At 46.3% G+C, this 72,089-nt stretch overlaps 2 protein-coding genes and 1 long non-coding RNA gene across 3 annotated transcripts; all 3 read left to right on the top strand.

Moving 5' to 3' along the window:
* The first annotated feature begins 5,959 nt into the window (after positions 1-5,959).
* LOC125757716 (uncharacterized) lies at positions 5,960-13,297 on the top strand. The gene is made up of 3 exons (XR_007415460.1): positions 5,960-6,173; positions 7,948-8,048; positions 13,214-13,297. It is a non-coding gene; the product is annotated as an uncharacterized LOC125757716 (long non-coding RNA).
* A 3,414-nt stretch (positions 13,298-16,711) lies between these two features.
* Positions 16,712-20,083, top strand: LOC125757897 (endochitinase-like). Its single transcript, XM_049414236.1, has 3 exons — positions 16,712-16,906; positions 17,795-17,920; positions 19,904-20,083. The coding sequence occupies exons 1-3, from the start codon at positions 16,712-16,714 to the stop codon at positions 20,081-20,083; spliced, it is 501 nt and encodes a 166-aa protein (XP_049270193.1).
* Positions 20,084-22,623: 2,540 nt separating this feature from the next.
* LOC119385191 (probable chitinase 10) lies at positions 22,624-34,922 on the top strand. The gene is made up of 8 exons (XM_037652705.2): positions 22,624-22,822; positions 26,546-26,805; positions 27,611-27,711; positions 29,133-29,250; positions 29,673-29,867; positions 31,943-32,065; positions 34,554-34,718; positions 34,833-34,922. Exons 1-8 carry the CDS (start codon positions 22,666-22,668, stop codon positions 34,869-34,871), a joined length of 1,158 nt encoding a protein of 385 aa, XP_037508633.2. The 5' UTR covers positions 22,624-22,665; the 3' UTR covers positions 34,872-34,922.
* Positions 34,923-72,089: the final 37,167 nt, after the last annotated feature.

A 72,089-nucleotide genomic window follows, 5' to 3' on the forward strand; every position in this document is an offset into this window, starting at 1 on the left:
GTTCAATTAGGCGACAAAGTTGGGCGATAAAATTGAATGACACGTCTATTTTGGCTACTTTTCAAATTCACCTAACGGCAACCCTGGCCCGGAAGAGTCTCTCTCTCTGGACAGCGTATACGGTAAGCACGCGTTTTCTTTCCCTTCCGTCGTCTTCCTTGTCTTGGGGTTCGCTCAGTATTAGTTCGCCAACGGTGCCTAGCGCCAGCGGCGAGCGCTTACCTTACGTTGTCCCTTCCGAACGTTGCATTGTATTCGCGTGTATTCGCAGAGCGTATTCGCAGAGCGTTGCAGTGAATTCGCGTGTAGTCCTACTACGCCGAGCCGCACTTATCGAAGGCCAACGCGAGCGGAGATCTCCCTCCCTCAAGCGATCGGGGCCATTGGTCATACGCAGCGTGGCCGCGAGGGACCTTTTCCATTAGCGGCGTGTCGCTGTGAGCCATTGTCCACGGAGACATGCTAGCGGCGCCCTTTGTTGTGTATTTCCGCCCGTAGCGTGATTAAGCCCTTTGATTCTCCCGTCGCCTTTGGGAGCGGGCGGGGTACTACTAAGTTTTTGTGGTGTTGCCGCAGGCAGTAAAGTGTTGCGGATTTTCTTAGAGAAGTAGTGTGTACTTGCCGCGCTGCGCTCGGTGCCTTTGTTTCCCGAACTCACGTGTGCAGCGGCACGCTAGCTCACGCGAGGCGACGGCAAACGCGGCCCTGTGGTGCGCAAAGTCTGAACCTACTCTAGTGGCCGTACTCTCTGGCGAGATACGTGCACAATACGAGGTTCGATCCCCACTGGCGGAAAGTTGTCTTTTCGTCCACTTTACTATCTTCGCATCTGTATCACAATGACTACAATATATTTGAAACAGTACAATTAACGTCTCCTATACCTTCCTTGGATTCATTATCTGCTGGTTTTCATTAAGGACGCAAGCTGGTTGTGCTTTAGTCTATGGGTTCGTGCGTCCATCGCTATGCAATGGAGCTAATTGACGCAACTATTTTACATTTGCATCAGTTTCTAACCGAGGTAATTTATTCAGGGAAGTCCCACGTATTCACGTACTGCAGTGTTCCCACACTAATTTCTCTACTTGCAGGTGACATGGGATCGCTGGCGCTGATATGCTCGGCGCTAGTGGCAACAGCAGCATTTGCTGTTCTCAACGAGGGAACATATGCGGAGGCTGCGGGTGTGATCTTGGAAGGTACGCTCTTATTTGATCAGTACGTTGTCTGAAGGGCGGCACTGACGCGTGAAGACAAAAGCTATGGTGAGGAAGAAAGCAAAACTCATTATTGGAATTCCTGCAGCAACGCTCACAAAAAATTTTGATCCGAACATTTTTGTAACTGGCTCTTTTGTAGTACTATGTTTGCGATCGCGAATGGCTGGAGCTTGTTCTTATAAACTGACCTCATGTCCTAGTGACGCTTTAAAAACGGAAGCTTCGAATTCTTCACATATTTCAACACGTGTTTTCTTCTTAGTTGACGGGGGATTAAAAGCGATATGTGCGAGATTTTGTACTACTATCTTCCATTAAGGTGCAATGAAGCGACTCACTTCTGAGCGAAGCTTTCTGTGTGAAGGAGAACTATAAGACTTCTGTGTTTTCTTACATGTTAGCACATTTACTTTTCCGTATCCATGATGCAATGTTTACGTGACATATTGTTACGGGGAGACACAAGGTAAAAGAAAGAAAACACGCACGACAGCGCTGATTCGCTATTTACCTTATTCTGAAAGCACACACATATTTAACACACCACCTCATGTTCATACGCGGATGATATCCTTTTCAGGGCATTTACAAACAGGAGAGACGTTTGGTCAGCTTTGTTGTTGCTTGCACATCCATTTAAAATTATACATTATGTGTGTGAAACCACGTGGATGTGATAATATCTTAAGTACGCGAGTGTTTTCTGAATGATTAGTTGCGAATCAGCGCTGTCCTGTGTTGCTTTTTTGCCTACTTTGTGTTTTTCTCGTTTGCGCTGCCCTATCCTGACTGTTCAAGCAGTTCCACGTTTACATCCTACATCGCGCCTCAAACTAAATCGGCTAAATGTCGATTCTCCTGTCTTACGCTCAAGATGCACCTTGGGAATTGCCAGCTCTTTTAAACACCAAAGTTTTCTTATGCCAAGTTCAACCAAGATTTTACTGACGTCACTTCCGTGACGGCAATGACGTCAGCAAAAGTGTGTGCGAAGAGTTCCCAAAGGAAAATTGAAATCAGTTTACGAGCAATTTATACTCTGATACAACTTTAGAAGTCTAAAGAATTTCCCCCTCAAAGGTGGATGCACACAAACCTGCACCAATGGGCGCACACTCCAGACTGACGTCACGAGCCGGTCGGCCGGTGACCCCACCTTAGGAGTACATTGCCTAGTGCATGAGCGAGACTGTTTCTTTAGTCGCGGAGGAGATCGGCTGCCGCGCTTCGGCTGTCTGGGCGGGGCCTCTCCGGACTTCATATGTTGTATCCTAATACACAAGCAATTACTTCTGCGATGACGCTTTTCACTTTCGCGTTATGTCGATTCCTATGAATGACTGACCAACCTTAACTTCTTTTCCTCGTCACCTGCAGGTGTAGGTGCTCGTTTCCATGGAACTGAAGAAGAAAGAAATGAACATAACCTCGACTATCACGATAAACATAAACGCGAAATGCGGTCCAAGCAACGAGCGCCTCTGGTGTGCTTCGTGCGGTACGACGGCTTCGGAAGATTAGGAGCGATGCGCTTCAGCGTGGACGGCATTCCCATCAAGAAGTGCACACACGTCGTATTCTCTTACCTGGAGACGAACAACCATACCGGAGATTTTCTGTACCGCAAGACGGGCCCACTCTCCCTGAAAGGTGCGCACCTTGATGGTGGTGATATCGCAGCAGGCGCGTTTAGCCAGGCATGCATAACCGACACAGGCATGCGCACATGGAGGAAAGGGGGGGGGGTGCAAGTGGCCACACCTAATCATCGAAAGAGGGCGCAAGTCTGCCCCATACCTCTATAGTCAGTCATCCCTGTACCGTCATTATTTAAAGTGCACAGTAATGGCCACGTATGTTTTTGACGCTAAAGGCGGCCGAGGATCCCCGGTGTTGCATTTCAAGAACTGTGTACTTCCTACCTTTACCCTCCGAAAGCAGGGTCCAAAGGCAGGCCGTTGTGAGAAGCACGTAATTGCTTCATTTTCATTTTTGCGCTCATTGCGAAGCATGTGTTCTACCTGAGCCTATGTACGTTGATGGCAGGGGTGTGCTACTTGTTGCTTGTTCGTGATGTAGAAGTATAAGCAGGGACACGTTTAGAATAACAGAGAGCTGAGTATTCATTCTAAAAAGACAAGGCGTGCAAACACGGACACAAGAAAGAAGTCAAGACACCGGTGTTTGTAGTATCGTGACTTCTTTCTTGTGTCCGTGTTTGCACGCCCTGTCTTTTTCAGACAGGGATACGTTGCCGCACACAGTGGCCGGCGTTTCTTTATCTGGACTCGTCTTTGTCAACGATCACCCATCTATAAGTCCATCTACCGAAACGCTGGCCAGCTGTCTGCGGTTGCTTATCCCTTTTTATATAGCCTCTATCGCGCATTTGCTTTCCACCAGTTGGCACCCATCTTCTTTACATTGATCTTGATAAATGTGACGGCTGAAGTGGTTAGGAACGCAGATGTGTAAACCTTAACCTCGCTATTTTTTTTTCTTGTTAAGCAAAGGCGTTACATTACAGATACTCTTAGTGACTTAATTTCTTACGCCTGCACACTCAGGAAAGATTAAAAATAATAACGAGTTAAAAAGCGCGTGTGGCCTTACTTCTTGGGCACAGAGCGCCGAATCATGCGAATCGTGCAGATTTACGTAATAGATCGTATAAATACACATTAATTGACTCAGTCGCGAACTAAGCATACGAAATATCGCGAATAACACATTAGGAATCCATCCAGTCTTCTTGATTACATTTGAGATTCGGCGAACACGTTTCTTTACGTTGGTATGCAATAGTGAATAGAACATGAATGCATTTCACTGCTGATAAAAGATTGTAAATTTAAGAGAAATGCAACCTACAAAGTCATATAGTAAGTGTGATCGAGAAAATTAGCGAAAACGATCACGAATTTATATACTGGCGGGTCGATGAGATAATTCAATGCGTTGCGACTGAGCAATGATACAGGTTTGTAAAGAATAATCGATGGCACGCGACAGTAGACAAATAATTTTAGGCAGACAAAACTTCCTGAAGTATGCCGACAACACTATATTGAAATATGCGTTATTAAATAACGGAGCTGGTTACGAATCACTGTTTACTGTTATCATTCACTGATGGATTCTTGTAATCAGCCGTATCACTTATATGGCTAGGATGTGGGAAAATGTGGTGGTCCGTGAACCCTTAAGGGCGCAGAAACTATAATCAAGGAGAAATGCTAGCATACGCAACCTCAAACGGTTTCCCCGCTTGCAGTAGCTTCCCTTCAGGTTTTGTCAGCATATATAGCTAGGTACGGTACCCGCCGCAGCATGAATCGCTAACCATAAAATTTCCTTCAAGCTCACGTCTCCAAGCGCAAAATTTGTAGTGCGCATCTCTCAAATGTGCTGATAGAGAAATCAAAAGCTACAACAGAAGACACTTTCATAGATCGCAGCTGGTAATAAACACCGGAGATGCACACTTGTGCTTCGTTGGCTAACCATCTGTAGGGAGTGCTTGGGCGGTGGTTCTTTTTAAAACGATGCTCACATTTGGCCATTGCTACATATGCGTAGCTTGCGCCATTGCGATGTCGACGGTAAAAGCCCCGTAGACATCCTTTGTGCATGCCTGAACGGTTTTACTTCGAAGACTAGGTGTGTAGCACGTCTACAAGAGTAGCTTAAAACGCTGGTGTTGCAAGCTTTCAGAAATGATTGAAGCTAGTATAAATACGTAGACTCAGCATCAACCTTTGTGTTCGGCAAGTTACTGAAGAGAGGTTAAGTGGCGTTTTAACGATGATATTGTGCATTAAAAAAAAAGAAAAAAAAACTTGGAGGAAGCCTGAGCGTCGCCCTCAAGAGTAACACGCGATAGGGTAATCTGGCCCCGTTTACATCGCCTTCTCAATCGCTAGCCTGGCATCGCTTCTCGGTGCACACCTCTACCGTGCCGCAAGGAAAGGAAGATCTGTGCGCGTAAAATTGGCCATTTCAAACTATCCTAGATTGCATACTGCAAGTACAGTTGCGAAGTGCCCACTACGCCATAAATCTTCCTGTTGCGAATTGGCGAAGTACCCACCACGCATCCGTAAGGCAACTCACGCACCCGCGCAGCTGCACACTTTGTTGATGCTGTCGCTGATAATGATGATTAAGTATGTCTGAGCGCTTCGTAATTGGCGGCCCTTTAAACCAACCACTCGTTGCGCACTTCACGTGCTTTGACGTCTGCTGCGATTCTACCATTCTGCCACGTGATATTACATGCGTCAAGGACACTCCTCTCACTGCATGACATTCATATAGGGTTTTTCTCCGAAATAGTTTCAAACGCGGGCTTGGCTCTGTGGTAGCACACCCGCTTGCCACGCAGAAATCCTGGGTTTCCAAGCATGTATAGCTCGAAATGATTCTCATAAAAATGACGGCCACTGCTAGATAACGCTCACTAGACGACGACCGTTACATTGGCTATAGCATTGGCTTGTACTGGCTAATGTCAGCTATCGGAGTTATAACAGCAACACTGTGCTCATTCAATCTCAATCCAGCAATGGAGGTTTCAACCACTTTTATCTATTCATTATTATTATTATTATTATTATTATTATTATTATTATTATTATTATTATTATTATTATTATTATTATTATTATTATTATTATTATTTTCTTGGTGTTCGCAGAAATGGAGAAGGACGTGGCCTCGCTGAGGGAACGTAACAGGAACATTAGGGTTCTCTTCAGTTACGGTGGTGGGGCTCACATTAACAGCTTGCTCAAACGGCTGCGCAACAAAAAGGATCAAGAAAAGATGATAAATACCATCGACTCTCTAGTAAAGCCCAAGAAATTCGACGGCGTCAATTTGCACTTGGAAGGACCGGGACCGTCGATATGCAACAGAGAGCACTTCGACAGAATTCTCACGTTTATTAAGGTGACCAGCATGTTTTCTTTTCTTTCTTTTTCTTTCACACTCGCGTAACTCTAGGAGGTAAAATGTTCGCGAACGTTGGTGCTGCCTGTTGCGATGCAAGCAGTGACAACGTCCAGCGATGAATACTTGAGGCATAAGTATTAATCACACGGCATAATTACGGCATGAACACTAGGGCAATAAACACTCGTTTTGCATAGGTGACAATTTTGCAGAGGTGACAATTTTTTCAGAAGACGTCTAAAATACAAGATTGAGTGGCTTGAGATTGTAGCGATGTTAAAGAGATCCCGAATCCCATTAATCTGATGGCTGCCTTTAAAAATGTGCTTATTTGTTAATTATAGTTGCCAGAGTTTTGCGTGCTGTGCCAAAACCACGATGTGATTATGAGAGACGCCGTTGTGGAAGGTTCGGGAAATTTCGACCACCTAGGGTTCATTAACGGGCGCCCATATCTAAGCAAACGGGCATCTAGCATTTTGCCTCCATCGAAATGCGGCCGCCGCGGACGGGATTCAATCCCGCCACCGTCGGGTCAGCAGTCAAGCACCATAACCACTAGACCATCGTGACGAATGTGCAAATTTTTTATATTCTGGATAACAGCTTGAATATTAGGGAGGCAAATATAGATGAAATGAAACTTTTTTACTGTCTCACGAAACTCTATGCCAACCAAATTCACCATGCTTGTGAGGTCACCGCGAGATGGAGCTGGAGGTTGGAAGCGGTATTTCGCGGTCAGTCTTTTGCTTTTGCGTTTCTTCTGGGATAGCTTTTTCTCACCGTACGGGTGACCTTTTGGAGGTATTGTGATGAGGTAATTCAGTAAGTGTTCTAGAAAAATATGTGGCCTTGTTGCCCACTTACTGACATGGTAGTGCACCAGTGCACAATAAAGCTTTTACAGTGACAAATTGTGCTTGTAAACCCGTTTATGGAGAATGCCGGGTACTGTTAAAAGGGCACTGCAACACTTTTTCAGCATGGTCAGAAAACGTTGCCGATCGGCTGTCGAGGCTTCTGAGAACACTCGAGCCAAACATTATAGCGCAACACGCGTCCTGGAATTTACAATCAATTCTCAGTCAGCTAGAAATCGCTCCCTCTTCTCTCGACAAGTGATGCCATAAACCCAAGGTACACGGCCATTGGTTGACTTGAGCATCGCGAGTTCCGTAGTTAATGCGGCCGCCACGGGATGCCGCCACGTCCGCGCGCGCTCGCGACCACACTGATAGTAGGCCGCACGTTCGAAGAAAAAGAAAAGAAAAGAAAGTGCTCCAGGTCATAACGCGCGCTGACGAACGGAGGCATATTCTTTCCCCCTTGTCATTTTCCTCTTGCGTAACTTTTTTCAGCGCGCTCGCCAGCACGAAAGGAGAGAGAAAGCGCTTAAAGCGTGCGATAAATTCCTGTAACTCCCCTAGTACAAGAAGAATTCAAATTTGTTTTTGCGGCAGTCGATTCGTGAGGCAATAAACTCTATTAATGAAGCCATTCGATGATTACTTGGAAAACTGTTGCAGGGCCCCATCAAACATGAAGCTCTGGACAACGAGGCAACAGCCGGCTGCACCTGACATCTAGCTTTATTTGGCGTTTTGAAAGGTGTGGAGATCAATAGCCCGTGTTGCAGTGAACACCCTAATTCCTTAAGGCAGCTTTGTTAATGATATACATATTCTGCTGTCCCTAAAGCTTTCGCTATTCTATGCCTTGAAAGGCGCAGTGTTCTCACGGAGCGCGACATATTTGTTTTTCTGAACAGAAATTCCGGTTCAAGATTATGCACGTCGATGACCTCCTAACAATTCAACTCCCGACCTGCCGCCCCAAATGTGATGCTGTATTGAAAAGTGACCTTGCAAGGTAAGCTGTCATTAGCGCACGAGTCTTTTTTTTCCCTTTTAGAAACGTGCGAAAGCGGATTAATAATATGCCATGGTATATTTAAGTCCATCGGAACGAACGTAGAACAGTGAACCCGAGGTAAGGTGTAAACGTTCGTGCCGTACTACAAAACCGACGAGCGGCACGTTTCTCTTTTTCCTTTTAAATGCGAAGCATTTCTTAGCGAACTTCTGCGACTTTGAGCGTATCTATCTATCTATCTATCTATCTATCTATCTATCTATCTATCTATCTATCTATCTATCTATCTATCTATCTATCTATCTATCTATCTATCTATCTATCTAGCCGCCTACGACTTTGTGCTCTCCTGGTCGCTTGGTTCATCTAATGTGCACCAAAATTGGCATGGCGTAACATGACTGTATGACGAACATAAATGACAAGTCATAACATGAAAATCATGACACGCATGTCATGTACAGCATGATTTACATGCTACGCTCATGGTGCGCTGGCGGCCGTTTCGCTAGTTTGATATACACCAAAATTGGTATCTTGCGACGTGACTGTGTGACGAACATAAATAACACGAGTTAACATGAAAATCATGACACGCATGTCATGCACAGCATGACTTACGTGCCACGCCCATGGTGCGCTGGCAGCCGTTTCGCTAGCTTTATATACACCAAAATTGATATCTTGCGACGTGACCGTGTAACGAACATAAATAACACGAGATAACATGAAAATGATGACACGCATGTCATGTACAGCATGACTTACGTGGCACGCTCATGGGGCGCTGGCGGCAGTTTCACTAGCTTGATCTACCCCGAAATTGGTATTGCGCGACGTGACTGTATGACGAGCATAAAAACTTGAGTTAACATGAAAATCATGACACGCATGTCATGTACAGCATGACTTACGTGCCACGCTCATGGAGCGCTGGCGGCAGTTTCGCTAGCTTGATATACACCAAAATTAGTATCTTGTGACGTGACTGTGTAATGAACATAAATAACACGAGTTAACATGAAAATCATGACACGCATGTCATGTACAGCATGACTTACGTGCCACGCTCATGGAGCGCTGGCGGCAGTTTCGCTAGCTTGATCTACCCCGAAATTGGTATTGCGCGACGTGACTGTGTGACGAACATAAAAACTCGAGTTAACATGAAAATCATGACACGCATGTCATGTACAGCATGACTTCCGTGCCACGCTCATGGAGCGCTGGCGGCCGTTCGCTAGTTTGATCTACCACGAAATTGGTATTGCGCAACGTGACTGTGTGACGAACATAAAAACACGAGTTAACATGACAATCATGACACGCATGTCATGTACAGCATGACTTACGTGCCACGCTCATGGGGCGCTGGCGGCGGCTTCGCTAGATTTATATACACCAAAATTGGTATCTTGTGACGTGACTGTGTAACGAACATAAATAACACGAGTTAACATGAAAATCATGACACGCATGTCATGTACAGCATGACTTACGTGCCACGCTCATGGGGCGCTGGCGGCGGTTTCGCTAGCTTGACCTACCCCGAAATTGGTATTGCGTGACGTGACTGTGTAACGAACACAAATAACACGAGTTAACATGAAAATCATGACACGCATGTCATGTACAGCATAACTTACGTGCCACGCTCATGGGGCGCTGGCGGCGGCTTCGCTAGATTTATATACACCAAAATTGGTATCTTGTGACGTGACTGTGTAACGAACATAAATAACACGAGTTAACATGAAAATCATGACACGCATGTCATGTACAGCATGACTTACGTGCCACGCTCATGGGGCGCTGGCGGCGGTTTCGCTAGCTTGACCTACCCCGAAATTGGTATTGCGTGACGTGACTGTGTAACGAACACAAATAACACGAGTTAACATGAAAATCATGACACGCATGTCATGTACAGCATAACTTACGTGCCACGCTCATGGGGCGCTGGCGGCGGTTTCGCTAGATTTATATACACCAAAATTGGTATCTTGTGACGTGACTGTGTGACGAACATAAAAACACGAGTTAACATGAGAATCATGACTCGCATGTCATGCACAGCATGACTTACGTGCCACGCTCATGGGGCGCTGGCGGCGGCTTCGCTCGCTTGATCTACCCCGAAATTGGTATTGCGCGACGTGACTGTGTAACGAACATAAATAACACGAGTTAACATGAAAATCATGACACGCATGTCATGTACAGCATGACTTACGTGCCACGCTCATGGAGCGCTGGCGGCAATTTCGCTAGCTTGCTCTACCCCGAAATTGGTATTGCGCGACGTGACTGTGTGGCGAACATAAAAACACGAGTTAACATGAAAATCATGACACGCATGTCACGTACAGCATGACTTACGTGCCACGCTCATGGGGCGCTGGCGGCCGTTTCGCTAGCTTGATCTACCCCGAAATTGGTATTGCGCGACGTGACTATGTGACGAACATAATAACACGAGTTAACATGAAAATAATGACACGCATGTCATGTACAGCATGACTTACGTGCCACGATCATGGCGCGCTGGCGGCCGTTTCGCTAGCTTGATCTGCCCGGGAATTGGTTTTGCGCGACGTGACTGTGTGACGAACATAAAAACACGAGTTAACATGAAAATCATGACACGCATGTCATGTACAGCATGACTTACGTGCCACGTTCATGGGGTGCTGGCGGCCGTTTCGCTAGCTTCATATACACCAAAATTGGTGTCTTGCGACGTGACCGTGTGAGGAACATAAATAACACGAGTTAACATGAAAGTCATGACACGTATGTCATGTACAGCATGACTTGCGTGCCACGCTCATGGGGCGCTGGCGGCCGTTTCTCTAGCTTGATCGACCCCGAAGTTGGTATTGCGTGACGTTACTGTGTGACGAACATAAATAATAGGAGTTAACATGAAAACCATGACACGCATTTTCCTCAATGACATACAAGACGATGTATGCAGCTCTTTGCTGGCTGCTTCGCATTACATCGATTCCCACAATGCGTGGGATCTGCCGGCTTTTTTTTTTGTAGAGTGAAGCGAACATCGAACAAATTGGGGCAAATAGGAGCTAGTGGTGCGAAGACTGAGGAAACAGAAGAGCTGGTGGCCTCCCCTCCTCCTCACAATCACTTCCCTTTCCCACCACTTACTGTTCTATACTATACAAGATTATGATATACTTTACCCTCTCACCTCCTCCTTTCCCTTCTCCTCGCCATCACTTCCCCTCCCCCCTTGCTGTAATATACTATACAACACTATGCTATACTTCACCGTCTATACACATCATTTCCCTCCTCCTCGCCCTCACTTCCCTTTCCCAGCTCCTTGTAATACTATGGAAGGCTATGCTATGGTTCACCCTGTCTTCTGGAATGTCGTCCTGAGAGGTCATCGCGGGTGAAGGCGACGAAGGCAGTGCTCAACTTCTTGAAGACATCAGACTTGCACCGGCGGTTATAGATCAACGGCGTTATCATGACAGTGAAGTGTGCGACCTTGTGCGTGCGTGCTATCCCTCTCTCTCTCCCTATCATTAAAACTCCCCCATCCATTCCCCCAGTGTAGAGTAGCATACTGGTCCTTCTAAATTGGTTAACATCCCTGCGTTTCCTTTTCCTCGTGTTCCTTCCCCTCCTCCTTTCCTCCCTCGTCACCCTCACTTCCCTTTCTTACCCCTTGCTATACAATGATATGCATGGCCATGCTATGCTTCACCCTCTTCCCTCCTCCTTTCTCTCCTCCTGACCATCACATCACTTCTCTTCGACCCTCACTTCCGCTTCCCACTCTCGCCCCAGATAGGTGCAGCTAGGGCGAGGTTGTGCGAGGTTCGCCAAGCTTAAACAGCTGCGCTGTTTAAAATATACTACCCTGTTTTGTATTATCTACTATCCCAGTATGAACGAGAGAAGGGGAAATTAAGGGCTCGTTTTTCTCTGTTAGACAGAACCTTAATGTTCTGTCGGTTTTCATTTATACTACCCTAGTTTGTAACAGAATCCACAAAATTGGCGTGTCCGCCTGCGTGCTTGCCTGCCTGTTGATCTTTGTTTTATCCATATGAAGCCAAGGAAAGTATAGGGACGTTATTTGTATTTATTACGGCAGAACTATTAGGATCGACGTTTGCCGCGTGCCCGTAGATAGAAAATTATCATCATCATGACCCGGAACGCGATCAATCACCGCCCAAGCATTCTGTACAGATGGTTAACAAGAAAAGCTGAAACGTAGTGGGAGTTGCCCAATTTCTGTGGCACATAAGTGCTAGAGGAATTTTGCAGCAGATCTGTTGCGTAACAGTGCGCAACTCACCACAAAACAGCGGCGTCTTGTAAGAAGCAAAAAAAAATGCGATAGTTACACTAATGTCTAAACCGATGTAGCAAGCATGCTCTACAAAGGAAAGGAGAAACTAATCAAATCTGATGTGGTGCTATCGAATGTAATGCATTCGGTGTACTATAAAGCCGAGCACGCTAAAGCCGAGGGCTAAAGGCGCACGCTCGCGCCTTTAGCCCTCAACCCGTCGGTTTTCTGTAAGAAAACTATCAAATGTGTGAATGAAAAAAAAAAAAAAGCAAATACCACTGCATAGGATAGAAGAATGGCACTTTTTGGGCCACAGATTTGTGAACAAATTGGGAGCTTATCCACAGAAAAAGAGTCTCACACTTTAGCGATCATGGCTGAGCAACTCAGTGAGAAGAGGAGGATGACAAGAAAAGACCAAGGTGAAAATCGAAGGCTGCAAAGACTGAGTACATTAGGATAGCGTGGGAAAGACTTATATAGTGTGTTGTAGCCTAATAGTTGCCGCAGTTGGCACAAACAGCCAGATGTGCAGGTAACACCTTACCTTGCAAGACCGTATGGGCTCCTTCTTATCAAAGCCGCTTAGATGTAGTAGTGCTTTGGTTTTACCGGTGATGGCATCAGGGAGCTACCGTAAAACACAGCGTGAGACTGGGGGAAAATAGAAATGTGCCCAGAGAAATGTAAAAAGCAGCAAAAAGTATGATAGGAATACGGGGCTCAGTAGTATCGCATGATGCTGTTCAGCCTTCCTAAAAAAAAAACATTTTTTTAATGGAATAGTGTTGCATATCGTATACCTGAAAAAATTTGTTTCGCGATGCAGGTACGTCGACTACATCTTTCTCATGACGTTCGATTACAAACTGGACGATACTAAGAAGACGAAGCTTACGAGTGGACTCAATCTGTGCGAAGGGGGGACAGTACAGCGACGTTGGAACCGTAAGAACATTGAGCTTCGAAGTATGGCTTAACATTCTAACAACAAGAAAAAAATATGTGCGAATGAAGCGCAGAGAAGCGCTGTTATTATTACCACAAATACTAAGATACAGCAAGGACAAAAATTGAAGTGCTCTAGAAGAGAGGTGTTCAGGAAAAAAAGAGGGCAGAAAACAAAAACAAAAACAAATGTTCGTGTTTGTACAGACGGAAAACCACATCCTTTTCTTGTAGGATAGAAGTAAGAAGCAAGAATGGGGGGTATGAATGTGGTTGTGTACTCGTATATACACAGGTTCCTTTTTTTTTAATTTCTAAAGCCTGCCCTTAGACATAGCAATTCGTGGTATCAAAAATACACATGCAAATTTGCTTCGTGTATAAAGTCTAACAGTGAACGGTGGTAACGTGCATGGATCCAGCGGTCGAGGTCGGGTGGTCGGCCAGGCCTGAGGCGTTTCAAGAAATGTGTCCGAAAATACTAAAAAAAAAATAAGGAAAATGAAATATTTCCTCGCTGCCTTTTTCATTATTTTTCTGTGGTGGCAGGCATCTTAACATGAGTATAGACATCGATTACGGCAGTAATTAAATGAATTAAGTCATACTCTTAATTAGAGGAAACAGGCGGTCGGTTAAAATGGGAGAATTGGAACCCTTCCTGCGAAGAGTCCATTGCCGCTTAGTCATTTCAAGAACGCGGACGCTGGCAATTTTATCAGAGTGCTCTAATCCGACCTATTTCGCCGGCGAATACGAAACAGAAATGTAGAAGAGCGCAACTGCGATATTCTTTCGTAACGTCCAGAATGAGCGAGCGTAGTTAGATGTATAAGCCATCGATCGACATCGCTTTGTGGCTGTGTGGGCTGTGCTTGCGATTACACGACGCACGGCGCACATACATTAACAAATGCAGAAGAACTAACACCACTGCAATCATTGTCGTGAACAGTGAAGTCATTCTGGTCGCCTGATAGTGTCGCCCATCTGCGCTTTGTTTCAAGATTATTTCAAGAATTTTCTGAATATTCGGGAAACCGGAAGCAATCGCTCGACCGAAAATGCTTGGAAGAGAAACGGGAGCGTCACTGATTGCTCGCGCCACCAATAACTTCATAACACGCACGCCTTTGGTTGGCCCACGTTTTCAGTACACAAACTGTTAAATACCGAAAGTGACGTGCTTCAGCACGTGTTCCACCGACAATAAGTTAGAGATATTGGGACACATTTTCCCGAACACGAACGATAGAGACGTGGAAACATATATGCACTCGTGATAAAGAGTAGTTACTCATCTTAACAAGCTGTAAGATAAAGCTGCATAGTTCACTATGAACGCAAACAGCGAAACTCCAAACAGCATTTGAATTTTTTTTTATGAATCCAAGCTAAGCTAGGGAGGAACGTTAGATAGGGTATATATAAAGTACCAGGTTCGAGCCTGGAACCACGTGGATCGGTGATAACTGGTGCAGATTTGGTAACGCTGGAACTTTCCAGCGGCTGTTGTGCTGACTGCCGCGTTCTGTCTGACGAAGCCTAAATCGCGGCACGCCATCCGGGGAGCTACGCTGAGGCAACCACGTTGCCAGAAAAGCTCGGCGAAATAATTAAAGCTAGCGTCAGATTGCAAATCAGTTCTCCGGAAACCCGCAGGGTGGCGGTAGGGTTAATATTTGCAATAGCGTGTGTCTATTTGCTTCGAGTTGTTGATGAATTTCGCCCTCATGCTGCCAATCGCTCGCTTCCTGGGTAACTCAATTGGCAAAGCGACCGCCCAGGAAAGGCGTTAGTCCCGGGTTAGATCCCCGAACAAGGACTACTTTTAAATGCGAATGCATTTCTTAGTCGGGGGTTGTCGTGCGTCCCTGGTCGGCGTGCGCACAGATCTCTCCACGCGTGCTCCTCCTCGCCCCTAGCTACAGCTGCGCCGCGCCTAGCAACCGGAGCAAGTGGTGAGCGGCGGAGGGTAAGGGAGAGGAGGAGTGTACCCGGTGAGGGCGCTCGCATCGCGGAGCTCGCTCCCGTTCGAGACGCGTCTCCGTACAAGGACTTGTACACCCTTGCCTACACCGGAGACGCAGTCTTTGTGGTGACCGTGTACCTCGCGCCCAACCTCGCTCGGGACGCCGTTGCCGTGAAGCTGGACGCGGCTATGGAAAGTGTGCGTGTGCGCTCCCTCTGATCCCATTGTCTTGGTCGGCGACTTCAACGTTGACGTGCGCAAGAAGAGTGGCGAGTGGCTGGTGGAGTACATGCAGACCAAGCACTCTATGCATTGTCTCTCTGCCGCCTCCGACAACACGTGCCCCACTACCATTCACGGGAGTTGCATTGATCTGGTCTTTACGCGAAACTGTGCCGCGCGTATGCTTCTCAAAGACCCTTTGACCGTGCACTTCAGCGACCACAAGGCGGTGATTGTGGCCGTCAGGTACCACGATAACACGAACAGGTGCTGACGTAGGAATAAATAATGCTTACGTGCACACTCTCGTCTCTCTTCATTAATTAATCGCACACTCATCGGGTGCACCCAAATGCATTCGCATTTCCTCACGATCCCCTTCGGGGAGGTGCGGCTTTTAAATGCGAATGCAGTTCTTATCCGGGGGTTCGTACTACAAACGGGTGGTTGTCAATTTCCCTTTCCTACTGTCATGTTATTCCGGGAGAAAGGGAGGTGGCCGGTTGTGGAAGGCGATAGTCAGATTTTAGGACATTTTTCACAAACGACACTTACAGTTACTGCTTTGACGAAGACAAGTCCACTTGTCCAAACGCTCGCTCCAGCGACCTTCGCTGATCAAGGATTTTTTGTCATCACTTGCAAGTGATGTAACTCGCTAACAAACCGTAATATTGTACAGGTATCGTACCAACAACCGGACAAGCTTATTCTTCCCTCCGCTTTCTATTCGGCACGCTGTGTTCACTTATTCTGTTCTAATCTTTCATTTTTGGCAAGTCTGGTAAAACAGTAGCAGTAGTAAGTGGTTGTTTATTTGACCGAGTATGTGCAAAAAGAGGGAAGGGGAAGGAATTTTGTTCTGAGGGCCTCACTGTAACTGTCTGGCTCGGGCAGCTGACAACAGAACGGGATCTCTCGCTCAATGAGACGGGGGCAAAGGAAAGAGCAAGAGAGGGAGAGAGGGAGGGAGCGAGGGAGGGAGGCAGAGGATAGAGGGAAATATTTACATATGCACACAAAATAGTTCGCTTGTGCAGTGACCTCCTCGAAAGAGTTTGTCTCCCAGCGCCGCACACCGGCACTGTCACGTCTAATAACGTGAGAGAAGTGGCAGTGAACTGTTACATATTGTGCATGCGCGAACGTGGCTGTGCGCTTACGAGGCGCACTTCGTGCTCGCAGATGCCTTGCCTGAAACACTGGGTCGACGCTGGGGTTCCCAGATACAAGCTGGTGCCGGGTATAGCCACGTACAGCCGTACGTTCACACTCGACGATCCGAGCAACAACAACGTCGGCGCCGGCCTCCAGCCTGATCAACCACTCGGCGATCCTGGTAACTTCACTAAAACGATTGGTTACATGAATTACGTGGAGGTGGGTGTTCTATTTCATTTATCCTCGCTAATATCTATTGTTTCGACATTTGTGGCAAGCTTTTACTAGCCGTCTGATTAAGAATCAAGGATATTTTTGTAATATAGCAGGATTAATAAATTACTAAAGTTATATCTCGAGGTTTTCTAAGGAGGGGGGGGGGCATTGTGGGCATGGGAAGGGGATGAATAAGGATTTTATGAAGATGACTTTGAACACTCGCGCAGATATATGGCGCACGGTATGATTAGTCAATACAACCTTTTCTAAGGTCACACCAGTGTCAGGTGATTCGAGAAAAGAAAATTACTGCAGTTATGAAGCGGTGCTGGCTTGTCAGCGGATCGTGGTGTTCTGATGGAATGCACGATCAACACAATCTGTGAGATGAGCAAACTGGCTGACACAAAATACGGAAGGAAGAACAAAAACAAAAACAAAAGAAAACAATCTGACGGAGATTGAGGAAAGGAATTAAGGGCGACGTTCGAGGCGCAGATCACGCTTTCCACGTGCCAAAATTATGGTGCGACTATACATTGTGGCTACGCCACGGGGCATGTCACATTGGATTAGCTAGGGACTTCTGTCAGGATAGATATACAACGCGAAGTCTGTTATTACAGTTGAACATTTGTACTGCGCAGTTCCGCAGGAGACTAACGTAGCGCTAGAGAGCTTTAACTAACTAAAACATAACAGTTCGCTCACGGAGTAACATGCGAATTGTCCTTGACGGCCTTTAGTGTTTAGCTAGCGGTCATAGGTACTCGAGGTTGGTTATGTTTCTTGCTCAAGCTAATCTAAACCTTCGCTTCGAAACACCACACAATAACCACTGTCTACAAACTGTAAATCTGTAGCATATTTGCTCTTTGTTCCGTTCAGGCCTGTCGAAGATTGAAATACACCAACGAGTGGACTCGGAGATGGGTGCACTCGGCAGGTATGGCCTACCTGTACAAAGGAGATCAGTGGATCAGCTATGAAGACGAAAAGAGCGCCGACGCAAAAGTATGCAGAATTACTCACCTTCGATTCAAAGGGCCCCTAAACAACCTATGTAAATACAAAGAACGAGCGGGTTATTCTCTCCTGGCGTTTCCCGTCTTGTCCGCACAATTCGTGTCGGCAGCAATCTGTTCACGTAAAGTCACGAGGAAATAAGCTCTCAATCGCTCCATATGCGAGGGATATCAGTTGATGTGATTTGTCTCCTGCCCCGCTTCGCCATGCAGCCGCACGAACGTTCCGCCTTGGCATGACTGTCGTGCGCGGTCAACTGATTTCACTTCGTTTTGTGCGTTTTCGACCGCGCAAACGGAGATAACATCATGCGGTCGAAAAGCGCGAAATCTGGCGAGGCTCAACGCTTAGGGCTGATATTGTCCGCGTGTTTTAGAAATAAGTGGCGAAGAGGAGTTAGCGCCAGCAGGAAGGGTACTGAGGGCGAGAAAGAAACTAATCTGTCGTCTTTGAACTCGGAGTGGTTTAGGGGCCCTTTAAAATTTTTTTCTGATGTCAATCCACGTTAGTGGAGACGTTAACCAAAGTTAATCTTTTACTGTATATGCCACCAAAGCGTGTAATGGAATTTAGTGGCAGCCATCGGACCCCAAGGGAACTTTGGATGTGAGTGCCCGCTCTTAAAAATCTGTGCGCGGGATAAACAGCGTTTGATAAAGCCACCAGGCTTCGTGCGATGCTCGTTATGGAAGTCACTGGGAATATAACGTTAGCAAAGCCGTCGCCTGACGCCATTGCCACGTGGCACGGGTTGTCGAACTCGCACTAATGGGTCGACCTATCCAGACTCACTGAGATTCACACAATTCGTACCCGAATCCAATCGTAAGTATGAGTCTGTTTGAGCTTAATTGAGCTCTATATAACGAAAGCGTTAATTATGGCGAAGTCACTGAGCGTCGAATTTCTAAATAGAAGGGTTGTTGGCTACGGGACTGCAGAGGAACATGCAACACGGCCGCTGTGGAACGGGGGGATGCGAAAGGGCCCAACGAGGCATAAATGTAATGCACAACACCAAAAAGAAAAGAGATTCCTTTGACTTTTTTTTGCGATTCCTGACATACCATGTATATGGCTCTATTTAAAGGTGCACGTGAACCCTCTATGGATGTCGTTATGTTCTCGTCAAAAAGTCATGTGACACGAAAGAGTGTTAACGTTTCTCTTTAAAGAGAGTCATATACGTGGCAAGTCAGCACTCACAAAAAGAGTTAGAAGACTCTTTACTTTTTTGTTTCTCTTAGAGTGAAGAGTGCGAAGGGGGGTTAGTTGGATGCGAGTGCCCGTTACGCCTTCCGTCCATTGGTCGTGCTGGTAGCACGGCTCCATAAAATTTTCTTACCGCACGGTGTACGACATACGGAGTCTAAACGCTGAAAACAACCTTTTTCATAAGTAATGTTAACCTAAATGCCATAAATGCATAGTTAATATTAATATCTCTCATCTGTAGCAACTAGGAGTGAGGCCTCGCACTGTTTACTTATTTTGTTTTCTTTTTGTTCATTTATCATTAGAGTATGCCATAAAATGCTCATAGAGGAGTGGGCATACAAAGAGTACTGGCATAGCGTCTTATATTGTCAATAAACTCCTGAGAGTAAGCCAAACGGAGCAGTATCATGTTCAGTAGACACGCTATGTGAGAAAAAAAATGCAAGGAAACAAAAACAAGGTTTACAACGGGTGCATTTTGAAAAGTACGAGAACTACGTGATATAATAAGAAAGACAGATAAACGACACGATGGATATGCCGCGCAATATGCGAACAGTACCGAAGACAATCAACCACATGTGCATGCTATTGAACATATAATAATAATAATAATAATAATAATAATAATAATAATAATAATAATAATAATAATAATAATAATAATAATAATAATAATAATAATAATAATCTGTACAGATTCTTCGCCAAAAAACGTGACGTCAGTGTCTGCTACTCTCGATGCAACCACAGGCCAGGTGGTTCCGGTCCCAAGGAATGGGCGGCGTATTCGTGTGGTCGCTGGACACGGACGACTACTCCGGCGACTGTATGGGCGAACTCTTCCCCCTGGTGACAAGTGTGTACCACGCACTCGAGGGATACCGCCCCGTCATGGACAACCTGCACGTGCGTGCCGAGTGCGAGATCTGAAATGCAGCTTTGGAGTAGAAGGCTCGAAGGTGTCAACCAACAAAACAAAACAATAGAAAATCGACATCGCGGCAGTGGTGCAATAAAGCTGTCTTAAAAGACAAAGAGGGCTAAACTACTAAGATTAGTGAAGCAGTGAGCTAGTATAAAATTGGTATTAGTCCAGGCTTTTAAGAAATATTTTGTCAATGTTGTACTGTGACTGTCCGATTCTTGTAGTTTGAACATTTCGTTTTGATTTTAGAGCGCTTACCTTAACACTGAGATTAAAGGCAAATATTTCTTTGAAAAAATTCTAGGCAATTACACTCATTGAAGAAACTCCACGTCTGCGGCATTTATGTGGGCTCAGACGCAGAAAATGTTAGGGATTATGAATAAGAGTGTTGCGGTCACGTCAAAGAAAAACTCTTCGTACTTCTCCGGAGGCTGTTCTCGATTAATCCCACATAAAAGATATGACATCCTCTCGTGCAATTGTGATATGGCTTTGGACAACTTTTGGGTAAACTACCATTCAAGATATGAGAATGCATGCCGAATGTGCCCCACCCCATTCCTATTCTTCTAGTTACTTCGGTATCATGGTTCGGCTCCACTGTCACTACCTCTGCTAAGCAGAAGTATTCCTTTAGAAATTCCAGTGCCTCGCTACCTATTGCAAAACGCTGTCTTCTTCCGAGAATGAATGAATGAATGAATGAATGAATGAATGAATGAATGAATGAACTTTCTTTAAGGTTAGTCCGGCAGTTTCCTTCGGGCGGGGCGGGGGGAAGAGGGGATTAACCCCTGTCTCGTCCCACCCTCCGTCGAGCATGATGGCGGTGTCTCAGGCGATGGCTCGACGTTCTTGGACCCGGGCGGCATCTTCGGCTTGCCGGACGGCCCATAGCTGGTCAGCCAGCTCATCGCTGATGAGTGCCGCCTCCCAGCGACAGCGACGCCGACGGATGCGATCTGCATCAGCGACCGCCGCCGCGGCGGCGGCACTCGCCTGGTGGCAGCTGCGACGATTGATCTCGTAGTCTCTGCCTAAATGCCGTTTCACATGACACAAAATAGAGCGATTTTCAGGCTGCGAATTCGCTCGCAGCGAAAAAAATGGCCGATCGCTCTCGCCGCAACGGTCAGCGGCGAGCGACCAACATGTTGGATATTTTTCGCTCTTTTCGCAGCGGCGGAGCGATTTTTCAGTCGAGACCCATCGAAATTGTGCCGACCCGGCCGAGCCGTCGAAACTGCGCCAGCGAGTTTGCTTTGGTTATGGTCGTTGTTGCGTATTCTCAAGTAAATTTAGATTTGAAAGTGGTTTTAATGACAAGACACGCGTGCTCCTCGCTACCTGTGATGAAAAGTTAAGAATATCATAACGCGCAGATTGTTACATTACATTCGAAAATTATGCAGGGTCTGCCACAAACAACGACAGCAAGCAACTTTGCGCGCCGCGCCAGTCGCAGAGCGAAAATCGCAGACCATTCGCAGTCCATGTGAAACGAAACCGCCATTAGCGGCGGTTGCGAACAGAGCGAATAGAACGAACCGAGCGATTTTCTTCGCTGCAATAGCGGCATGTAAAATAGCCTTTAACTACAAGTGAGCGGCGGCTGCGACTAACTTCCCCGGCACATTCCCAAAGCATATGCCGAAGCGTAACTCTTTTCCCGCGCGCTTTACACGCGTCCGTCGGGTATAGGATCGGGTAACAGAGGCGTATTATCGCCGGGCTGCGGTGAGCGTTTGTCTTTAATAGTTTCCAAGTTACGGACTGCCTTAATTTTGTTTAATTTGTCGCGTGGTGGCGGGCATTTGCGTCTTTTTATTCTGTAATGTTGGGCGATGTCCCTGAATGTGGTCAGGTGTTCGCCCCATGAACATTCCGCTTGCTGTTCTTCTGTTGTTACCGATGTTGTCGAGAAAGCGTTTATATTTCGTTGCTGCAGCTACCGGCACTTCTCGGGCAATTCCGAAATGATTCAGCTAGGCGGCTAAAGTGGATATGTGGCCCTGAGAGAAAGACGTTTGTCGTGTCACGCGCGTCTGTCAGCTGGTCAGACGCACCGAGTCGAGTGCACGGTCGTCCAGTCATTTAATTCGAATTTCCCGCGAACCACTGGCAACCATGGTACTTGGAAGAATGGTGGGAACGAATGAATGTATTCAAAGGTTTTAGTGCCTAGAATGTAGTCTATTCTAGACACTATGCCAACGCTCTGAACAAGTGAGACGTGGTAGGTTAAGCTTAGACGGTGCCTTGAAAAAGAAGTCGCGAAGATATTTTTAACTCTACTTATGTTTTTTAGACCAATGGTGCGTACTAATAAACAGAAAGTATACTACAGTCCTTGTAAGTTGGGCTGCAAGTGAATGAGTATATCGTTATCTATAATGCACCGGATTTACGAAACTCGGCGATGATTGGTGGTTGATGAAATGATGATAACTGTTTAGAACATTCCGTGTGCTTCAAGATCAAAACGCTTTCATCCATTCTGTTGCAGGACGAGGGCACGGGGATCGACGTCCAGGTGGTTGTGAGCGAAGTCGAAGGAAGAGTGACGCAGCCCTTAGTGTGCTTCATGCGTGGCGAGGCGTTCGAACGAGTTGGCGTTCGGCAGTTCAGCCTGAACACTCTTCCGCTGAGCATGTGCAATCACCTCATCTACTCCTACGTGGAGACGGACAACAAGACCGGATCATTGATCTTCCGATACAGAGGCACCACCGGAGAGAAGAGTGCGTAATATGCACGCATAATTTCTCAGCTTGTTAGAATCACGTGCTACATGACGCCTGCTGGCAAAAAGAATGTCCCACATTCGCCGCCATGGCTTAGGGTGGCGCCAAGCAGCACACTTAGGGCTACATTGCAGAATTACACAAAAAAAGGTCTCAGGGTCCCTTATGCATTTGCCTGAGGCGACTCGAAGGTGAAAGCCCCCTTGTTCTTGTTGGTGTTGTTGTTGTTCTTCTCAGTCGATTGTATTGATCCCGCACCCGAAAGATTTCTGCACCTAATGTCGTTTGGCGCTGCCTCCGGGATCCGAGGTTTGCAAGCTTTCTGCACCTGACGAGGTTTTGCAGTGCCTCCGGGATCGGCCCACCTTTGACAAAGCGACGATGTCGTGCGATGACGTCAACATATGACGTCCCGTTATGGGACGTCATAGTGACGTCACAAATTTAGGCAACATGTAACGTCATGGTGGCGTAATCACGTGATAACTTTTTTCCATCACTCGCGTTGGGATGGGAATCATATAATGAACATTGCATATAATGAAGTCGCGTTGACCCCGACGCTAACTTTTCGCAATTGGGGAGACTTTCGACTTTATAAATGCGGACAGGGAAGGAACACCACCGCAGCGCCATTGGTAGAGCATCGGACGCGTAATTAGAATCAGAGTGTCGGAACGAAATGTTTTTCGTTTTGGTTTTAGTTTCGTTCCACCGCAAAAAGTTCCGTTTCGTTTCTGTTCCGGAACGAAAAAAAAAAATGTTCCGTAACGGTTCGTAACGGTTTTTTTTGTATGCAAAAATTTGAAGTTAAGGTAATCATATAATGAACATTGCATTTGTGATGTAGTTACTTGTGATGTAGCGGAAGTAACTGTACCACGAATTCCTACAAACTAGCACAAACCAGTATTAATAAGTCATAGTATTTATTTTCTCAAAAGACAAATGCGAATTTTTTAGCGGGATCAAGGCTTTGTGTCAAGGGATTGAGCACGATCTCAGAAGCAGCACGTCATTGAGTGTACTATCTGATGTGCGAGACCACTGTTCTGATAAAAACATCGCCAGGCCTGCGCGGAACACGCAGTATAGTCACAGCAAAAGCTGGAAGAGCGCACTTTGTAGAGCCCGTTGGAGAGTCTCTTGGGGCAATAATACAAGTAAACATGCAAGGTAACTACTGCGCCATAAATCATCCCAATTTTCCTGAAGTAGAGAAGTTCCCACTATGCCATTTTTAGCCATTCTTCGGAGTCTTATGGTACACGCTACACATCTGTAAGGCATTATGTGCACTTTGTGCTATGACTGATGATGATAAAGAATTATGGCTGAACACTTTGCAGTGGGTGGGAAGCAGTGTTGCGGAATGGGCGCCTCCATTCCATTTCAATTCCATTACGGGGAATTAGAACTTGCCCCAATTCCATTCTTTTCAATTGCCCGGAATGAAAAAAACAGCTCATTCGCACTCTGGGAGTGGCCGGGCAGTTCAATTCCATTCCTGTAATTCCTCAACGTAGGAAAGGCATCTTGATAGTTTTATCGAGTTAAGAATGAACGCCCCATAAACCTGATGTCACCAGATGCATTAAGAACTGCAAAAGTACGCAAAACACGTTACCAAGGTCGAGGGATAGTAGCTTGGTGACATATCTCGTGCAGTAGAACCACCCTACTAATTCCCATAGGGGCAGTTCTCTTGCTACATGTAGTGCATGGTCAGCATGTTTGAACGAATGGTGGTGTTTTAATATTGTTTATGCTTAAATGTGTTAATGCTAAAATGACGACATAGCGTAGTTTTATGCTGACAAAAGATGTATTCAAGAAGACTAAGCAGTTCTGCCACGCGTCTGGAGCGGTCGTGAATATGGAGAGAACTAAGATTTGGTTAATGGGGAATCAGACCCTCTAGATCTGCTGGTATTAGTTGGAACGGTGCACCGCTCGGGCACCTTGTGCCTTTGTATCGAATACGGAACACTGGGTCGCACTGCTCGTCAGCACTCACACTTGTCAAGCGCCCCTCTCAAGTATGGATGGGTGAGGGGAACTTTCTGTATTCGCCTGTGCGCAGGTGTGCAATGTCTTCCTTGTCGCAAAGGTTACTTACGTGCGTCAGGTACCAAGCAGCTCGTGAAATAGAGATCAGGCTGTGCATAGTGTATTCGCCACTTTCGTGTGGGGGTATCAATGGGAACCAACGCGCAGGGGTAATTTGTTTGTCCCTTCGGTATCTGCTGGGATAATGCATTTGTTTTTACACTAACTTACGCCTTGGTTTCTAGTAGGCACGCTGCTTATAAATGTACCGTGCTTGTAATCAGCCAAGCCATTTTAAAAATGCTGCTTTATTGTTAATTTCGAGGCTCTGTCTTAATGTTTGAAGTTTGAAAAACAGCACGTAGATGAAAACGTGCTCTATTTTTGGAAAAAGACGTAATTCCACCCCCATTCCATTCCGGGCAAAAGGCGCTTAATTCCATTCCCATTCCATTCCCCCCAAGCGTTGTTCCCATTCCATTCCGGGGTCGCGAAAATGTGGAAGGATTCCGGAGTCATTCGAATTCTGGAGGGGCAACTCCGCAACACTGGTGGGAAGCATTATACAACACACTCTTTGCGCTATTAGCATTGTGTGATGACTGGTTGTTATTTTACTCTTCTTCCACGCTATATTACATATGTTAAAACTATTCCTTGCCCAACATGACGCCTGTATCGAGTATTTTTGCGATGGAGTTACGAGCACCAGCGTGGCATTGTTGTGGAAGACCCGAATGCCACGCAGAGGGCGCCGGTGGAAATCCCATCCTATCCTAGAAATTTGTTTCTCACTTAATTTTTTCTTACATCACCCGATAGCGGTCACGGACACCGGCGGCGGCGGCGGACAACTATGGCGCCAAAATCAGCTGTTATGATCTCATAACAGCTTTCGCTGTAACAAACTTCAGCGCCAACAATGCCCTCTCTATGCTGGTCTGCGTGACAGGCGCGCAGAAGTCCACTTGCGTTAATATAAATATCTCTGGTTGCCACTGTTTTCGTTTTTCGCACAATTTCAGCATATCTTTGATTTGGAATTCCTGCCTGAGGCACGCGCTAGTACTGTACCCTGAGATATGCTCACATTGCATGAGTTCAGTTGCTTCGGGTTGCGAAGTTTTCTCGTGAACGGAAAGACGATTGAAAAAATTTCGGTTTCACTCCGGAACAAAATAATAGATAAAGTTTCGGTTACGTTTTCGTTCCGGTCGAAAATATCGTTTTTTTTCGTTTTTCGTTTTCGGTTTTCGTTCCGTTCCGACACCCTGATTAGAATATTGCGGCTTCTGTGCATTGAAATTAATTTAAAGGCCTAATTACTACCTTTCAATAAAAAACTATGGATAATGCTCCCAGTGCAATCCTTGTCTTCGTTGTCTGCTGACGTCATCAGGTTGAGCTTTGGTAATTGTCTTTGTTGGCAAGAGGGACATTTTTTTAGTCCCTTGTGGTAATGCCGCGAACAGGGGTGTTATTATGGACACTGTCACATTCTGCTGTACTATTGTCAAATGTCGTAATGGCGGTATTTTAAGCCAATCACATAGACCGTAGCAACCCCACGGACCAATCAGAGTCTACCAATGGTGGAATTTGAAAATGTCCAGAATAGCGCCCCAGATAGCCGAACTGTGTTCGAGGCTTCCTTTCTTTGCCACATCGCAGACATACTGCGCGACATGGGCATGCTGAAGCACGACACGAGTGCAACCGAAGTGAGAACACTGGTCAGTTACGGCGGCGGCGCCCACCTGCAAAGCCTGCTGAAGCAAATACGGGACCCCCAAAAGATGGTGCGCTTCTTCCACGAGGTCAAGCGGTGGCTCGTCATATTCGGCCTAGACGGAATTAACTTTCACCTGGAAGGACCCGGTCCTCCGTTGTGCAAACGGAGCGACATCGAGGCCGTTAACAACTTCTTCGAGGTAACAAGAAACACATTTTCATTACTGAGATGAAGTGTTGGCGTATCCGGCAACTTTCAGAATGTGAAGAAGGGGGTGGGTGATACAGCAAGATAAGAGGAAACACGATACGTCATGAACATGGATAGAGATGTTGTAACATTCAGCAACATTGAGAATGTGGGATCGTGGTCGAATGCAAAGGAATGCGCACTTGTACTGACGAGGTAAAAGACAAAGGAAGACGAAAAGAAACCTTTATAGTTCAAGGAATTATGTGAACTATGCAGAAATATGTGAAGGGACATAGGTGTTTCTTTTTTTTTTTCGCGAAAAAAAAAGACAGGATGGCAGAGGAAGAAGCCGAGGCTAGACAATGATTTATTATATTGTAAAAGCTTTCGATGCACACAAATAAGCGAACACAACATAAAAAAAGCGTGCTATACAGTAGCCGCAGCATGACTGCTGAAAGCGTTGACTAGGAACACATCTACTCATATAATCTTTTGAATAAAGCGCAATTTTTTAGTGTATTGGTACTATGAGGTCATTAGCCGTAGAAATTACAATTGTAGCCGGTGCGCTTAACCATTGACAGCACTAACCGAGAGCTACGTTGCGCACAAGTCGGTCGAGAACATCTTCAGTGACCAAAAAAAAGCTATTTGGTTGAAAGCGAGGTCAAAGGACGGTCAACGCAAGGCAAGGTCAAGTATAAGTGAGCTGGAAATAACCTATAGCGTGCCACAACAATCTGCTACTGTGAGCCACGCGTGTAATGAAATGCGTGCAATGGAAGCTGTTTTGTTGCCTCGGTGTGCAGCATTTTCGACGCTTCCTTGGATGGGATTATATCATCACGCTTCAGCTCCCTGCGTGCCGTGATCTCAAGTGCGACCTGCGTGCATACAAGAGAATATCCAGGTAATCAACGTTAAATGCTGACCCCATTTCACTGCTTCGAAAAACTGCTTTGACTCGTATCTTTTTTTTTTTAATCTTCCCCTTCCTATACGTCTTAGTGGACATTTTTCTGTTCTGACACTAAAGATCTCACGGAGCCGTAAGGTTCAATTGTCACAACATCTACACTGACACCTCTTTGTTCTGAATTTCCGGCTCTGTACTTCGTAAGTATGTGGTTATGCGTATCAACCGCATGTTTTAAGGGGACCTATTCGCGGGCACTGGCAAGCATGTCGACGCTTAAGTGCGCTGCTGTCAAACTGTTAAGCTAAAAGGTTAGATGAAAACAGTCATCCTAGAGTTTAACTGCGGAGCAGCGTGCACCATTATTACGGCTCATCAACTATAGAAAGGGTCGATTACACAAAGATTTTGCATTGGCAAGTGTAGTTTGCATTTGGCCAGCCCCCTTCGTTAATTACACGTCTGACATAACTATTGCCTGACATTTGCTCTCGCGGAGACTGCTGGTGTGAAACTTTTTGCGCATATGGACGATAATTATCTGACCTTATTGGAAACTGGAAAGTTGTTGGGCTTCTCAACGCTTACTTATTCAGGCGTACAATCACGGGTCATTTGCCTGTCTAATCAATGTCTCAGACACTACAACATTCGGCAAAATATGAAGGTACCACGATAGCCCATATGCTTCAGTTACGAACTGTGTAGGACGCATGGCGCATATGATGAGCCACTCACCCATTTCCTGCAGCAAGACGCCATGTGTGAGAACACATATCTTCCATTGGCTGTAGTATCGGCGCTGTGATTAGGGATTCTTTCGTGAACATCTAGTTTTCAATCTTTGAGTGCATTAGGATTAGGCGACATGCTTTTTAGGGAGGAGAAGGAGCAGGAGGAAAGGAAGGAAAGGCAGGGAGATCAACCTACTCTCGTATGGTTTGCTACCCTACACTGGGGGGAAGGGATGAGGGGATCAAAAGAAAGAAGAGCGAAGAAGGTACTATCAGGGCACATGTGCGCCTGTCCATTACACGCCTACAAGCGGACAGTTAGGGAACAAAATAGTAGAACGTCTTTCACGGAAGAGATCTTGGGACCCGGGCCTGGAGCGTCTACGACGTGCAAGATCATTGCTGCACTCATCTTCATCATCATCCCTACAAGGTCATGGCTGCACTTCTTGACATATGAGATGCACCAGACTATGTGACCGCTTGTGACGAACTGGACAATGAATGCTTCTCTTGTGTATGTGCGTCTGCTACTCTTCATCCTCGAGTCCCCTTTTGCCTCCACATTGCAGGGTAGCCAACCGGGCTCTGGTTGGTTAACCTCCCCACCTTTTTCTTGTGACTTCTTTCTGTCCCTTTTTCTCTCTTACCTGGATGATCGTAATACTGTGGCGCACGCAGTCACCTGAACTACGTGTTCCTCATGACGTTCGACTACAAACTGAATGATCTGTCCAAGACGAAGCTCACGAGTGGACTCTACCACTACGAGGGGAATCAAAGCACCAGCATCGAGTCTGTAAGCACATTACACCTTGTGACCTTCCCATAGCATTTGTGATATCTCGAAACTCAGTCGTAGTTAAAGGTGCCCACTTATATGGCTGCCCAAAATATAGCACAAGCGAACTCTTCCTCTCTTATGGCTCTCGTTACACTTCGGAAGGTCTGATTGCGTAGCAGGTTCGGGAAGCCGTTCTGTTATCGATTACGGATTCAGTTTTCAGCCGCGGTCAATGAACACTGCTGTAGCATCATAGCTTAATTAGGCGTTAAATCCACGAGGCCACATGTTTGCTTGCGTCTCAGGATCGCTATACGGCTGAAGAGCGAAGAAAACGGTCATTACTGGTCACGTGATGTTCCGACTAGATGCTGAGCACAGGCGGCAGATTATGCTGTTTTTTTTTTTCTTCTGTGGTGCCACCTCTACGAGCCCAGGAATCGTGCCTTGGCCGGTGGATAAACGCCGGGGTGCCGAAGCGCAAGATAATTCCGGGTATCGCCACGTACGGCCGCAGCTTCACGCTCCGTGACCCGGCCCGCAACGGCGTCAGCGACAAGCTTGACCCGGAACACCCGCTTGGCAATGGTGCGAACTTCACGCGGACGGACGGTTACATGAACTACGTTGAGGTAGGCCTCTGCGCTGCTTGATCAGGTTTGCTTGGAAGTTGGAAGTGAAGTGTTAATGGGTCTGGACAGATAGATAGATAGATAGATAGATAGATAGATAGATAGATAGATAGATAGATAGATAGATAGATAGATAGATAGATAGATAGATAGATAGATAGATAGATAGATAGATAGATAGATAGATAGATAGATAGATAGATAGATAGATAGATAGATAGATAGATAGATAGATAGATAGATAGATAGATAGATTAAAGAAAGACAGGGATATTTACCAGAGGAGGTCTCTAGTTGGCTACCCTGTACTTGGTAAAGTGAAAGAGTGTGTGAAAGAATGAAAGAGGTGAAAAGTCTATGACCGCCCTTCAGAGTCACTATGGTAGTGTGCGATTGCTGCACAACAACACTGTCAATGAACATAATGATAAGAATGTGCAACATACAGGACCACTCCATTTCGATCGCATCTATTGCGGGGTCTGAAACATACGCATTTGGTATTTGTTGGTGTATTGAGCGTAAAACTAAGCAGTGAAAAGGGGCAAAATATCAGAAACACATACAACGACACTATACGTACAACAGCGTCGATGTATGCCCCTGTCACTTTTCACTGGTTCTGCTCTACTGAAGTGGATGAAACAGATATGTTATGCACATAGCCAAATAATGGAAAGTTAATGGAAACAATCTGAAGCTTGCGTAAGCATTCAAACATATTCACGCGAACTGTAAACCAAGGTGTTAAGCTTCCGCACTTTAGTCGCCTTAACAGATATCGAGTACACAACTGCGATATCTTGATTTTTGTGCACGACGGAATAATTGTAAACATTCCACCTTATCTCATCAGATATTTTGATAGTAAGATAACTGAGGCTGTAGGAATATTTATTCTAAAAAGACAGGGCGTGCAAACACGGACAAAAGAAAGAAGTCAGGACACCACAAACGCGATAGGAAGAAACGCGTCGTAGGTATACCGTACATTCATTGCGTATCTCACAGTCTAAAGAAAGTAGGAAGTAGATACGGCGTTAATATTGTTTTCACGGCTGCCAATAAGCTAGGTAAGATTTGTCTCGCTGTGCAGAGGAAGAATGAGCGAGTAAAAGACAAGAAGCGGACCGATATTTGTTTCGTAAAGCACGCCAACAAATTCACTGATTGCCGTACAAGTGTGGTGTATAAGGTCCCATTCAGCTGCGGCCGCTTCTACGTAGGACAGACGGGCCGCTGCATTAACCAGAAATTGTTGGAACAAAAGAGATCGCTAACAGGAGGCTCACCTTCTAATCTATCTTTACATTGTCGAGATTGTAAGTGCACGCCAAAATTCGATGAATGCGTAGTGTTGTGCCGGTATAGAAATGATGAAACGCGCCTGATGATTGAAGCGTGGCATATCGAGAATAGTGGTAGCGCATGCGTGAGCCAACCGTCGATTAACTTGCATAAAGACGAAATCAAATGTCTTAACAGTTATCTTCCACGTAGACCCCCAAGCGTGCCGGATTGATAGGTTCGCCTAATGCATGGGCAGATAAGTTTTCGTGCCTTCTTTCTTTTCCGCCGCTGTGCGTCTCTTCAGTTGTTAGTCGGCGTTTTTGGTGTCCTGACTTCTTTCTTGTGTCCGTGTTTGCACGCCCTGTCTTTTTAGAATGAATACTTTTCAACTAGCTTAGCTCTCTGTTATTCTAAGGAATATTTAATAGCAATAATTTCCCCAGGAATCTATGGACGTTCCGACAATAATACAAGATAGCTTATTAGGAAAACCGCCCTGAAAGAAAGCTACAGGCATTATCTAGCGAATGCTTGCTCTGTTTCAGCAGGCATTATATTGATATTGTTTCAGCCGCTTCATATCCACTTTCATGAAATAAACTAATATACGTCAGTCTGTAACTTAGACACACTTCGAAGACGATGACACACCGAGATATCTCTACTTTCAGAATTCCGCGCTCACTTTCTTTAGAGGACACGTTCCTTGACGAACATATTAGCTTCATTACTTAATCAACTAAGTGAACGTGCTAAAATCATTTGTTGCTAACATTTTTTTTTAGACGTGTCGACGGGTGAACTACTATCACTGGAAACGGGAATGGGTAAAATATGCGGCGACACCATACATCCACTACAAGGACCAGTGGGTCAGCTACGACGACAAAGACAGCGTTAAAGTAAAGGTAGGCCCTGCACGCATGCAAATGGCGCCGTAAAATAAGTCACACGCGCTCCCTCACGTATTTACCTAAGACGACTCGAAGGCGAAAGCCGGCTTCGTCTTTTTCTTCGCTGCCGATTGTATTGAGTGCAAGGGTGACATAATGTTCGGTGCATAACTTCGGTGTCTGTTTTTGCACTTCCAAGCAGCAAGTCACTATATCTGCGACCGTAGTAAAAGCTGTGTACTCTTTATATCCGGTATATAATGCTATAATGCTACATTATTTGTTTCTTTTAAGAGTTAGACATTAATAGGGATGTTTTCACTTATCGATTCGTTCTTACGTGCAGCCTTGAATGGACTAATTTTTTGTTGAGGTTGTTTCCAGCAACTCTTACAAGCTGCCTCAAGGTATCTCTATAGATCGCCCTTTTTTTAAAGAGCGGAGTTGTTTAATTCGGCCATAAAAACTTTGACGTCTGTAGGAAACCGCAGGTGGGCATTCGCCACAGGAATTGTGCGAGCCCCACTACCGAGTACAGCAGGTACGAGCGTTAAACGAAGACTCTGCTAGGCGAAGCGGAGCACGTGAAACTCGGGAAAGAGAGAGAGAGAGAAATATAAAGAAAATAAGGACATTAAAAGATAAAAAGGCAGAGAAAGACACAGAAACAGAGAGAAAGAGAAAGAAAGAAATAAGAAGAGAGAAAGACGCAGAGAGAGAGATAGGGAAGAAAGAGTAATAAAGATAGAAAGAGCGAGAAAGAGAAAGAAATGGATAGAGGGAGAGAGAAAGAAGAACGAACGAAATAGAAAGCAACAGGTATACAAGGAAGATACAGGAAACAGAGAGAAAGAGAAAGAAAGAGAAGAAAGAAAGGAAAAGAATAAAGAAAAACAAGGAAGGTCACCCAGCTGCGCTCTTCCTTCAGGTTTGGCACCACTATAGTGCGAAGGTGCCATAAATTTTTTCCGTTATCACGTTGTCCACTTCCGCAAACGTATAGGCCACTGTACCCAATTATTTCATTAATCCGAATAATCAACTTCGCGAAATGCTAGTTTAACTGCAGCTATCTCAACTGCGAGGCCACTTATCAGCCGGCCGCCTCGGATCATCAACTCGAGACAAGAATGCCTCAGTGTTATTGTTTCGAGAAACAAAGAGCGTTTTCATGAATAAAGGGGCACAAAGAGCTCGAAACACAGGGCGACATTTTTGAGAGAGAGAGATCTCGAAGAGAGCGTTTGTAGTGTGCACGTATCTCACAGGAGTACGGCCACTAGCGTGGGTTCGGACTTAGCGAGCCACAGGGCCGCGTCTGCCGTCGCCTCGCGTGAACTAGCGCGCCGCTGCACACGTACGTTCGAGCGCAAACAAGGCGCCGAGCGTAGCGCGGCAAGTACACAGTACTGCTCTCGAAATCCGCAACACTTTATTGCCTGCGGCAACACCACAAAACGCAGTACAACGCCCGCTCCCAAAGGCGGCGGGAGAAGCAAAACGGGCTTAACCACGCCACGGGCGAAAGTACAACACAAAGGGTGCCGCGAGCACGTCTCCGCGGGCAAAAGGGCTCACGGCGACACGCCGCTGAGGGAAACGGACCCTCGCGACTATGCTGCGTACTCTACTCTTACGATCTGCGACCACAGGGCCCGATCGCTCGAGCAAGGGCAAACTCCGCTCGCGTTGGCTTCGATAGGTACGGTTTCGGCGTAGTATGACCACGCACGAATGCACCGCACCGCTCTTCAGCCTAGCGTTCGGAAAAAGGACAACGTAAGGTAAGCGCTCGCCGCTGGCGCAAGGCACCGTTAGCGAACTCCGTCCGAGCGAGCCCAAACAATGGAGCCGACGGACGGGAAAGAAAATGCGTGCTTACCCTACGAGGTCCAGAGATAGTCTGAAACCCCCGCCGCGCAAAACGTCTCGCGAGACGCGAGCACGCGAGACTCGAACGCGGCGCTACCGTTGAGATCCGGCGCCGGGGTGAGGGGGTTTAACGTCACCCCCGCTCGCCCAGCGCCGTAGGACGGCGGAGGAGGGGAGCGGCATGATCGGACATGAGGATGGCAGAGATAGGCGAAAAGCCCGCGCAATGGCGACGGGCAAGCCTCAATCCCCACACGTTTCATCAAAGGCCCAAAAATATTATCTTCCATATTAAAGACTACCGTCATCCACGCAGTCGTTTAGCATATCTTGATTGTGAGAAATGGACGCCGCCATCTTGGGCTGTTAAACGAATCTTTTCTTGTTATTCTACATCGTGACGTGAAATTAACAAGGTAACGAAACGTCGAATGCACCAACCCAGCCGATTTCATGCGTATGTCCTTTCCGTAGCACAGTTCGTTTAGTTGTTGGATGTAAAACGGCAATGTTAACAGCGTGGCACGGGAACCCATGCGAAAAATAGTCTATGGCTGCGATGAAACTCAAGCCTGTCTTTATGATAGCTGAGACGACCTCTAAAGTATCGTACACAACGGCTATCTCTTAGGCCGAGTGGTTCCTGAAGCACTGGCTGGGCGGTATATTCGTGTGGTCTTTGGACGCTGACGACTACGGTGGCGATTGCGTAGGAGAGATCTACCCCATGGTGAAAGCTGCATGGAAGGTCATGGCGTCTTACCGGCTTAAACGCATGCATCGGGCCATGGGTCGGGTGCGTATCCCGCCTTCTATAGGTTGCTTTCGCGTCCCCTCTTCATCTTCTACATTGTGCAAATGTATTTTTTTCACATAACGCTTTCCTCTTCCATCCGCCCTTCTTCTGCAGGGACGAGGACGCTCAATGAACGAGACGTGTGAATACTAACCTCTGAAGCTGCCATTGATCCCAGTTTCAGAAGAGGTGCGCAAGGAAGTCTGTCACACTACATGCTACTTCCATTAGAACAATGTGGAGGCACTCACTTCGAGTGCAATAAAATCAGACGTCGTTTCCCAGCAGAATCGGGGAGATCCGGCACAGTTAGATTACGCCCACGATTATTGCTCATGTAGAAAAAAAGGAAAACAACAATAATATGCCGCACAACGAGCAAACGTCATGGACTGAAATATACATTAGCGTAATAAATAAAAGAAATTTTTCAAAATTTCAGTTAGAACTGTTTTATGTACGACGCAACTGCCGCCATTGATCAAAACTGCTGAGAGTACAAGCACCGCAAATTTTATTAGAAAATCGTGTCGCACCGTACAAGAAAAGGAAATACGACTCAGGCGCTGTCTATTTCTCGTGCTGTGTTCTGTTCGCGCTGTCCATCGTGAGCATATTCCAACTAGCTCAATTCGCTGCCTGTTTACCGTTTTACGGAGATTTCACCACTGAACTATATATTACGGCAGTATGAAATATTCGCCCCAAAAATACGAGCGTCAAAAATATGTTCCGGGTGGTAGCTTGTTTCTGAGTGAATGGGCGTGCGCAAAAAGGGATGATTAAGGGGGTTGACCTACCCCCAATCCCTATCATCGAAGGAGGGTGTGTCTGCCTTATAACTTTTCTCTATCGGCCCTATCCCGCCATTGTTTAAAATGCAGGGTTATGGCCTCGAAGGTTTTTCACTATAATGGCGGCCGAGAACCTCAGCTGTTGCGTTCTAAGAGCTGTTTGCTTCCAGCCTTTACCCTCGGAAAGCCGGGAACCAATGGCAGGCCGCTGTGAGAAGCGTGTCGTCTTCGCTTCATTTTCATTTTTCCATTGCGAAGTTTTTCTTCAGGCTCGACCAATAAGAGGGGTGGGGGAGGACGCTGCATGAAACTCGCCCCCCCCCCCCCTTCCTTTTCGCCCATAGAGAACCCTGTGCACGCCTAAGTCCGGTCTAAGGAAACATGTTGAGACTGTGATGCACACAATTGTCATCTCTTTCTAGGTTCGACGCCAGTGAAGAGCCACGTACGCGAGGGGATATTGACGCAGAAGTTTCGAAGAAAAAAAAGAAGAAAAACCGGAGTGTTTCACAAGAAAATGTTGAACGAAAGGAGGCCTTCCTTAACCATTTATTTGCGTGAACAATAAATATTTTAGGCTTTCTGTCAGAGCAAAAGTTCTCTTTCTTGCGGGAGCGTAGCTGAGCACTGATGTGTTCATCGAACGACGTTAATATGACTTCAAAATCACCATTGCCACGCTTTCTCAACCACTTTTCAGGCAGCTCCTGTAATACACTTCAGTGCGCCCAGAACTCAAACCTTTCGTGGAGGGATTGACTTGTGGGTGCTCCTCTCTGTGTGTGTGTTCGTTTCTGTGCGTTTATACTTACCTCTCTCCCTCTTAATTCCCTTCCTTACTTTTCTGTCTCTCCTTGCCCCTTCCCCAGTGAAGGGTTGTAAACCGGATATTTATTTTCCGGTTAACTTCCCTGCCTTTCCGCATTACAGTTCTCTCTATCTCGCTCTCTTTTACGGTGCCAGAGTCTCCTGTAGTAAATTTGGTAGAGCAGACACGCAACAGTCACATTTAAAAACGTATTATAGAACAATAAACAGCTATATGGCGTATAGTCGCTTGCTTTACAAAATCTGGATTCTCCTATTTTAAAATGTTCGTTGGTTCTCAGGCAAGTCTACCATGAAGTAATAGAAAAAATGCACAAAGTAATGTACCGGTGGCTGCCTAGTTACTATGGCATTCAGGGAAATGACCAAACGGACGCAGTTGCCCGATATGCCCACGACGGCGCGGGAGTGTCATCATTCCTCTTTCAAGATCCAACGCCACAAAAGAACATTGTAGGCTACACAGTCATCTAACGTTGGACTTGTGGAATTCACTCACCTTTACAAGCCCATCACTGCATACCTTGGAACCTGATCTCCAACTACGTATCCTGTCCAGCCTATCACGACGTGACTGTACCTTGCTGGTCCGTCTGTGGCTTGGAGTGACCTTCTCAAATGCCCATTCACTTACTAATGGAATGGCTAATAGCTCGTCATGTGAAGTTTGCGGGTGCAGCGAAATAGTTGCGCACCTTCTCTGTGAGTGCACCCGTTTCAAATCCGAAAGAGCGGCCTTCTCAGCCGCACTAGGCCACCTGGACAACCGCCCTCTCACAGAGGACAAAATCCTAGGGCACTGGCCTACTTGGCCTTCAACACGACCCGCTCTGAGGGCGTTGTTAAGGTTTCTTCGAGGAACCAGACTGAAGGACAGACTGTGACTGTTTGTAGACAGTGCTTTCGCTCTCTCTCTCTCTCTCTCTGGTTATTTTGCATTGCTTTGGAGGCAAGCATCTGAAGCGTAAATTTCAACTCAACCAAAACTCAAAAAGAACAGAAATGACTGACTTTATCAACACGTTAGCGAACGCGTCGGGTCTTTTTTGAGAAGAGGCAGCTTATGTCACGACAGTAAGGCAAATAGCCAACTATGGCAACCTTCTAGTGACGTGAACTACTTGGCGTTACTACCTTAAGACCCCAATGCGGGATATTGCGTAAAAGGTGAATGACGTCTACATGTTGGTATCATTATGTCAAAGTTATGATTACGGGTCGATAACGTCTGCATATTACAAAAACAACGTTTAATTATTATTAATGTCAAGAGTACTGCCAGCATCTGATTAGAGGACTTTTTAACAGGGGTGGATATTTACCATAGGTCACAAAAAATAGCGTAGCTCACCAAGACTCACTCAAGAAAATGGCTAACTCAGACTAAGACTCACCACAATTTTTTTCGGCCGGACTCACTCGGACGAAGACTAATGAGCTAGTGCGTTAGCGTATAATTAACGTTTTCCATGATGGTTTCAACGCTCTTTAAAACCAATATCTCGCATAATAGTGCACTAATTGGTGCCCTTTGATCTTGTACCTTGAAATACGAGTTAGTGTTCGAAGGTACGAGATTAAACCAGTAAGGACATTTTTAGTGAAAGACGCGACTCTCACAAGACATTTTTATCAAAAACTTCCCGTGAAAGTGTTTGCGGGGAAAATCAAGGCACCCCCCCCCCGCCCCCAACTTCTCTTTAACTCATGCCTCTGAACATTAAATATTGAGCTGGCGTGTGAACTCTAGTGCGTTCAAATGTGTGTGAGTACTAGCGAGTATAAGCTTGACTGGTAGGGAACGTGAGCAGGCACAAGGCTCATAGTAGCGCTGAAGATTAGACAGGACCATAGGTCGGAGATGAAATTGGAGCTCACTAAGGCTCACTCAAGAAATATATTTTGCGCTTAGGGCTCACTCGGACTCAGACTCACTAATTGTTTAAAGACGATAGTCTTTCTTGGGGAACTATAACGCAGAAATTTTGGTCTCTGTCTTTCCGTTTGTCGGCACGTCCCTCGATTCAGCCACTCGGCCAAAGTTGAACCACTTGCACAAGGGCCAGCCATCGTGAACGGCTCACTAGGTTCATACTTGTGTACATGGTTGATCAAAAAGCAAACATTACGCATATCTGAGGCACAACATCACTAGGTAAGTATTAGGTGGTGTGTTCCTTTAATATAAAATACATAGATACGTAATTCTAGAGACCCTAGTTTCTTAAGCTGCGCTGAAAATGCGACTGCGCCGAAACCTGGCTTCCTCCGTGCCCTATGCGCGAGCTCATTGTTGTGTTTCGGTTTCAGTTCAGTATTGCACTGTACGAGTGCCATGGGGCGCCGCTATAGGCCTGACTGGCTGCCCAGGCGGCGCTGCGAAAACGGTGCTAAAAAGCGCCCCCTACGATAAGTTCTTTGGTTTCGAGTAGTCAGACTGGCGGCCGCATGCAGCACTAAGCTCAGATGCGCAATGGAGCCGCCGCTGTCGGTTGTGCTGCGCTTTGGATCTCGGCCAATTTCTGGCGTGGCTGAGTTCTTCAGGCCAAGCAATCTGCGTAAACGCAAGAAGCTCGTCAACGTCAAGTATGTTTACGACGTGCAGGAGATTGAATGAACCATTTCGGCGCGCTGCAACTCGCAAGTGCAGCGAATCTCATACGACGTTGAACTCGAGTTAAGTTTTACGAGGCATGCTCGCGCGATTAACGACAGTGCATAAACGAAAAGATTGCTGTTAAGAAAGCCGAAATGATTTGCATTACACGACGAAACGGAATCAAGAAAGGTCCAGTGACGAAGGCTAGCCGTCGGCGGCCCGAATGAGCGCATTCGCGCCGTGTGCCGTTTTCTGCCGCATTCAGTCGCAAACACACTTTTTCCCCATGCACGGTCGTAATTTTCAACATTTGCTTCTAGGGAATTCGTCAAATTCTGTCAGCGTGCGGTGGCAGTCGAGAAGCGACGGCGCGCAATGTTTACAGCCGGCCGCTGGAAGCAGCCGGCTGTAAGCTGCCGGAAAAATCGTAGGCACATACGCAGGGTGACTCTTGGCATCGTTTTTCTCGTTTCCCACGAAATGCCGGCTGCATATCCTCGTGATCGCCGTCGGCAGCCACGGCGTGCCGTCTGGACTGCACACAGGGTATATAAACGCGTGCACGCGCGCACGAAAAGTAATCAGCACGTTACGTTGCAAACCACGTTTTGCTCGCGTACTCACTTCACGCGTCGGACGGCACGTATCCAGCGGTTTCGTCGCTCCACTTCGTACGGCTTTCAGGGGAACCAGTAAAACCGCACATTAGGATCCTTACCCCCATGTTCGAGGCAATTAACCACGCAACAATAACGGCGGCGACCACGCTTCGGGACCGCGCGCTGCTCAGAGCCGTCGCCCGGACGACCTGCTTTCGGCACGGTTTGTTGAAGCAGGGATCGCTCGTCAAACATGTCAGACTCTGCGGGCATAGCGGACAAGTTCCTGCGTACGTTTTAAGCACTTTTTGAGCCTGAAAACTAGGCGCAAAATTAAGTAAAACGCTCAAAGCAACTGAGAACTGCGTAACTCGCCGGTCGGCGTCCATTTTTGACTACCCAAGCAACTTCGGCGCACGCCACCAGGCTCCGCCACAGTACTCAAAACTCCAGCGCGTCAGCCCTATGGCATTCCTGCTTTACCCAGGCGACGTGAATATAAAAGAGTGTGTGGAGAGTACTCGTTGAGTGCGGACGTTTCTTCTGCTTCGGCGCTTCGCGCCAAACCGCGTGTTCGGGCTGGCTGGCGTCCCCGCCGGTCGCGTTGGTCACCGCCGGTCTTGCCTGCTGCTGCGCCGGGACTACCAGCCCGCAACACAGCATTCACGTTTCCCGACGTATTGCCAGATGGCGTTCATATCTCACGCAGCGCCTCTTCTATCGTCTTTAGACAACATTTGCAGCGAAGCACGCAGATACGCGGCCAATTTTTTTCTCAACCAGACTCACTCGCACTCAAGATCATCAAAATATTACTCAGCCAGACTCACTCACATCCAGACTCATGGCTTGATCAGAGTCAGAGTGAGCTCGAATGAGTCGACTTAAGAGTGAGATTGGCGACCTGCTACAAACAAGAGGAACAAAGTCGATGCTTAAGGAGGACGAAATAGCACACAAATGAAGAAAATATGAACAGCATGTCATTTGCAAATGCAGGGCATTTAGTACTATCAATGCGAAATCATTCCAAAGTGTACAGTGCGCGACAAAACGGTTTTACAACGTACACCCGTGAGCAAAAGTATACGGACCATGGGAGCACGCGCCGAAATCGCCGTCTGCGCCGTCTAGTGGCGAGTCATCTGCTGTCGAGATCATTGCTCTTTCGGAATTGCTGTCGAAAGCATTGCTCTGATGGAATTCGTCAGAGAAACGCTCTCGACAGCAGATAGCTCGCCATGTACACGGCGCAGACGGCAAAAGTATCCGGATGGCAATGGTCCGTATGCTTTTGCTGGCGGGTGTACATTCTATGAGACAAACATAATGGAATGGGGATGCGTAAAAACGCTTAGCTGTGACAGACGCATCTGAAAAACACCTGCGTGCAGTCACGTGGAAAGGTAGGCTGAAGAAAAAAAAAAGAACAGGCAGTCGATGTACCCCACGCATTTACGCCGTTTCTATAAGCAGTTTTAAGAATGAGTCTATGGCGTTGAAGACAACAGCGTCGGCAAGAAGCGCATTCTATTCGCTGATAGTTCGGGGAAATTATGAATTTTTAAACGCTCCAGGAAGGAACAGGAGAGAGAGAGAAAACGCAGGGATGTTAACCAGTCTAGAAATACTGGTATGCTACCCTACACTGGGGAAAGGGATGGGGGAGCTTTAAAAATAGATGTAGAGAGAAAGAGAGAGAGAGAGGGGGAGCATGCACGCACCAACTCACACACCTCACAGTCAGGATATCGCCATTGGTCTATAACCGCCGGTGAATGTCTGTCGTCTTCAAGAATTTGAGAACTGCCTTCGTCGCCTTCATCCGCGACGAACTCCCAGGACGGCATTCCAAAGTGGTTGCTGCGATAGTAATCTTTAAGCTGCTTTGCGCGGCTAGACCAGGTTGATCGACAGAGGCGTGCGCAAGAGGGGGGCAGCCCCCCCCCCCCCCCTTATCTCCCTGGGGCGCCAAGTCTGTCGCATATTTTTACACAGTCGGACCTCTCCCGTCGTTCTTTAAAGTCCAAGGTTACGGCCATGCAGGTTTTTGACGGTAATAGCGGCCGAGGACCACTGTGATTGCATTCCAGGAGCTGGTTACTTCTAATTTTTTTTGCCCCCGGAAAGCCGGAAACCAAAGACAGGCATTTGTGGGAAGCACGTCATCGCTTCATTTTCATTCTTGAATCCACTGCGAAGCTTGTTTTCTTTCGAACTCTACCAAAAGGGGGAGGCAGGGATGAGGGGGTGGCGCTGCGGAGAGACTCCCCTCCCCCCGCCCCCTAATGAGGAGTAGCTGCGTTTCCGGGATGTATACATAATTATGACGAGTACGTCGCTCACAATCAGTGCTGGGCAGTATTGAAGAAACGTGTATCTTAGATAATACCTTAGATACTCCTTGGGTATCTTGTATCTGCATCGAGATACGTCTCGCAAAACATGTATCAGTATCTGTATTTCGGGTACATTGAAGAATGTATCGTCTATCTTAAGATACAAGATACTGAGATCGCAGCACCACCGCGTGAAACAAACGTTGGCTGAACTCCGCTTCTCAGGCTGATACTGCTGCTACTAAGCCACCAGAGTAAAACTAAAGGCAGTGACGTTATTTTATCTTTCCGCCAGAGTTGTCCAGCGAGGATAAGCGTCGAGCTTTGAGCGTCCCTGTCTACAGGAGCAAATATTCTGCTTACTACTAAGTAAAGTAGCGAAATTGAGTTCACATTATAATGACGTAAGTTACTAGGAGCCATATTAAATTTGCAAGCAAAGGTATTCGCGAAAAATTCGTATACCAAATGCTCCGTTTTTCTCATTAGCGCCCCAACGAGCCGTCTTACGCTATTTTCCATACGCACTGAATTTGTCATAGCAATTACTGGTTACCGCAGCGGTGATCTAGCGGCTATGGTGCTTGACTGCTGGCTGACCCGAAGGTTGCGGCGGCCGTATTTCAATGGAGGAAAAATGCTAGAGGCCCGTGCGTTTATATTTAGGTTTTAGAACCCCAGGTTGTCGAACTTTTCGGAGCCTTCCATTACAGCGTCTCTTATAACCACATCATGGTTTTGGGACGTAAAACGCAACAATTATTATTAGGTCTTCGAGGTGCCGCCTGTATGCTGTTTCTATACTTATTCGCTGTGTTTGATACGAAACGGCTTTTCTGTTTTATTCAGATATATTTGTTATCCTTTTTAGCCTTCCATAAATTCTTTTATTTTTATGCTAATCACCAGGAAATCGGAATCGGAATAGCGGCTGCGTCCTGCGGTGCTTTGTGCAACTGCACTACACGTCTGAAACGTTTCTGGGCTGCATGCATGTTCTTATTTGCGTACGCCTGTCCGGTGATTCGTTATTGCGAAAACCGCAATACACACGTACGTTTACGAGCAAGGTAGAAGTCCACAGCGGAATTTGCGCCGTCGTGTGGATGCTTGTTATTGAAGTTCTTGTGATTCGATGGCAACCTGCTAGCTGGTCATCAAGCAGAGCAGCGACTCCCATCAATTACAAAAGCGACAAGCAAAAACCGCTATCCCCAAAGTCTATAAAGAGCTGTCATGTCAAGCAGCTAAAGCAACGCCAATAAGTTGTTACGGAATGAAGCTAATATACCTTGGGCAAGAAGTACAAGATATTTGAAATACTAACAGACATTTCATTCAAATGAAACAAAATTGGTCGCATTATATAAATTTTCAGGCGAACATTTTTATGCGTAGGCGTTTAGTGCTACATAATACAGATATATAATAACAAATTTGCGAATGTATCGAAGTATCTTCAGATACAATTGGAATGTGTCGTGTCGGATACAATCAGTGTTGTAGTATCTTGTATCTGTATCTCCAATACTTTTTGCCTGAGTATCTTGTATCGTATCGCGATACAATTTCAAAGTATCTTTACCCAGCCCTGCTTACAATTTGTAGCGAAACCAACGACACACATAAAATCATTGGTCCACCTCACCTATCGCTATATACAGTGAAAGCTCGTTAATTTGGAAAATCGAATAATTCGAACATGTCCTCTGGTCCCGGCCAGCATATGCATTGTAAGATTGCATCAAACTCTCATGAATTCGGTGATTTTTGGCCGCAACCTGGTTAATTCGGACGACGCCGAGCGCGAAGAGCTGTAATAGCAGTAATAGTGCCATCCAAAAATAGTGAAAGCGGCATTCGTGGACAACAGGAACGAGGCGGCGCAGTCAGCATTGCTATCTTTATCAGCTAGTGACCATGATTTCAACCACCGCGGATCCGGCGCTCAGCAGCTTAGTTTTGACTTCGGGCTATGCGCGCGGAACATAAAACTCAAACATGGCGGAAGCTGTTGAAGACGAAGAGGTTTCCGCCTCGGTCCGCATGCTGGCATTTGGCTCGCTTGCTACATCGCGATGGACGAACGATCAGTTGCCGGCCATTTCACCTGCGAAAAAACTATCGTCACATGCTCGTGGTGATGTTTCTGGTGGTACGTAACAATGTAGGAGTGCAGGGCATGTTTAAGGCTAATTAAACACAAGAATCCTGCGCCGTGGCTTCACGGCGAACGAAGTCGCAGGATGACAAAAATTGACACTGCTCTTATGCAAAATAAGTAAAGTATTCACGTATTCATCAACAAAATGACAGTGTATTGATGTAAGAGACATATTATTGTTTTCTTGATACTTTTGATAATTAGGCATTCGGTTAATTCGGACATTTTTTTTTTTCGGTCCCGTGAAATCCAAATTAACGAGCTTTTACTGTATGCGTCCCCTCCCCCGGCCTTGCTGACTCTTTCCTGTGAACAATAAATTTCCAAATTTCAGCTTAGACTAAACGTGCCAGTCCATGCTCCTCCTATTGAAACCTATCACGGAGCAACCAGGAGATGTTCTATTCTGTTACCGTGTTTCTTTAGAAATCTCAGGAAGAATAAGTGTTCCAGTTGTTCCGCGCAAGAGAGCTCGCAACAGCGGCTTTGGGGGTCACGGCCGAACCCGAACAAGTGTCCCTGGAGTGATTCCTTCGAAGACGACGCTAGAGACGCCATTTGAAATACACTTTTTCTCAAGTATTGAGGAGCGTAAATGAAGGGTGTCACGCTCGCAAGGGCACTCTTTCTTTTTAATAAAGCGGAAGCATCTATTGAATTCACAGAAACGTTGGCAATAAGCGACGTTTACAATACTGTGAGGGGGTTGAGTTGTGGGTGCACCGAAGCGCTCGAGAACACTCACTACTCGGTCTTTTCAGTCGCCTTCGACACAGCTGCCCCAGTTGCCGATGATGCTACGATTGCCTTTGACAAGGCGAGTGTAGCATGATTGCGCCCTTAGTTGTATTGCGGGGGTCTTAAATTGCCATTGTTCACCTTTTCACCAATTTGGACCACGGAGGCGAAGTGCTGTATAGTGGCCATCCCTTCATTCTCAGGTAGGTCGGAATTCTTCCGTCCAAGTGCATAGGTGGGCGACCGGTGGAATCTTGCCGGAGAACGTTCTCTTCACTGCTGTAAGTCACTGTGAACGTCCATGAAGATCCCTTCAAAAATTTAAGTTTTGGCTTTATTAAAAAGAAAATCAACGAAGGACACGTTTAAGAGGAAGAAAAGCTTTTATTATGCTTTTATTGGGATTATCATAATGCCTAATGGAGATAATTGCGAAAATAAGGCCGCGAATGCCAATGTAATAGCAAAATTAAACAGTGAATGTCAATGTTCCGTAGATTGCTGCATTTATTTAGGAAAAATAAAATACTGTCGCAATAGTCACGAACTTACTACTCGGTGAATAACTTCAGTTACTTCTTGTGAACATATAAGCAATATTTGATCAATTTTTGATTATTTTGATTCCGTACGTAGGCTGTCATCTTGCGCATAACTTAAACAACCTTGCTAAGCAGCGTACTCTTGGCAGGTGCCATTTACATGCGCTTACTTTTGCCACGACCGCGATGCGCATGACATTAGAAAAGTGACGTAAATATTTTCATCTGAATAAATTAGTACTATATTGTTTTTATACATTCTAAACACGGATAACTAATTGGATTTTATAGTTCCTGAATGAATGAATGAATGAATGAATGAATGAATGAATGAATGAATGAATGGAAACAAAAAAAACTGAATATATGAAATTTCTGCATGGTTGTTTTCTGATAATGGTAATTCTATTCACGCATACCGCGTTGTGAAGATATGTCAGTTACATCTAGGGAATGGTTGATACACCCCCCCCCCCCCCATCACGCTTATATGTTTATCTATTTGAAGCTCGGTAACTAGCTGGGTGAGTTCACACAACTGAATTTTTACCTATTTGGAGAAAGTTGCGTACTTCCTTATCAGTGGCAATTTCATAGTTCAGTCATCTTTTTGCATATAGTATTCCACAATTTGATTTTATGCCTTTTTATTTTATGAAATAACATTCACGTAATATTAAAGCTTTACTTGGTGTAGACATAAAACGAAAAAAAAAAAATGTTATGCGATCCGACATTCGGGAGGCGGTTTTTCGGGTATTCGTATATGATTAGATTAAGAAATTTCATTTTTCAAACTTTTTTCTTTTGCCTTTTGAAATGCTCACGTAGCTTTTTATAGAAGAAAATAAATTATCAGCATAATGCGACGTTCTGTGGCTTTTTTATGCATTTGCTTATTGGTAAATGATGCCTCCATTACTATGCATCGTGGATTTATTGCGGTAAGCTACGAAGACACGTGACAGTGTTTTTTTAAAGTTTACTTGAGTGATAAATTTGACACGCATCAGCTGAGCGAAGGTACAGAAATAAAACAGGCCTGTAAATATTTTTCTGAGAGATGCAGTTCTGTTGTCCGTTGCAAACGTCTCAAGTGCATAATGCATTGTGCCATGAATGCGCAATTAGTTCCGTAGTTACGCGTCTAAATGATGGCGACGTAGGGCGCCTTGTGGGACAGCAGCTATAAATGCTGAGAAATAGCGACCTTGTTAGAAGAAAAGTTTAAACAAAAGTGCCTCGGGTATTATTTACCTAGTCGTCCGCGCAAGCCGTATAAATTCGTAAATAATATACTGCAGAAATCGTGGATGACGGTTGTCAGTGTAAACGAATAGCTGATATGAACAGCGGGACTGCAACGGGCGCCCGAGCAACGCTTACGAAGATGACAGGTTTTGATGACGTCAGCACAAATGGTCGTCGACACGTTTTCGTGCGAGGAACGATCGCCATACAGTGACGGCGGTAGAGACAATGGCATTGCCATGACTAAGACAACATGACGACAACGAATCCACGACACAGTGATGACAGACGCGTGACCGCTCTCTCATGACCACAGCGAAAGTGACCATACAGAATGAGCACAGCGGCATGACAACGGCGGCGAAGCTGCTACGACTCCTCCACCAGTTTGCTCAACGAAATCAGATACTCGTGCGACCATTCGCATTAAAATGTCCCTGTAAATTTAGTGGTAAATTTGAGACGAATTCATTAGTATTACGCCGGGGTATGGGGCATCAGCGTGGTCGAGCAACTCTAGACTGTAAATGTGGTCAGCAGTGCCACCAGTGGTGGTACAGGCAGTGCATATAAATGGTGCATGCACAACGGTCTATCATCGTGCGTACACCAGACTGATGGCAAACCGTCAGTGTTGCGAAAATTCACCAAGCGTCTGAACAAGTTTTTCTTACACGCAGAACATTATTCTGTTTTATTCTGCCTGACGATACATGCGCTTGTGACGTAGAGTTAGAGCATCGTGCTTCGGATCAAAATTCCCAGAGTTAAAATACACTGCTATCATTTACAGAAAGTGCACATTTTAATAATTTTTTTTAATATCTGCAGTTTAACGTCCCAAAATCGCGATATGGTCATGAAGGACGCCGTAGTGGAGGGCTCCGGTAAATTTGACCACCTGGGGTTCTTTAACATGCACCTAAATCTAAGTACACGGGCCTGAGACATTTTCGCCTCCATCGAAAATGCAGCCGCCGAATGTGCACATTTTTGTATCTACTGCGCAAATGGCAATAAAGAGGAAACTCACAGGGTCCCTCATGCATTCACCTAAGACGACTCGAAGGCGAAAGTCATCTTCTTTTTCCTCTCAGCCGATGTAAGATGCTGCCCCGCCACCCTTCGAAAGCTTTCTGCACCTAACGTAGTTTTGCACTGGCTCCAAGGTCGGAGGCACCTCACCTGGTTTTGCATTGCCTCCGTGATCGGATCACCTTTAACCAAGCTGCGATGTCATGTGATGACGCCACAATGTGACGTTACGTCACGTTACGTCACGGTGCAGTCATGATGACGTCATAATGACGCTACAAGTTTTAGTGATCTGTGACGACACCATGCTATGATGATCTTTTGCATCACTCGTCCCTGACGGCGCGGGACGCCGACGGTCAAATTTCACGTTTGATGACACATTTAAGGTTTTCGCCTTAAAGGGACACTAAAGAGAAACAATGAATTGGTTTAGATTGATAAAGTGTGCTCGGAGAACTCTTGTGTAGTTTATTTCACCACCATAGGTTTATTATTAGAGGAGAAAACCGAGTTCAAAGTTTCATTTTTAAATTTCGCGCCGAACTTTGTAATTCGTGACGTAAAAGACTTCAAAGAGCATTTAACCTATTTTGGCACCACTGGCTCGATGAAATTTCCACAAACTCGTTATGTCAAGTCTCTGGCCCCCTCAGAGGACAATGTACTTCGATTTAACCGATTAGGAACTACGTAGGCCCAAGCAGGCGCCGTCAAAGATATGTGACGTCACGGAAAATGGTGCAGGAATTCCAAGGTGGCGTCGCCACCTGTATTTTCTTTTTGATCGTTTTCTCGCTTATTAAGCGTCTTCGCGCAGAAAGCGTGGTGTTTTTGGTATCGTGGAAGACTACTTTACTAATGCGAGAAAAATCGTTTTGCTCTTTAGTGTCCCTTTAAAATACAACAGTTGTTGGTGCGCTGGACTCAAGGAAGCGCATTGCTTCAGCGGCATGGGTTTAAATTAGGGGTGTGCGAATATTCGAAAGTTTCGAATATTCGTCGAATATTACATTCGCCTGTCCTGTGCCTTCTTTCTTCGTCGTCGTCTCGTGAGCGCTGTTCCACAAAGATGATTACATTCGAAATATTCGTATTCGATTCGATAATCGTGTATTCGAAAAGTTTCGAATATTCGATAACCTCGAATATTAGAAAAATTCGAATATGCGATTCGATTATCATGCATAAAAACTCGTCTTCCATATTTCTGCTGCGTTCGTATCGCTAAAAAGGTTGCCGAGAGGAGCGATAAACATCGTAAGTACACGGAGGCACGATATCTGCCTGCGACGAGCGCCCCAATACGTATGATTTATTGCTGGTGCATCTCCGACGTGCAGCGCTGTTGGCGATCATGTAACCGTACATTTTCAATATTATGCGGCCGTAACGTGCCGCACTACCACTCGTTCACTATGCGGGACCACTTCTGAAGAAAGACAGTGACCCACGTGAGTGGTGGCGGACTGTAGGCACCTTCAGATACCCCAGTCTGGCAAAGCTTTGCCCCGTGTAACTCTCTATGCCAGCCACTTTTGTTCCAAGTGAGCGTGCCTTTTCAGTGGCAGGGGGGGGGGGGTTGTCTCTGTTACAAGGGAGAGCCTGCTGCCTGATCATGTGGAGCAACTCACATTTCTTCATGAAACATGTAGTCATTACTTTCATTGTGCCGTGATATTTGCTTGTGTTGTGATGTGCGTTGTGCTAGCCTGGACATTGTGTTCTGGAGATAGCAGTGTATGTTGTGTTGCCAGTCAGGCTGTTAATGTTTTTTTTTTTCAAATAGCTACATGTTAAATAAAACATTGTTACTGTGGGGGCATTTTTCCTTTGATATTCGATATTCGATTCGATATTCGAAGGTGGATATTCGTATTCGATTCGTATTCGAAAAATTTGATATTCGCACACCCCTAGTTTAAATCTCTGTTGTTGTTGATCACTTCAGGCTTGCTGAACACTCGCTTGTCGATAACTTGAAGTCTTCGTGCTCTCGTTACCTATCAGCCTTCGAATTTCCAAAGTGGTCCATTATCAGAGATTATCGCATATACCTAAGCAATTAGGGCGCCATGTAAATGTGTATGGTTGAGGCACCCATTTCGAATTGTATGCGCTCTCGCGTCAGCAGTCCTCAATAGAGTCTATACAGCCCGCAATGCATTTGTTGTCCTCAAATTACTGCTCACCATTGGCTCTGGCGGTAATCGTATTTGCATTTACTGTTACAAGTTGATACCTGACTCCTGTTTTATACTACTTCGTACGTTGTTTAGACCAGGAGAACCCTCCATCCCTCACAAACATGTATTTAGACAGTCTATATATTGTCTAAAAATGGGTTTAGACAGTCTATAGACTTTCCAAACATTTTTATAAGGGTAGCGGCATACGTTTCACTCGGAAACTTAGTACAGCACTCGATATCACGCCTTAGTCAAAGTTGCTTTTCAAAAATACTATTACCCCCCTTCAAACCGCCCGATTATACGGCACTTTCGCTTTAACACATTTGCTTGAAAAAAATCAGCCAGCAAACGGTAACTGTAGGAAAACTGCTTACATATAGTCATGGCCAAGCCTGCAGGTGTCCACTAACCGATCGCGTCTTCGCAACAGGCGGTTGCCTAAACGTACTGTGCGTTAACGTTTGACCATCGCGCTTTCGGTGCAGGCAATATGGAACCGAGCCATCTTTCGTGGCTGTTCATTGTCGTAGTTGTTGTGATCGTGAGCGTTCACGATGCCATGGCGTTGCGCGGAAGAAGAAGAACCGGTAACATCAAAGGCGGCGGCTACGGAGGAGGACAGTGCAGGGACCACCACAATCATTACCCTGACTATGACCACGGAAACGAGAAGTGGGGTGGTTCAGGTTCAGGCAGCCATGGTGGACATGGTGGAGGTAAGTACGAGTTATCTCCGGACAATGCGACCTAATCAATTGCTATAACTGGTACAAACTTCACAAATCGGTACTAAATCGACTATCACTTATTTAACGCTAAAAACAGATAACATTAAAGGAAATGCATAATAACAAGAGCTCCTGTCTTGATTCGTTTCCTTCTGTGTCATCAAATGAATCCATCAGGCAATTACGTGAAATAAAGCATATGGGACATTAATTGTTGTCTTTTAACTGTAGTGTAGTAATTGTTACGTAAATTGAAACGAATTAAAGTCGACGGAAAAACACCACTTGCGTTGGTGGGATCCGAACCCACAACCTTGGAGTTATGCGTCTGATGTTCTACCAATTGAGTACGTGGGAAGGCGCTTCCTTGCCCACTTCGTCGGGTGTTTATGTACGTGTAATCCCTGGGAGTGTTAGCAGCGCCACGCGAACCCACAATCTTGGAATTACGCGTCCGATACTCTACCAATTGAGCTACGTGAAGGCACTTCCTCGCCCACTTCGTCGGGTGTTTATGTACGTGTAATCCCTGAGAGTGTTAGCAGCGCCACGCGAACCCACAATCTTGGAATTACCCGTCCGATACTCTACCAATTGAGCTACGTGAAGGCGCTTCCTCGCCCACTTCCTCGGGTATTTCTGTACGTGATATCCCCGGGAGTGTTAGTAGCGCCACTCGAGCCCACAATCTTGCAATTACGCGTCCGATGCTCTACCAATTGAGCTACGTGAAGGCGCTTCCTTGCACACTTCGTCGGGTGTTTATGTACTATCGTGAGCAATATGAGCTCGAACACGCGACCGCGTGGCGAATAGCCTCAAAACCGAGATAACGTGATACGTGGATGGCGCTGCCGAAACCGGAGGGGAAAGGAGGGGCGCTCTTCTGCTGACTGTTAGCACTCCCGCTTCGCTAGCGTTGCTGCGAAATGGCAGCTGATTGCGTGCCATCGGCCGCTAGCAATGATAACGCCAAAAGATATTGCACGAAAAACAAAATAAAGAAAAGAGACATCAAAATGCTCAGCCAACACCATCTAGTTTTAATGCAAGCATGGCCTGTGCATCAGTGCAGGCTACGTCACAACTGATATCTCAGCAGCTGCATAGCCTGACGGGTGTGGCTGTGCGCACTGATGTGAATTCATATCACCGCTAGCGGCCACTGACACACTATAAGCTGACGTTTTGCAGCAACGATATCGAGGCGGGAGTGTCAATAGTTAGCGGAAGCGCAGCGCCCTTTCCACTTTGGTTCCGACACCGGCCGCTGCGAATCAGCCGATGTAGGGTTCGAGGCTATTAGACACGCGCTCGCGTGTTCGAGCTCATATTGCTCACGATAGTACGTGTAATCCCTGAGAGTGTTAGTAGCGCCACTCGAGCCCACAATCTTGCAATTACGCGTCCGATGCTCTACCAATTGAGCTACGTGAAGGCGCTTCCTTGCACACTTCGTTGGGTGTTTATGTACGTGTAATCCCTGAGAGTGCTAGTAGCGCCACTCGAGCCCACAATCTTGCAATTACGCGTCCGATACTCTACCAATTGAGCTACGTGAAGGCGCTTCCTTGCACACTTCGTCGGGTGTTTATGTACGTGTAATCCCTGAGAGTGTTAGTAGCGCCACTCGAGCCCACAATCTTGGAATTACCCGTCAGATACTCTACCAATTGAGCTACGTGGGAAGGCGCTTCCTCGCCCACTTCGTTGGGTATTTCTGTACGTGTAATCCCTGAGAGTGTTAGCAGCGCCACGCGAACTCACAATCTTGGAATTACCCGTCCGATACTCTACCAATTGAGCTACGTGAAAGCGCTTCCTCGCCCACTTCGTTGGGTATTTCTGTACGTGTAATCCGTGGGAGTTTTAGCAGCGCCACGCGAACCCACAATCTTGGAATTACCCGTCAGATACTCTACCAATTGAGCTACGTGAAAGCGCTTCCTCGCCCACTTCGTCGGGTGTTTATGTACGTGTAATCCCTGAGAGTGTTAGTAGCGCCACTCGAGCCCACAATCTTGCAATTACGCGTCCGATACTCTACCAATTGAGCTACGTGAAGGCGCTTCCTTGCACACTTCGTCGGGTGTTTATGTACGTGTAATCCCTGAGAGTGTTAGTAGCGCCACTCGAGCCCACAATCTTGCAATTACGCGTCCGATGCTCTACCAATTGAGCTACGTGAAAGCGCTTTCTCGCCCACTTCGTTGGGTATTTCTGTACGTGTAATCCGTGGGAGTTTTAGCAGCGCCACGCGAACCCACAATCTTGGAATTACCCGTCAGATACTCTACCAATTGAGCTACGTGGGAAGGCGCTTCCTCGCCCACTTCGTTGGGTATTTCTGTACGTGTAATCCCTGAGAGTGTTAGCAGCGCCACGCGAACTCACAATCTTGGAATTACCCGTCCGATACTCTACCAATTGAGCTACGTGGGAAGGCGCTTCCTCGCCCACTTCGTTGGGTGTTTCTGTACGTGTAATCCGTGGGAGTTTTAGCAGCGCCACGCTAACCCACAATCTTGGAATTACCCGTCCGATACTCTACCAATTGAGCTACGTGGGAAGGCGCTTCCTCGCCCACTTCGTTGGGTATTTCTGTACTTGTAATCCCTGAGAGTGTTAGCAGCGCCACGCGAACTCACAATCTTGGAATTACCCGTCCGATACTCTACCAATTGAGCTACGTGGGAAGGCGCTTCCTCGCCCACTTCGTTGGGTATTTCTGTACGTGTAATCCCTGAGAGTGTTAGCAGCGCCACGCGAACTCACAATCTTGGAATTACCCGTCCGATACTCTACCAATTGAGCTACGTGGGAAGGCGCTTCCTCGCCCACTTCGTTGGGTGTTTCTGTACGTGTAATCCGTGGGAGTTTTAGCAGCGCCACGCTAACCCACAATCTTGGAATTACCCGTCCGATACTCTACCAATTGAGCTACGTGGGAAGGCGCTTCCTCGCCCACTTCGTTGGGTATTTCTGTACTTGTAATCCCTGAGAGTGTTAGCAGCGCCACGCGAACCCACAATCTTGGAATTACTCGTCCGATACTCTACCAATTGAGATACGTGGGAAGGCGCTTCCTCGCCCACTTCGTTGGGTATTTCTGTACGTGTAATCCCTGAGAGTGTTAGCAGCGCCACGCGAACTCACAATCTTGGAATTACCCGTCCGATACTCTACCAATTGAGCTACGTGGGAAGGCGCTTCCTCGCCCACTTCGTTGGGTGTTTCTGTACGTGTAATCCGTGGGAGTTTTAGCAGCGCCACGCTAACCCACAATCTTGGAATTACCCGTCCGATACTCTACCAATTGAGCTACGTGGGAAGGCGCTTCCTCGCCCACTTCGTTGGGTATTTCTGTACTTGTAATCCCTGAGAGTGTTAGCAGCGCCACGCGAACCCACAATCTTGGAATTACTCGTCCGATACTCTACCAATTGAGCTACGTGGGAAGGCGCTTCCTCGCCCACTTCGTTGGGTATTTCTGTACGTGTAATCCCTGAGAGTGTTAGCAGCGCCACGCGAATCCACAATCTTGGAATTACGCGTCCGATGCTCTACCAACTGAGCTACGTGGGAAGGGGCTTCCTTGCCCACTCCGTTGGGTATTTTTATACGTGTAATCCCTGGGAGTGTTAGCAGCACCACTCGACAAGTGGCGCTGCTAACAGTCCCAGTGATTACATGAAAAAGGTGCGTTTTCGTCCACTTCAATTAATTTCAATTTACGTCATGATTACTACACTACACTTAGAAAACAAAAATTATAGTCCCTTATGGTTTCCTTGGGAAAATTGTCTGTGAGATTCATTTAGTTGTGTGTAACTAAGAAACGAGACCTTCGAAAATAATTCCCCGTCTTTCGTTCATTTATGTAATCGCGTTTCTGGCGTTAAAATATTTACTACTCGAAGTAATAGTACTACTCGATGAGTAGTGTACGTAGTGATGCAGCCTGCATGAAGTTGTAATTGTTTATCTTTTTTCTTCTTTGGAGCGTATGAACTAAACAATGCGCGGGTAGCGTACACTTTCGAAGGTCATACTGAGATGTCGCATGCTTTAAAGTATTTGTTACTTCCTGCGAGTCCCGATGGCGATATTCTTTTTTAAATGCGAAGCATTTCTTAGCGAACTTTCGCGACTTTGAGCGTATCTATCTATCTATCTATCTATCTATCTATCTATCTATCTATCTATCTATCTATCTATCTATCTATCTATCTATCTATCTATCTATCTAGCCGCCTACGACTTTGTGCTCTCCTGGCCGTTTCGTTAATCGGATGCATACCAAAATTGGTGTGTCATAACATGGCCTTATTACGAACATAAATGACAGGTCATATCATGAAAAACATGACACGCATGTCATGAACAGCATGATTTACATTCCACGGCCTTTGGGCTCCCTGGCCGTTCCGTTAATCGGATGTATACGAAAATTGGTGTGTCATAACATGGCCTTATCACGAACATAAATGACAGGTCATGTCATGAAAATCATGACACGCATGTCATGAACAGCATGATTTACATTCCACGGCCTTTGGGCTCTTGCGGCCGTTCCGTTAATTTCATATATACCAAAATTGGTACGGCGTGACAAGAGTTCATGACGAACATAATGACAGGTCCTAACATGCAAATCATGACGCGCATGTCATGTGCAGCATGATTTACATGACATGGTCTCGGGGCGCTCGCGGCCGTTTAAATGAAGGGATACATACGAAAACTGGTATGACGAGACATTTCTGTATGACGAACATAACAAACACGTGGTACCATGAAAATCATGATATGCATGTCATGTATGACACGATTTACATGCCACGCTCATGGCGCCCTCGCGGCCGTTTCGCTAGATTGATATACACCAAAATTGGTATTGTGCGATGTGCCTTTATGAAGAACATGAATAACAGGTGGTAGCACGAAAACCATGACATCCATGACATGTGTGTCATGATTTACATGCCACGCTCATGGTGCATTCGCGTCCGTTTCGCTTGTGTGATATACACCATAATTGGTGTTACGCGACACGACTGTATGACGAACGTAAGTGAGACGTGGTAACATGAAAATCATGACATACAAGTCATGTACGACCTGATTTACATGCCACGCTCATGATGCGCTAGCGGCAGTTTCAGTAGATTGATATACACCAAAATTGGTATTGCGCGATGTGACTGTATGAAGAACACGAATGACAGTTGGTAAGATGAAAACCATGACATGCGTGTCATGTATGTCATGATTTATTTGCCACGCTCATGATGCATTTGCGGCCGCTTCGCTAGCTCGATGTACACCAATATTGCTATTGCGCGAAGCGACTGTACGACGACGGTAAATGAGACGTGGTAACATGAAAATTATGACATGCATGACATGCACGACATGATTTACATGTCACGCTCATGACGCACTCGTGCAGTTTCGCTTGCTTGACACACCAAAATTGGTATTGCGCGACGCGACTGCATGACGAACGTAAATGAGAGGTGGTAACATGGAAATCATGACATGCAGGTTATGTATGTCATGATTTACATGCCGCGCTCATTGTGCATTCCCGGCCGTTTCGCTAGCTTGGTATACACCAAAATTGGCATTGCGGGACGCCACTGTATGACGAACGTAAATGAAAGGTGGTAACATGATAATCATGACATGCATGAAATGTACGTCATGATTTACATGCCATGCTCATGGCGCACTCGTGGCCGTTTCGCTAGATTGATGTGCACCAAATTTGTATTGCGCGATGTGATTGCATGAAGAACATGAATAACAGGTGGTAACATGAAAACTATGACATGCATGCCATGTATGTCATGACTTACATGCCACGCTCATGGTGCATTCGCGGCCGTTTCGATAGCTTGATATACACCAAAACTGGTATTGCGCGATGTGACTGTATGATGAACATTAGTGACAGGTGGTAACATGAAAAACCATAATATTCATGTCATGTATGGCATGATTTACATGCTCTACTCATGGTGCACTCGCGGCCATTTTGCTCCTTTGATATACACCAAAATTGGTATTGCGCGATGTGACTGTATGACGAACATAAATGAGAGGTCTTAACATGCGAATCATGTTATGCATGTCATGTACGGTATGATTTGCATGCCACTGTCATGGTGCGCTTCCGGCCGTTTTGTTAACGTGATATATACCAAAATTGGTATGGCATGACACGAGTGCGTGGTGAACATAAACGACAGGTCATGCATTTATATAGCAGAATATGCGTTTCATTGGCATAGTGTACACTAGATTGTGCATGCATGCGTGCATGGCAAACATGGGATATATGGTGGACTAGATGCCATGGCATGAATGATTTCATTTGGCTCAAAGACAAACAAGGCGATGTATGCAGCTCTTTGCTGGCTGCTTCGCATTACATCGATTCCCACAATGCGTGGGATCTGCTGAATTTTAGTTTTGGTATAAATATCGTTAAAGTTTGCCAGCGCTTTCTGTCGCATTCCGTTGCATTTCAGGCTTAATATATTCAGCGGATATTGCTCAATGTACACTGTCTACAACTAGACTTCTCGTGAGGCTCAAAATTTCAATGCACTTAGTTAAAAAGAAAAGAGCTTTCGACATGGAGCTCGTGTTTATAATACGCGTGAAAGGAGAAATAGGCTTTCTTGATACCGGCTTCGGTGAGGGGGAGTGTTGTGAGGGTGAGCAGGACGTAAAGGAGGAGAGGAGAGGGTAAATCATGCCATAGCCATGTATAGTAGAGTTTAGCAATGGGTGGGAAACGGAAGGGAGGGCGAAGAGGAGTGATGTGAGGGTCAGGATGAGGAAAAGGAGGAGTGAGAGGGTAAATCATGGCATGACCATGCCTAGTGTAGTATAGCAAGGGGGTGGGAAAGGGAAGTGAGTGTGAGGAAGAGTTATGTGAGGGTAAGGAGGAGAGAAAGAAGGAGGGGAAAGCCACCAGCTCAGCTGTTTCGTAAGTCCTTGCACCGCTAGTGCGTAGGTGCCCCAAATATTTTTTTTGAAAACTGTTCTGATTTATGAAACATAACTTAGAGCACAAATAACTTAAATTTATTGTGCCTAACCAACCTCTGTCATAACCGCACCATATCGAAAGCTCAAGACCACCTGCGGCTGTGCACACGTTCAGTGCACACGTTCTGCAGTGCACACGTTCTGCGTCATATCAAGTGCATGGAGCACTCGCGCTCAAGTCGCACTAACTAACTCATGTGGTTGGTAAAAATGTGGTAAACTTCGCATACGAATGAACTCCTTATTTGTTTTCTCCAAGGTTTATCTTGTGCCATTATCGCAAGGAGAGGAGTGAATGATGTTACTGTATATCACACTTTTCACAGACGCAAGTCACGCGCATTACGAAGAAAATCAGTTCTGACTTGTACTTGGTGCGTACAAACAAAGTTGAGAGGGTAGAAGAGGAAGGTCAAAGATACTTATATCACTGAAAGTATATTCAAAAAAGGTAGGGGAACTCATAACGACAAAGCTTCTATGCCAGCGTGAGTTACAAGTAGTTTGACAAGCATCCATCGATGATACGACGCTGAGGCTGTGCTTGGCTGATACTGGCGGCAAGTTGTTTTCAGTTTACTTTCCCTTTTCTCATTAGTTCTTTCCTTTTCGGCCGTAAAGCCATAGTTAATTTCCTTTCTGCATTTAACAGCTACATGGTTGCGAGTCTACAGTTGCCAGAATCACTACACCCATCTGGCAGTAATCGAGTATTCGAAAAAAAAAAAAAAACAGAAAAGCGGACTTCGAATAGAGTATGAAAGTATAGAATTTGATTTTTTTGCACGTATAAGTGTGGGCGTTTGGCCTTGTCGGTAACACATGGTAAGAAAAATCTATAGTGTTACGTGTAGTTTGTGCTAGAGCTGTGCACACTCTAAGAAAAAAGAGAGTCAAAAGAGGGTCATGGAACCGTGACTCTCTTCGGGTGTCCATCTGAACCCTTTTGGAAGGTACAGGCCGAGAAAAAGAGTTCACATTTGGGAAGGAGTCGCTGGACCCTCCTGAAGCGCGTTTCGATTGGCTTCGGTATACGGAAGAGCCGCCATATACGCCATATATATCGCACGCTCGCCCTTTGGCGCCGTTGTGGCGCCTTGCTTGGCAACATAGACGGGGTTGGCGCCGGGGTGGCGCGCCGCTCTCCTCTCTCAGTCGTCTCAGTCTCCTGGTCTATTGGAATGCGTTGCGTGGTTGCGTAGGTTGCGCGTCTTCGGTGGTGTTGACGCCGGCTCGAGCCGTGCACGAAGTGACGCTTGGAGGGCGGAATATTCATGGAGCCGCGGACACCGACAACGGGCGCCAGTTAACGGTGAGTGTACTGCTTTCGTAGGTACTAATTATACAGCTTTAGCTGGGCTTCTGCAGCAGCTCTGCGGAACCTGCTAGCCATTTCCAACAGTAGCCTGTATCCGCGGGGCTGTTGCGGATGCCCAACTAAAGCTGTCAGTTAACGAGTTGCCACCGTTATGCGCGTTGCTGTACAAGCTCCCATAAAGTGAGCGATGGAAACAATAATTGAGGGTCATTTCTTGCTGATCGCACGTCGTGTCTGCAGCACTACTGAAGGTGCAAGATGTCGTTTTGAGATGCGCTTTAGTCTACTTCATAATAACATTTCCATCGACCTTGAGTGTGCAGCGTACTTCCACGCGTGGGAACGTGAAAAAAAAAAAAAGCCTGTGTAGAGAACGCTTAGACGCACTATATGTAATGGTTTTTGTTGGCTTAAAGACGGTAGTTTGAGGTGCAGATATAGTACGGTGGCTTCCAGAACGTATGCGGTAGTCATTCAAGTTGGGCACGCCTCGCCGGTAAAGTGAAAAAGCTCTAGACTTTCGACGGCGCGCGTTGTTGCGGCCGCCGGCGTGCACTCTTTTCCCTCGTTTCTGTTTGCTGTTTTCGTGGTTTGCATACACTGCGATGACGTTGGGCGATATAACAGAATCGAGTAAGTGTACGTGATTGTGGGAGTTATGCGCGCTAATTCTAGCATATGACATGTCTGATCTCGACGTAGACGGCGTACGCACGCGCTGGGTGTCGTTCGGGCCCTAGTACTCGCATCTGTTTATCTGATTATTTAAGGATGGGTTACGTTTGTAAAACATGCGGTCAATAACCGCTCACGGCATGCCCCTGGCTGCCGGAGGATGTGCTTTGTTGTTTTGTTGTTAGCCTTTATTATGTCTGTGTGAACCACTTATTGTGTAGGTTTTGCAAACCTTTACTGCAATTTCATTTTCTCATCGTAATATCACGTTCTGCTTTTCAGATACCGTTTTTCATGGTGCTCACGCTGGACAGGAGCGACAACCTAGCAAGCCACAAGTCTGATGCCTCAAGCCGTCACCACTTTTTGATTTATTCTTAATCACAAGTAATAAATATGGAAACATGATGGCGATCAATTTCTGCTGTTCATTTAGCACCATATGACACTGTGCACATCACAGTCACACATTTTAGTTGGCTATACTCATAGAAGCATGTAAATGAGGAATACCCAAACTTCTTAATTGGAAATCACAGACCATCTTTTCGCGCTTTCTATATAACTTTGCTGGAAAATATGTGTTGTTTTGACGAGTTTTAATAAAATAATGCTAAAACTGAACTATTCTTTTTTTACAGTCGCTGGGCAGAACGGCAAGTATTATTGGACTTGCTTAAAATGAATACTCCACTATTTTCAACGGTAGTCGCGCCATGAGTAGCTTAAAATACTTGTGGAGTCGCGTGATGCTTCGGTGTGGGTCCCTTGACCGCCCTAGGAGCGTTACCGGCAAGAGTCGTCTGACTCCCTATAAGTGGTAACGTGATCCTCCCGATGAGAGTCTTTGCACTCTTCCTAGAGGGTCAGGGGACTCTCCTAGAGCGAGCCGACCCTGACCCACCAAGAGAGTCACCGTGACTATTTAAAGAGAGTCCTATACGTGGCAAGTCAGAACTCTCCGAAAAGAGTCACGCATACTCTTTTTTTTCTTAGAGTGCACGGGCCGTATTTCCGAGCCCGGCCCGGGCCCGTTGACTTTGTCGAAGGCCCGCCCGAGCCCGACGGCAAAGGGCTGCGAGCCCGGCCGGCCCGGCCCGACGTACGAAAACAGAATCCCGGGCCCGGCCCGGCCCGGCCCGGCTTTTTGAAGGTTCGCTGCGAAAACAAAACATCGTTTTCCGGTAATTTGGCATTTTATTGAGAATATCAGATATGATCAAACGACACACGACGAACAGTCTCTAATAGAGACTGTTCGCGGCACTTTTGCTATACAAGTACACGGCCTCATGCCAGCAACAATGGAGTTCGCTCGCCAAAGCTGTCACGTGCATGGGGTATGCCCATGCAAGCATCAGCTTGCACGAAGGCGATCTACGTCGGGTCGCTCGTCGCTGTCGCGTGCATTTTCACTCATATGGGATTTGGCCTTAAATCTAACGCGGAACAGTCGCGTGGCGCCGTCACTATAGCTCAGGTGGTGTTACTTCTCTGTTTGTCGGAGTGCAACAGAGGCAGTGCTTTACCTGCTCCCCTTTTGTTTAAAGTAGCGAATGGAAAGGAAAAGCGGTAAAGGGTGGTCGCGGAAAAGGCGCTGTATGCGTGCTGGAAAACAATTCCCGCTCCTTCTCTATATGACGGGCTTGAGTCGGGCTTTGCGCCGGGCCCGAGCCCGGCCCGATAAAACTCCAAGTAGTCCGAGTCCGGCCCAGGCCCGAGGTGAAAATACGTCGGCCCGCCCGAGCCCGGCCCGCGGGCCGGGTCGGGCTCGGACTTTCGGGCTACCCGGAGCCCGTGCACACCTCTAGTTTGTGCGCTGAACGTTCTTTCCCTTTTGTACACTTGTTATACCTTGATTGAAAACCTTACCGTCACTTAGCAAATAATGATAATACCATGCTAACTTCAGAGCATCAATGAGTGCCCGCCTTACCTGAACACATTGATATTATTGTTCCCTGCCTGTCTACGCACGTATTCATTTTGGGGTCATAAGGGACCGGGTCTTAAGCTTTCATTCCTAAGTTTTCCTTGCGTTAGTCGTCCGTGTTCTCTAATGATATCCCCCGTTTCCAGGTTCCCTGGGTAACGAACAATTTTCTCCAACAAACAATTTTAGCGTAGTTGCTTTTTTTGAGTGCGGGTCCCTATAGTACTCGCCGTAACGTTGTTCACCGTAACGCAGCAACGAGGCTAGCACCATGCTCTTCCTGCGATGCATACAACTTTTGGAAAACTTGCAACATATAAATCCGCATCACCTTCCTCGCTGTATTCTTCACTGTTTTAGTCGGGGGCGCCGGGGTGCCGTGGTACATGGGAGAAGACGACAGCAGAGAAGAAAGGAATGGGCACGAGCTCCAGAAAGATCGTCAAGACCGCGAAGATGATCGCGCCCGTGTGAAGCAGGCGCCCCTGGTGTGCTTCCTGCGAGGAGACGGCCTCACGCAGACCGGAGTCATGCGCTTTCCCCTACGCACCATACCCTCGGACAAGTGCACCCACATTGTCTACTCTTACCTGGAGACGGACAATAAAACCGGAGAGCTGCTGTACCGAAAGAGAGGTGTGCACATGGAGAAAGGTGGGTGAAAGACTTCGGCGCTTTTGTGTCCGCGTTTCTTAAAAAGCAGCGCTGGGCAGGGTTGCCGGGGTTGCCAGGGTTCTCTACATTGCGGCAATTTGGCTATCTCTTTAGGCCTGTGGGACGAGAGAGATCGTCTCGGCTAGTTGGCTACTTCATTGTTCCTTTGGTTTGAATCAAATGATCGATATCTTCATCGTGTAATTTTGGAAGCGCAAACAAATGGGATATACGGAAAGAGCGGGGCACAAACAAGCCCAGACTGAAACTTGAATTTGTTTACAGAAGCTTGGCTGCGTTTGTTTGTGTACCACTCTTTCTGTGTCCCGTTTGTTTGCGCTGCCAAATTTCACAATGAATCTATACCCACTCTAGACACAGACACAGTTTGCACATACAGCCCTCAGTCACCCAAAATGACACATTTAAATACAGCTTCTTTCCAAGGGTAATTAAAGAATGGAACGAACTACCAAGTCGAGTCGTCATGTCTTCCTCCATCAGTACTTTTACTGCAGCATTAGAGTCACTTATTTTCTCTGTTACAAATGCGTCGTAGTATTTATTTTTCTTATATCTTTTTATTCTTGTGTGCACGATGTCGACGTATTTTACCTATCTTTGTCAATTTTTTTTCAATGCGCACAATGTTTTTTCAATGCGCACAACACATGCCTGTGTTCACTGTATGTCTTCATTTTGTAATGTTCTTGGCCATTTTCCTATTGCTCGAATTGCAGCACGACATTGTATGTTATCTTGTAAAATTGTATTTGTTCTCACTCCTGTAAAGATCCACTCTTGGGGTTGACGGTATTAACAAACAAACAAACAAACAAACAAACAAACAAACAAACAAACAAACAAACAAACAAACAAACAAACAAACAAACAAACAAACAAACAAACAAACAAACAAACAACAAACAAACAAACAAACAACAAACACAACAAACAAACAAGCAAGCAAACAAACAAACAAACAAACAAACAAACAAGCAAACAAACAAACAAACAAACAAACAAACAAACAAACAAACAAACAAATGAACAAACAAACAAACCAACAAACTGGCCCGCCTATCAACCCTTCTGTATTCTATCAATATCTTGTGACACACTGAAGATATTTCAACATACACACACACAAGATATATCGATATCTTTTCACACACACACACACACACACACACACACACACACACACACACACACACACACACACACACACACACACACACACACACACACACACACACACACACACACACACACACACACACACACACGCGACATCACAAAGAGCTGCGATGTCGCGCTCACTCATGCAGTACTCATTTTCATTGTCGCCACAAGGCTGCTACTTGTAGTCCTTTTATGAAGAGTCACGCAGCACGCGTGAAGAGAGTGTTATTTCTGCAAGAGCGCACGAAACTTTGTGATCCTGTGCGAAATGATCGCTAAGGTGTACAGCTTACGCTTCAATCTTAGCAATTATTATTTCAAAGGCTTCTTTTTGTACATATTTACATTTCCCCCACGAGGCTCTTGCATTTGTCGCAGTTTCTTTCACACACGCGTGGCAGCCTTATGGCTAGTTTTTTTCCAATTTCCTTGCTTTATTCTGTCTTTTTCACCTGGCAACCCTGTTCCAAAAATGGCTTGCAGACCCTTACTTCAGTTAGGCTGCGTGTATTTGGCGTTCGTTCCTGTATATTTCCCTTTCCCTTTCTCTCTTTCTAAATAAATTACTCTCAGCTGAAGCCTCTCACTGACAACTTATTTTCCAGTTGTGCATGTTGGCTTTTTCAGCGCCGCTCCCCTCTTTCTCGGCGCAACTCAACGTTTTATCGATTAAGCCTCTTTCCGAATGCAGCGATACTGAGGAGGCTGGCAGCAATGAAGAAGACGCGGCCAGATTTAAAGGTTCTCGTCAGCTACGGGGGTGGGGCGCACTGGAACAGTCTTCTGAACCGGCTGCGTTCTGAACGGGACGAGGCCATGCTGGTAAAGGAACTGGACATGGTGATGAGAAATATGAACCTGGATGGCATCAACTTCCACCTTGAGGGACCGGGTCCTTCCACCTGTAACAAGGATGATGTTGAAAAGTTCTACAGGTTCATTAGGGTAATCAAAGACGAAACTTTGCTCGCGGTAAAATGGAGTCTAAGGACCCATCTAAATCCCGCGGTAATTTCTGACTTGGTTACAAATGTCGGGGTGTGTTGTTGTCTTGACGCATGGTAGAGGGCACTCATTGCGTGGCCGTGCGACTTATGTGGCAAGCCAACGCTAGCTGCACTTTATAGAATGTGGCATATATAGGTGGTTCCTACACCGTAAGAACACCACCAACAACAAAAGTGTCATATCAGTCCTATCTGTAGGAAAACTGCCTGTCTTCATTGGAAGTTCTGTTAAGGCGTTAAGTTGCATCCCTCCGTAGGGAATAAGCGTTTGAGACTAAATGTTATTCTGTCTTTACCATGCTGCACACCAGTGTCACATTTCCTTTGATGTCGCCGCTTCGTGTAACTTTGAGCACGCAAACAGCGTGTACCACTGATATACGTAAATTAGTGTTTGGTCCCATGTGCAATGTCAGTGTGCTTATTGATTTTCTTAATGCTGCGTCTTTTGCGCAAACGTAAGCAAGTTCGCATGCTTTCCTCCAAAAAAGAAATTTGTTAGGTAATCGTGCAAACGTGTAGTTGTTAACGTTTAGTTACTGTTGCTTGTTGTTCTTATAGTAATAAATATTTATTTAATTAGACGGCTGTTGCGCAATGTAAACTCTTGCACAGGCAAGCGTACCACTAAATTTCTACTCCTCCGAGCTCTCGGCACCCTCGTAATGAGACACTGTTTTGGCAGGATGGCGTCGGCAGGAGGCCGCCCACGCCATGTTGGGGAGCCGGGAAGCAGGAATTGCACCCTATGACCCACGAGACCGCTTCTTCAAACACGGCAGCATGCAACACAAGGGCTAGAACGAGATAACTAGTCCGGAACAGACTGATAAGTTCTTGAAATGCTTTTCGGAAGCGCTAAGTTGATCTGAGCTGGTGCACGACTATTATGGAGGCCAAAAGCAGCCTCGTATTCCTTTTTTACACCTTCGCCTCTTACTGTGATATAGTATAAACGAATGGCTGTACCGATAGCTTTTAGGTATAGCTTGAAGCATACACCAAATAATGTTACTCGAGCACTGTGTAAGGTGTGCGGGCGCCTTCACGATGAAACTACTTTACTTGCACACGGCAACGGTATCAGTTTTGAATGTGATTATTTCTGTGGATAGACGAGCACTAAGTGCACTATCTCTTCTCACAGAAACTACGGTCGGCGCTCGTCCACCAAGGCATTCTGCTGACGATGCAGCTTCCGGCCTGCCGTGATTCCAAGTGTGACCATGTAGAAAAAAGTAAACTGGCCCGGTAACTATGCTTATATTTACTAACGCCGAGGTGTTAATTCTCAGTCCGTCGCCACGTGTTCTCTAAAATTACGCAGTAGCAACACTAGCGCGCCAAAGAATCCCACCGTGAATGGGCGAACGCGTGTCATGACGCGCGCTGATGTAGTCGTTCCCCCTGTTTAGCTTCCATCGCGCTCGTCGAGACGAGAGAAAGCGCTCAAACCATGCGAAAAATCCCTGTAACTCCCGTCATTCTTGAAGGATTCAAAAATTTTTGCGGCAATTGATTTGTGAGACAATTAATTCCGATACTGAGGTCATTCGATGATTACTTTAGAAAAGTACTTCATGACCCCTTTAATATTCTCTCTGTTTTCCTGATCGTGGCTTTCCCGGCTTTCGGGCGACGACCCCCAACATACTTTTTGCTACAATTAAGGTCTACCTCTGGGTAGCTCGTGTGAATTTCTGCTTGTATGAACTTACTGAATGTAACTGGAAGACTGAAACTTATTTCGGGGGCACCCCCTGCCGTGAAATTCAGCAGAACTAATACAGGTGCACCCGTAAGCCAATGACGATCGGTTGCTCAGACTTAAACATCTGAGCTGAACTCAGAATTTTTAGTGTAGGAGTAAGGTTCTTCAATAGCGTTTTTTTTTGGTATGTGATAATGCATCTCCGTCGTTCTCGCTACCACAGTGCTTGATTTCTTTATGCAGCTTAATAGACTACTTTTTCCTGATGACGTTCGATTACAAGTTAGACGACTTGTCGCGGACGAGGATCACCAGTGGAGTCTTACAATACGAAAACGGGAAGCGCACCCATATCGATACGGTAAGTAGCGAGCTAGACATTTGATTTTACCCGTTACACCTGTAGCTTCATCATTATAATACATAACACCCTAGAAATACTGACTGCTTCCTCGGGGCATATATTTTATTGTATGTTATTCGATGCATATTGTATTTTATCGCATTATACTATGTAGAATGTTCTTTACTATTGTATTGGCACCAAGTTCACTGCCTGCCTGGAGGAACGGAGCTCTCCGGCTTTTTCTCCGGAGACCGGAGAAAAAAAGGCCGGACAACTTTCGGCTTTTTCTCCGGTCTCACCCTCCTTAACCTTGCGTGCTTAACGGGGAAAATAAAACATTTTTGAGTGATTGATACGTCGGAGCGAGAGAAAAAAAACTGGTTTCCATTTGCACAATTAAAAGAAAAGCAAACTGGGTATTTGAACTGGTAATTGGCAGACCCCTGCCCCCCCCCCCCTCAGTCTTAACCCTCCGACCATGCAGAATCTCAATGCGGTATTACCTTTAATTGAGGGTAGATTATTAGACCGGTGTTTCCTATGTGCACAGTGTATTGAACTTCAACCTTGGGTTCATTGTTTCGATAATATTCATCATCAGGGCCGACAAGGTCACAACGCGACTCTGCCAGTGGTTGTTCCTTAATTATGCCCTCACCGGCAAAGCAAAATGTTCAGTCCCTGTGCGGCAACATTTCTGAGCATTCACAAGCCAAATTAACCCGCAGTCAGAGTTAATTCCTAGCGAATTAGCCTGAACCTTAGTTAATATGTTAATGAATAACAAAATTTTTTTGCGTATGAAGTGTATCGTAGCGACGCAGAAGCCCAGAAAACTCCACAGAAACAGCAGGAATATGCGTGAAATAAAGCTGACCAAGCTGGTTTTCTAAGTTCCAGGCGATACGTCTATAGTGTCTAGTGTAATTCCATTTCCCCAATTAAAAAAAGGAAAAAAGGCATCGTCAATGACGTTAAACAATGTCACCATTTAATTGCCTTTGAAACCCTTCAGGCTCTTCTGCCATTTGGCCGGCTTTTACTTGTCTCTGACCTCGGTAATCCCTAATCTACACGGAGGTAACGCAGCAGAGCGCCATTGTCGCATTCGTTTGCACAGGAAGGCTGCACGTACCACTGGTCCACTGCCGCCTTACAGAAGAACCAGCTAATCGTGGGCATCGCTACGTACGGACGCTCTTACACGCTTGACAACCAGAATAATTACGGCCTCGACCAGAGTCTCAAGAAGTCCCATCCACTTGGTTATGGCGCAAACTTCACCAAGACGGCCGGGTACATGAGCTACATCGAGGTGAGCAGCCCCAGACGCGTTTCTGACGCAGTAAAAGAGAGAATGCACATCGTAGTGTAAACTGTGTCGAAGGGCTTACTGAAGGCCCGGGTCAGGTGCGTATCTGACATATTTATTGGGCGTCGAAAACAGACGCGGCTCAAAAAAGAAAGGAGGGGAAACAGGACAAGCGCATGGGGCATAGGACAAGGGACACGCCGGGGTCCGGCTTTCATCAGGGAATTCAGGGCGTACTGTAAATGCGCTTCTTGTCGTATACAAGGGTATAACAGGTGGCTGCTGACACGATCGTAACCATTATCATCACTGGTATCGCATATTATTGGGTAGGTAGAACTAAACACATACACTCGTACTATGTGACTGGCACATGGCCGTATGAAAGGCATTGCGCAGAAGACACTTTTCAACAATAAAAGGCGGAGTGCAGGAAAAGATCAGTTTCCGCAAGTAGGACCAATCTACACTCCGCCTTTTGTTGTTGAAAAACATGTCTCCTGCGGGATTCTTTTCTACGCAATGTTGTCGTTGTTGCTTAGAAAGGCAACATCTATATTAAAAATTTGTCATAAGGATAAGTGTGGCCTAACGTGTGAGGTCGGAGAATGTGGAACTGCTTATATCATTCACTGCGCAGTAACGAAGCGACCGACGTGCCATTTAAAGGGGTACTGACACAAAAATTTTGACCTCGCGTTTTTGTGCTGCAATGTGCTGCTGGGGGCCTGTAACACGGCGCATCGTTTGCTGCAGCGCGCGACAGATAATAAATTACAGGCTCCTCATTACCGGCCAGTGTCTGTTTCGGTTTCAAGAGCGACAAGACACCGGGTTCAACTGTCACCACCTAGCTGGTGCAGCGCTCGATCATGTTAGCACACAGAACTGTGACGCCCTTCCGCGCGGTTTGCGAGTAGCCGCCCAGAAGTAGGCTGCTGGAGCGAACACGGCAAAAAAAAAGAAAAAAATGGCTATGACGTCATCATAACGTGTTGCAGCGTGGTCACGTGAGGGAAGTAGGGGGTCACCAAGGGTCACCTTTGAGGGCGTCAATAGCCCGAGGTTGCCGATCGCTCACGCAAACTTCAAAATTTATTTAAAATACCTTCCAAGCTATATTCGCTGTTGATATTTTGCAGATGATATACGTATGTTCACGGGAATCGATCCCGCAGGCTATCTCGGCCGCGAAATTTTGTGTCAGTACCCCTTAAAGGTCTTGGGTTGTTGCTGCAATACCGTGATCACATGCTATCGAGCCGCTGACATTCTTTTTCTTTTTTCAGACATGCCGACGTGTCGTATACTTCCACTGGCCAAGACAATGGGTAAACTTTGCGGCGACTCCTTACATTCACTACAAGGATCAGTGGGTCAGTTACGAGGACAAAGACAGCGTCAAGTACAAGGTATGCAGCCCTGTGCGACAGAACGTCACTGCGCTATGGGCGAGTTGTTTGGTGCTTAAATAGGTCAAGTGGATACTGTGCTGGGATACCGATACCACTATGTCGAAGTCAAAAGGTCGTTCTTTTCATCACCTCTCTTCCCCTCTCTATGATTTGGAGATGATGAGCTCTCTCACTCCACATTAGTGCTGCATAATTCGAAGAGCCTCAGTATACTGCTTTCGCCTCGCGTGTATGGATATTTTTTCCGTATTACTACTTATTTCTGTCCCCGTGTCTGCGTTATTTTCTTACTTTCCTATTTTCTTTCCTCTTTCTTTCCTCCTAACTTCATTTTGTTCATGTTCCTCCAGCCTTGTTGAAGGGTATACACCGCATGTGTTTCATGCGTCATGAAAACTGCCGCCGTAAGATAGACCCACAAGAAAAATGTTTGTGGTAAGCAGGTGTAAGCATATTTTTATACGCCACTCAGGGGAATAATCCAGACATTTGCTTTGCATATGTGCTGAAGAAAGTACTCATCAATGCGTCACAGCAGTACGCCCACGGAGTGCGAAGCAGTGGTGCATTGTAGTCACAGTGCCCGAAAAAACGACGAAACAAAAATAATGACCTCAGAGAGAAGACAACGCATTGGTGCACTCTGTAGTCGCTCTACTGAAGCGCAACATGCATGTAACGTGACGCTGTTCGCATTATATATACGCCCGTGTCGCTATTAAACGGGTCCTGAAACACCCCTCGCGCTTGGCGAGAAAACGCATACAGCGGAAAACAGACGCAGCTGTGGATAGGTCCGCCAAATCTTGCAAGTCGTGCGGGGCAAGGCGTGTTTATAAGCGGAGCGCGAAGTCGCCACTTTCTCAAGCGCCCTATCTTCATACAGAGGCCCGCCCTCACTCTTTCCGGAGCTGTCGGTGCTAGCTTTATTTCGTCATAGAGCAGATTGCTGCTATTGGCCAATAGTTGACACAAACCAAGAGCGGCGTTTGGGTCAGATGTGCTTCTTGCCGCAGGGTGCGGTAACTTTCCCGCGCCGCGCCCTTGATATACACAGCCACAACACTAGCGCACCCGAAATCAAACAGGGAGGGAGTGATACCGTTTCATGACGCGCGCTTAGGTTCATGGCGTTCGTAGACGTAGCTTCTTGTCAATATGTCAACCACCCCCTCCGCTCCCTTAATAAAGAGGGGTAGCCGATATCTTCGTCGGCATTAAAAGAAAAATGCACCCGTGCGGTCTCTTCATGAGGACGGATAACTGATTGTCAGTTAGAATGACGGAATGAATACCAAGAAGTTAAAAATATTGTTGCAATGGCTTCGCTCGGCTATGCCAGGATAACGTAGCGTTAGCAAAGGTTCAGCTGATTGTTCTTAGCTTTCCTGATTGTCTAGGATTAGCTTCATAATCATGATTACTGCTGCTTCAATGAAACACATATGGCATACATATTATGTGGCACATGTATATTTATTTTGCCAGGCAACTACTTCGGGATCCGATGAGTTAAGCTTCTCCGCTCTTCTGCGCCGTTGAGCAGCATTTTCGCTCTCAATCTCCCTGGCTAAACCACACTGGCAAACGCCAGTCAGAGGCGCTATCAAGCGGCTCCAGTGCAGTGTCAGACGGCGACTGCACAGCAAAGGCGAATAGCTGCGCGCGCGCCGGCGCCAGTACGTCTAACTCGGCTACGACGTCACCCCTCAGGAAAGCGCAGACCGGCGGCAGCGAGTCGCGCGCAGCAGTGGCGGAGTGCGCGGGAGGTGCCGGCTCCGAGGCGCCAGCTGTGTGACATCACTGATCCTCGCGCATGCGCAGCACTGCTCTTGACGATCCATGCGAAACTGTCTCGGCTAGGCCAGTGTAGCTAACGCTACAAAACGCAGGCAAGGGCGCAAAAGGGTTAGACGGGGTGATGCAGTCAAGAAACTTGCGTGCAAAGAATTAAATCAGCTCGAGCACAGCAAGGTAAATAGGAAATCATTGGAAGAGGTCTCCGTCCTGCAATGGACATAAGCTGCTGCTGCTACCGATGGTGATGATGATCATTCTGTTCAATGTCGCCCTTAAACCCGTCGTAGGTCGAGTGGATGAAGAAGAACAAGCTTGGCGGCATCTTCGTGTGGTCGCTGGAGGCGGACGACTACGCAGCCGACTGCCAGCAAGGTATACGCTACCCGATGGTGGAGGCAGCACGGAAGGCACTTGAGGGTTACCGCCCTTAAATAAACAACTACATCCTCAGCCACTCTAGTATTCATTGCAGCAGAGTTTCCCTGCAGGCTTGGTGTTCGTTCCAGCCAAGTAATTTCATACTGGAACGCACGCGTACGGCTCTTACCGCATTCCCATGTGACGATTTGACTTTGAATGGGAACATGGATGTTTTCGTACAGGTGCTGCACTAATGCGTGGTATTATGGGTACATGGAATTTGGAGCATATAGAATTTTTTCAATAGAAAATGAGCATCACTAAGCCACTATCACCACTGAGCTCTGTGGGGTGCACCCAGTCATATCAACTGTATATCACATTTGTCGCATTACAAGAAATGTGAATATATTCTTAACTTCATTGCTACAATCATTCTTGGCTTGCTGCGCGAATGTCAACATACTAAAACATAAACGATATGGTGGACGACGTTAATTCGTACCGCAGTCAAGATATTTATTTAAATGCGAATGCATTTCTTAGTCGGGCTATGCGAGGCATCCGGCGTTGTCCGCGGCGCCCTCTCCCATAGCAACAGCTGCGGGCGCGCGCGCTTATCCTCGCCCCTAGCAACCGGAGCATGTGGTGCGAGAGAGTGTAGGAGAGGGTAGGTGCAGTGCTTCACCGCTCCTTCTCTCGCCGTTCGCTCTCTCTCCTCCCTGCGCCCCACTCTCCCGTCCGCTCGCGCCTCACTCTCGACCGTTAGCAAGACTCCGCTCGC

Source organism: Rhipicephalus sanguineus, chromosome 3 (assembly GCF_013339695.2).
Source record: "Rhipicephalus sanguineus isolate Rsan-2018 chromosome 3, BIME_Rsan_1.4, whole genome shotgun sequence".
Lineage (NCBI taxonomy): Eukaryota > Metazoa > Arthropoda > Arachnida > Ixodida > Ixodidae > Rhipicephalus > Rhipicephalus sanguineus.

Coding starts and splice junctions, on each gene's coding strand:
- LOC125757897 (XM_049414236.1), top strand. CDS start 16,712: ATGCCTTGCCTGAAACACTGGGTCGACGCTGGGGTTCCCAGATACAAG. Junction 16,907..17,794: donor GTTACATGAATTACGTGGAG/GTGGGTGTTCTA, acceptor TGTTCCGTTCAG/GCCTGTCGAAGATTGAAATA. Junction 17,921..19,903: donor AAAAGAGCGCCGACGCAAAA/GTATGCAGAATT, acceptor ATGCAACCACAG/GCCAGGTGGTTCCGGTCCCA.
- LOC119385191 (XM_037652705.2), top strand. CDS start 22,666: ATGCGTGGCGAGGCGTTCGAACGAGTTGGCGTTCGGCAGTTCAGCCTG. Junction 32,066..34,553: donor AAGACAGCGTTAAAGTAAAG/GTAGGCCCTGCA, acceptor GCTATCTCTTAG/GCCGAGTGGTTCCTGAAGCA. Junction 34,719..34,832: donor TGCATCGGGCCATGGGTCGG/GTGCGTATCCCG, acceptor CTTCTTCTGCAG/GGACGAGGACGCTCAATGAA.